At 34.1% G+C, this 72089-nt stretch overlaps 3 protein-coding genes and 1 non-coding gene across 9 annotated transcripts; 1 reads left to right on the top strand and 3 right to left on the bottom strand.

Annotated features, from left to right (window-relative positions):
* Nucleotides 1–499: 499 nt before the first annotated feature.
* On the bottom strand, nucleotides 500–2759 carry LOC108465225 (uncharacterized). 2 transcript variants are annotated; one of them, XM_017765546.2, is made up of 6 exons: nucleotides 2171–2722; nucleotides 2003–2097; nucleotides 1684–1781; nucleotides 1395–1597; nucleotides 894–985; nucleotides 500–726 (listed from the first exon to the last, which is right to left on the bottom strand). In XM_017765546.2, exons 1-6 carry the CDS (start codon nucleotides 2592–2594, stop codon nucleotides 682–684), a joined length of 957 nt encoding a protein of 318 aa, XP_017621035.1. In that variant the 5' UTR covers nucleotides 2595–2722; the 3' UTR covers nucleotides 500–681. The 2 variants fall into 2 exon arrangements, with proteins under 2 accessions (XP_017621035.1, XP_017621036.1); XM_017765547.2 differs by lacking the exon at nucleotides 894–985 and having other exon boundaries at nucleotides 2171–2759.
* A 29687-nt stretch (nucleotides 2760–32446) lies between these two features.
* Nucleotides 32447–32553, top strand: LOC128287518 (small nucleolar RNA R71). Its single transcript, XR_008278217.1, has one exon. It is a non-coding gene; the product is annotated as a small nucleolar RNA R71 (small nucleolar RNA).
* Nucleotides 32554–55401: 22848 nt separating this feature from the next.
* On the bottom strand, nucleotides 55402–56536 carry LOC108455400 (protein GOLVEN 6). The gene is made up of 4 exons (XM_017753959.2): nucleotides 56289–56536; nucleotides 56120–56190; nucleotides 55959–56019; nucleotides 55402–55835 (listed from the first exon to the last, which is right to left on the bottom strand). Exons 1-4 carry the CDS (start codon nucleotides 56389–56391, stop codon nucleotides 55672–55674), a joined length of 399 nt encoding a protein of 132 aa, XP_017609448.1. The 5' UTR covers nucleotides 56392–56536; the 3' UTR covers nucleotides 55402–55671.
* A 3068-nt stretch (nucleotides 56537–59604) lies between these two features.
* Nucleotides 59605–63749, bottom strand: LOC108454133 (uncharacterized). Of its 5 annotated transcripts, none has more exons than XM_017752467.2 (5): nucleotides 63342–63749; nucleotides 61796–61874; nucleotides 60699–61636; nucleotides 60149–60609; nucleotides 59605–60052 (listed from the first exon to the last, which is right to left on the bottom strand). In XM_017752467.2, the coding sequence occupies exons 2-5, from the start codon at nucleotides 61803–61805 to the stop codon at nucleotides 59944–59946; spliced, it is 1518 nt and encodes a 505-aa protein (XP_017607956.1). In that variant the 5' UTR covers nucleotides 61806–61874; nucleotides 63342–63749; the 3' UTR covers nucleotides 59605–59943. The 5 variants fall into 5 exon arrangements, with proteins under 5 accessions (XP_017607956.1, XP_017607955.1, XP_017607957.1 ...); XM_017752466.2 differs by lacking the exon at nucleotides 63342–63749 and adding an exon at nucleotides 62817–63335; XM_017752468.2 differs by lacking the exon at nucleotides 63342–63749 and adding an exon at nucleotides 62885–63335.
* Between the last annotated feature and the right edge of the window lie 8340 nt (nucleotides 63750–72089).

The following is a 72089-nucleotide window of genomic DNA, read 5'->3' as shown; positions in this document are numbered from 1 at the left end:
TTTAGTCCTAATATTTGTATTTGTCGTATTGCTTCAATAAAAATGTCCAACCTTTGTTTCAAAAACACTAATGAATATTTTAAAATATATTATACATTTTACTTATATCCTAATAATGGTTATTTATATTAATTATATAAAATTAAAATATTTTATTAAAAATAAAAATTATGTCTATATGATATGATATAAAAACTAATGAATATTTTAAAATATTTTATATATTTACATATCTACTAATAATGATTATTTATATTAATTATATAAAATTAAAATATTTTATTAAAAAGTCATGTCACATGATGATATGATATAAAATAGTAATGCATAGCTAAAATTTTCAACCTATCCCTAAGATATTTAAAGATCACACTTCCTCCAAAGGCTTCGCAAAATTACCAGTCACTGTTTCATATCCATGCATACTGTTCACAACAAGATGAGAGTGGAGAGTTTCTTAAGTTTACACATGTTATTAACTATGAACAAGAAATCAAGATTCAAAAGCATTAACATGAATATTTTGATTAATAGAATGAGATCCTTTTTACAAGGCAACAATGGTGATAGAACTAACAAATAGTAAATCATATATCTTGTATAAACCAGACATACACTCTGCAGTCTTTTTCTCCACGTAGCAGCCATGTTTCAATATTTGCTCCAATATTAACTGCAACTCTAAGCTTTAGTTCCTTCTCCTCGCTTCTTTTCATCTTCAACATCCTGCAAGTGGCCATATAAATGAAACCATATGTTACAATTGACTACCATTCAAAGAAGGAACAACCCTGGCATAAGCATCAATGAATTGAGGTAACACTTAACATGTTACCAATTGAAGATCAAAGGATGTAACAAAATGATAAGGCGTAAAAGTTGTTCGAGCTTACAGAATTTTCAATCTTGTCAAAATCATCACCAAAACTCCCATCACCATCACCATCACCATCACCATCACCATCACCATCACCATCACCATCAACTGAATAATTAACAAATTGAAAGGACAAATACTATTTAAAATAGAGAAAGAAATGTCTAGTTCAATCCATTTCTAAAGGGTTCTATATCAACAATGAATCTTGTCACATTATTGCAGTAATGGCCTCATTAACATCTCCAGTCTCAGGTACCTTATCAGGAAATAAACACCTCTTCCAAAATCATACACTGCTTTGAATTATGAATCAACCATAGTAAGTTAGGCTACAGAATGCATAATCAGGCTTTAATATGACTCGAGAGAAAAACATCCTTTCGGAAATATAATTTGAATAAGAAGTCATCAACATATAATTTAAAACTGCTAAGTAACTTCAAGAGCAAGCAATTCAAACTATCAAAACTCCAGGAAACAAAAGGAAACCTGTGTCAATATTTTATATCCGTACCTCCACCACCAGCATCGCTATCATCAAAATCTCCCAACAAAAATGTATCCAAATCTTGCTCGGCAGATGCATTCGAAGTTTTACTTTTCAGACTAGTTTCTGATTGCTCTGTCGTAAGTACAGGTGTTTGCTTTAGTTCATCCACCTTTGCCTCCTCCTGCTTTGCTCTCTGTTTAACTTCCTCCACGCACTGCTGCTCATAGCTGAAAATACAAATATCTCACATCAAATAATAATATAATCCCTTATCCTAAAGTATCGTTTATACATATTCTAATTAAATACTTACGAGCCAACATGAGTGCTAACTAGAGTGAAATATATCCTCCAAAATTTTCTTTCTTTCATCACACGCGGACACAGTTCGTATCTTAATTTCTTGATTTCCTGCATAAATTATAAATTACTACCATAGTATAAAAAATGAAACGATGTTTGCATATTCCAATTGCAACTGAAATTTACAATAATAAAATTTAGACGAAAAAATTATTCAAAAATTTTTTTAACTACAATGTTATCAGCGATCACGATGAAAACAACTCAAATCAAAATGCAAACGTAGCCTTCAAATTAAAAAATCCAGAATGATACGTAATTTTTTTTACCTTAACAGTAGTAAGAACAAGATTGGCATGCCTCTCTTGCCATTCATTCAGATCCTTCCGTACATTGGTCCCCGTAGTAGTCGCGTCCGGTTCATCTACTCAACAATCTAAACTTTTAGATTTAATTTTCTTTTTTTTTAATGAAAAAAATAAATGTAAAAAATTTACCTAGTACAGGGAAAGGGAAGCTCTGGAAAGTACTAGAAGTAAGATTTCCAACAAAGTCTCTCAAATCATCAGTGAGACCGAACTTCCGAAGCTCCGAATCGGAGATGGGTGGAGGATCCGAGGAGGCAATGGAGAGGGAGGAGAGTTGAGGAGGGATAATGTCGGAAATGGACTTGGAGAGACTTTGGCTTTGGAGTTGGATTTGATCGGCTTGTTTGAGAGCGGCGACTCTGAGCTCATCGGCCTTTTTGGAAGCTTCAAGAGCCAGCTCATCGGCTTTCTTGGAGGCTTCAAAAGCAAGCTCCTTGGACTTCTTAGCGGTGTCGGCGACTAGATCCGCGATTTTGTTTGGCATTGTTAGGGTCTGAGATTTCTTAGCCGTTTCTTCCGCGAAGGACTTGGCGCGCTGCCAAAAATCTTCCATTTTTGGGATTTGAATCGGATGGATTTGATTCTTTTGATCTTCTCTGCTGTTGATGTACCTTAGTTTTTCTTCCTAAAATGGCGTCGTTTTGATATGGATCTGTACCTTAAATTTTTAATAATTGTTCCGGTATTATAATTGTTTTCGTTCTTCCTTGGCAAATGATTTGTGTTTTTTGAGTTATGTTTTCTCAACTTATTATCTTCTTTATTGTACGGGTGTTTTGCGGGAATATTATAAAAAAAATAAAATACAAAAATGAGTTGTTATTAAGATTAAATATCAAAATGATACATTTAGATGAGTGGAGGATAGTGTCTCAATTTGTTAATAGTATATAATAGAAAAATATTATTTTAGTAGGACCTAAAAACAGAGGAGCTAGCTCAGGCGGCACAAGTGGAGGGGCTGGCAAAGGCGGCACCACTTTGGAGGGAATGGGATGGCTGCATGTTAAGTTCATTTGTTTTTTTGTGTGTTTGAGAATTTTATAATGATCCCCAAGTTCCATTTTTGGCCATGAGTGAAGAAGAAGAAAATAAGAGAAGAAGAAGAAGGAGAAAGAGAGGGCAGGTAAGGAAGGGAAAAAGAAAGAAAAAAAGTGAAGGAGAACAGAGAGAAAGAGAAGGAGAAAGAGAAGAAAAAAATAGAAAAGAAAAGGTTAATTATTTTTGTTAAAAATTAATGGTTATTTTTGTTATAAATTAATGGATTAATGTTAATTTAATTTGTTTTTGTTGTTATTATTTTTATTTAATTTAAATTTAATTTTTAAATGTAATTTTGTAAGGTATTATTTGGTTAAAAGAGCTATTAAGGTATGTTTGTATTTATTTTATAATTTTATTCATTTATAATTTATTTTTAATGTTTATTAAAGTAAAAAGCCTATTTATGTTATATACAAAGAATGTTTTATTATTTTATGTAATTTATTTGTTAAGTGTGTTTTAGGTTGATTAGATATATTTGTTATGAAATTTATTTGGCATGTTATTTTAATATTTTTTTACTTTTTTATGTAGGTAAAAGATGAGACTATTGATATGGAATTTGGAATTTATGAGATAAATTAGGAATTAGTTTATATGTTTATATGTTTTAATTTTTAAGATTTTATGTTTTCTTAAATTTTATTTTATGTTTTTATAAATAATAAAAATGAAATTTATTTTGAACTTCTATGAAAAAATTATATTTTTAACAATAATTAATTTGGCGTGTTATTATATATATTATATTTTAAACCAAAAATGTTTACTTATTATCATTTTAAAGTAATAATAAAATATTCGTATTTATTATGTATCGTTTATGTTATGTTTTTGTTATTGGCATGTTATTTTTAGTATTTTAATATAAAATTTACTTATTATCATTTTAAAATAATAATAAGAATATTCAGTATTTATTATATATCGTTTATGTTATGTTTTTTATATTTTTAATGACATATTATTTTAGTATTTTAAAATAATTTTTTTGTTTTTATGTAGGTAAAAGATTAAACCATTAGGATGGAATTTACGAATGGGACCATTGAGTTAGAATTTATAAGATATATTTATTTTGTTAATGTAGTATAGCAAAAATATAATGTGGAAAAAACTATTTGGTATTTTTTGCAATTAAAAGCAAAATATAAAATTTAGGTATTTTGAAAATATTTAAAATTCATCAAACTTTAAAATTAATAATCGAAATTTGTTTTGAAATTGCAGAATCGCAATGGCTCCATTGATTAAAAACAATGGTCATATATCAAATACAGTTAATAATATGATAATATATTGTTATTTGTTAATCACGGGTTCTCTTAAAAAAAAGATCTACGTAATTTACGGAAATAAATTATGTTATTATAACTATTTTCTGTAATTTATCACTATCAAGGCCCGTACCGCGCATTAAGGGGTTGGGTGAATGGTTTAGGATATTCCCCGAATAAACGACTGATGTCATACTTGGAGTTAGCTAGATTCGGGTCAGTAGTATTGATCTAGACGTTTGATTTGCGATACGATTTAATATCCGTATTGGTCGAACGTTGGCACCCAGAGACCCACACTTTCCATTTGCCGTGTGGGGATTGCACTGTCACTCTAGAGGATGTTGCATTGCAACTTGGGCTCCCAATCGATGGGAGTGTCGTAATGAGCATAAGTGCGATAACTGAGCCAGTTGCCTTTTGTTATAGCCTACTAGGAGTCTCGCCCGCCGATGATGAGTCCAATTTTACAGGTTTGAAATTTTCATTGCTGAAAGCTAATTTTGAACATTTATCAGTTAATGCCACTGAGTATGAGGTGATGTGCGTAGCTTGAGCGTACATTATGCATATTATAAGAGGTGTACTGATGCCCGATGTGGACAACAACAGATGTAACACCCCACACCCGTGCCCTACACCAGGACGGAATACAAGGCATTACTAAACTTAAACACATGTATTTCCAACGTTTTCAAATCATCAAGACTTGATCAAATTTAAAACCTTTTCAAACCTCATCTAAACTCCTTAATATGGGCCTACGAGGCCTCAAACGTCCATTAAAATCCATTCGGAACCAACTCTGGCCCTTAACCAACTTTAAAAAAAAATGACCTTTAAAACAGGGCACACGTCCCTGAGGAAGGGCAGCACGCCTGTGTGACCATTAAAACATGGCCGTGTTGATGGCCCGTATAGTTCACACGGCCTAGGCACAGGGGCAACGCCTGTGCCCCATACCCTTGTGAATTAAATTCTAAATTCGAACCTACAAGGGTTTTCACACGGCCAGGCACATGCCCGTGTCTATGGCCCGTGTCTCCCATACGACCATGACACGCCCGTGTCTTAGCTCGTGTCTAAAAAAATTTGACATTCTGTTTCTAACATCAGTAACCCTTAAGGGTTACACGGCCAAGGCATACGCCCGTGTGCTAGGCCATACCCTTCACACGGTTGAGACACACGGTTGTGTCTCTGCCCGTGTGTTTACTAACATATTGACTTGTAAAATTTACGTGCAGGGGACACACGGCCATGTAACACGCCCATAGGGCTGACCGTGTGTCACACACGGCTTAGACACACGCCCCTGTGCCTACCCGTGTGGACAATATAAGGCTATTTATCAAGCCCTATGCCACCCTGAAACAAAATTTTATACCAACCAACATATCAAAGTCTAATTTAATATGATTTCTCAACCAACAACCATAGCTAAGGCCTATACACATTTCATATATTCAACCATGTTAACAATTTCACATTCATGAAAAACTATCTTACATTCATATAATGACTTTCAAAATTGGCCATTTTCATGACCTTATACAAAATGAGTCAAATACTAAAACAAACCAACACATTTGGCCCCAAAACAATATGACACAAAATAAAATCAAAAGTTCCTATACATGCCATAATAAAAATGATAAAACTAGCTATACCAAGTGCTTCAAGGATAGTGTGGCTGGCTTCCCCGACGTAGGCGATCTACAAGCTACTTTGACGGCACTATAAGAAAATGAAAAGGAAAGAGGGTAAGCATGGGAGCTTAGTAAGTACATATATGCAAATAAATGTAATAAAAAAAACACATTTATCCTGCAATGGCTTATCAACTTAAATGATATATCATTTTAAGCTCATTATCTTACTCTTCACTTCCTTTATGCATACCTACTACGTCTCATCACACACTAAGGTCTTGTTCATGGGTTTAGTATATATACTTGTAATCATCCGTAAAATATCTCAATTTCATTCTCTCCAATAATATACCTCATTGAAATTTTCCCAACTCGTTCTTCAAACTACCCGTTGAACACTCGAAATACTAATGGATACACAGAAAGTTTACACTTAAGTGCCATATAAGTAGTCAGAGCTACCTCGTACTCTGTAATACTCGCATTTTTAGTTACTCACGGGCCTTTTTGCCATGTCAGTACCTAGACCCCATAACTCGATCATGAATGCCCGCTCATTGAGCTACTCACGGGTCTATATTCAAGGTCAATACTCGGACCCACATTACATATAAGATTTATCTCATGAACTTAGACATAACTTATGAGTTCAGACTATATAGTTCCTCATGACATACCTTTTGTATCCTATACTATTTCTAAGGTTCAACGGGATTTCATATTTAACCTGATGTCGTTGTACTTATTCATCATGTAGATTACTCTTATATCATAATATTTATGCTTCTATGGTAACAAGTAAAATTATAATACATGATAATGGTAAAACGTTAAAAAATAAGCTACAATGGTACATTATTTACATATGTACTTACCTCGACACAAAATGATGAGAATGAACTTAATCCTCGTAAACTTTGTTCTTCCCTCGATCAAGACTTGAATCACGTTTCTCTTGATTTAAAACATCAGAATTTAGCTTATTTAATACACAAATCATGCAATTCAACTTGAGACTCATACTTTGGTAAAATGACCGTTTTGCCCTTAAACTTCGCAAAAATTATGATTTTACCCTTAGTCCCGAAAATCGATTTTTATCGAATTTCCTTATTATCCAAGCCTAACCGAATTCATTTTATAACTATAGCATCTCATAATTCTCATTATTTCACACATTTATCACCTATTTCATAGCTTATGCAAAATGGTCCTTAGTTAGGGTTTCCATGAAAACTACTTCACAAAAGTTGTTTATTTCACAGCCATGATTCATTTTCTTTCATAAAATTTTAGAAAAAAACATGAATACTCTCATGGAAAAACCCTATACTTTTAACCATCTTGCAATGTAGTCTCGTCATTAGCTAGCTTATGCTACAAGGGTCCTAAAAATGCAAAAATCATCAATAAAGACTATCTAAATCACTTGCTTGCAAGGATGAGAATTTTCTGAAATTTTGAGCTTTTAAAACCTCTAGAATGGCTGAAAATTTCGATGGAGAGGTGAGGAAGATGATAGCCCTTTTTCTTTTGTTTTATTTTAATCAATTAAGTCACCAAATGTCACCTAACTTTGACATTTTGACCAATCTTTTCCCCTATGGAAGACCACTTCTATTTAAAAGAATCTAATTTACCTTTAAAGGCCTTAAATTTTGGTTCTCTAGCTATTTAACACATTTTGGTAGTAAAATAAAACTTTTGCCCTTTATGCGATTTAGTCCCTTTTCGCAATTAAGCATGAAATCGCTAAATTTATCTCACCAAAATTTTCATGCACTTATATAATCATGCCATAGCACATAAAATAATAATAAAAATAATTTCTCCAGCTTTGAAATAGTGGTTTTCGAAACCACTGTTCCGACTAGCCCCAAAATCAGGGTGTTACGATTCCCCCTTAGGAATTTTTGTCTCCGAAAATCTTACCGGTGAATAAGTTCTGGTATTGATCTCTCATAGTCTCCTCAATTTCCCATGTGGCCTCTTCGACTCCATGTCTCTTCCATAACACTTTCACAAGGGAGATGCTCTTATTCTTTAATCGTTTAACTTCTCGAGCTAGAATCTTAACGGGTTCCTTACCATAAGACATGTTCGATCTAATCTCCACTTCAGTCGGAGAAATCACATGTAAAGGGTTAGAGCCTTATCGACGTAACATGGACACATAGAACATGTTATAGATCTTTTCCAATTCTAATGGTAAGGCTAACCGATAAGCTACCGGCCCTATTTTCTCTATCACCTCATAAGGTCCGATAAAACGCAGACTCAATTTACTCTTTTTATTGAATCTAAGAACCTTTTTTCAAAGAGACACTATAAAAAATACTATATCGCATACCTGAAATTTGATTTCCTTTTGTTTCAAATCCGCGTAGGGCTTTTGTCTATCCAAAGCGGCCTTTAAAAAATCATGAATCACCTTAACTTTTTCTTCAGTCTCCTTGATTAAGTTGACTCTGTTAACCTGAATCTCTCTAAGCTCGGTCCAATACAAGGGCGTTCGACACTTACGCCTATACAAAGCTTCATAAGGTGCCATTTTCAAACTCGACTGATAGCTATTGTTGTAGGTAAATTTGACCAACGGTAGATACTTTTCCCAACTGCCTTAGAATTCCAGAACACAACAACGCAACATATCCTCAAGGATCTGAATTACTCTCTCCGATTAACCGTCAATTTACGAGTGGAAATCTGTGTTAAAATTCTACTTTGTCTAGTTTAGACCATAGTCAGAATAGTGATTTCGGGACCACATATTCAAGTTATAAAAATATTTAAATATTATTTTTCATTTTTATGATGTATGAATGAGTATATGTGAAAGTCTCGTATGAAAATTTGAATGTTTGTGTGCTTAATTTTGAAAAATGACCTAATCGCGTAAAATGTAAAAGTTGTGTGCTAGATGTTAAAAGTGCCTTTTTGACTTGGCTTTATAATTGTGAGGTCCTTATAAGGTTATTTGACCAAATTTATGATTAAATGACATTACTGGACATTAGTTGATAGCATATTAATGTTTTAATGCAAGGGTAATATGGTAAAATAATTATTAAATGAATTATAACTAAAACAAAACATGAAAAATAGGCATTATATGTTGTTGGTGCCGAAAATTTAAGAACAAAAGAAAAGGAGAAGAGTTTTAGAGTTTCAGCTAGTTCAAAGCTTAATTGAGGTATGTTTTTGTTTCAGTTTTTGATAATTTCTACGTTTTTGTGATCGTTGTTAAGTGCTCTAGCTAGCCAATGCTTAAATCCATGAAATTGTTGATGATTTGATGAGACGCCATTGATGAATTCAAGAGTTTTATGATTTGATGAGATGCCATTGATGAATTCACGAGTTTTATGATGTTAAATGATGAATTATGAAAGCTTAGTGCTTAATATACATGTTTTGTAAAGTGATTTTGAGTAAAAATGCATATTAGTGATTAAATTGTGAAAATGAGAAGTTGAGGGACTAAAATGTAAAATAAATGAAGTGTATAGACTTGTATGAGAATTATGAAAATTCGGCTAAGCTTGTGTACAAGCAAATTTTGTGTATTTTGTGAGTTTTTGAATTAGGGACTAAAGTGTCGAAATGTGAAAATATGAGGGCTAGTTTGCAAAATATCCTAAATATGCGTCTATGGATTGTTTTGAATGATTTGGTGAATAAAAGGGTTAATTTTGAATACATATAGATCAAGAAAAGAGGAATTCAGATTTAGACCGAGTGAAGTCGAAGATTATAGAGTAGACAATCCGAGTCGACAAATTCTGAGTACGAGGTAAGTTCGTACGTAAAACATGATGTGTAAGTATATTTTGATGCTTTGATGATACATAGATTGTATATATATTTGGTTTGGATGAATACGATGATAAATCAGTTGTATTTGGCACTAAGTGTGCGGTTCAAACTAGCTTCGGCTACTTGAAGCACTAAGTATGCGATACCGATATAGCTTTGGTTAATTCAGATGGCACTAAGTGTATGGAATTATTATAGCTTTGGCTAACCTTTAAGGCATTAAGTGTGCGGATGGTTATAGCATGAATAATCTTCGGAAAATTTTAAAAGATCCTAAACGAAAGGTGAGAATGAAAATGAATGAATACGAGAAGGTTCAGGTACGTATAATACCTATGTGATAGATGGTACTATGTATATAAAGTTTATTGAAATGGTATAAACATATGGATGGAGTTGGTATAATTGGATAGATGTTTTGAGAATTTATAAATACTTATGTGTTGATGTTTTATATTTTATACTCTGTTGATGATTTTTTTTTAGTACGAGCTTACTAAGCTTTTGATAGCTTACTTTGTGTGTATTTGCATTGTTTTATAGATATCGAAGCTACTGCAAGCTTGGGGATCGTCAAGGATCGTCACCACACTATCGAACCTCATATTGGTATTTTGAAATTGTATATTTTGAAGTATGACATGTATAGGCTAGTTGTTGTGGGATTATGTTTTGTGATGTATATATTTAGCCATGTAATTTGGCTAGTTTATGTTTGACCTTATAGCTCATAATGTTATATAATATGTGATGCCAATGTTAAATTCTGGTATGTTATGGTTGGTTAAAAGAGATGGTAAGTTTGGTAAGTTCATGGCATGAGATTGAATGATGGTTTTGATATGATCTTAACTTAGGTTTTGGTATAAATTGGTAAGGTTGATTAGTATGTAAATGATTGATAATGTTATGGTATGAATGGCTTATATTTTGGTATTGTATTTGGCTGAATTGATTGAGCAAATATGCTTTTTCCTTTGCTTGTAGGTTGACCCAAATTGGGGTGACAAATTGGCTAATCAAATGGCCTATTTTTGTCCCCACAAACAGAGACACAGGAGTGTGTCTCAGCTGTGTGCGACACACGGCTATGTTTCAAGGCCGTGTGTCCCCTGGGGTACCCTACAATTATAAGTCAAGCTCGAGCACGGCCAAGGCACACAGGCATATGGCTAGCTGTGTGAACCAAGTCAGATTCGACCACGGCCAAGGCACACGGGCGTGTCTTGTGGCCGTGTGATCAAGTCAGTATGTATGCCTTGTTTTGACACGGCCTAGACTCATGGACTTGTCTAATGCTGTGCAAGGTACACGGCCTGTTCACAAGGGCATGTGACCTGTACTTGTTTGAAAAATGTTTAAGTTTCGAAAAAAATTCTGTATGTGTTCAGTTTAGTCCCGACCCCTCTTTAAAGCATGTTTAAGGTCTCGGTAACCTATATAAGGGACTCTATATTGATGTTGTTCTCTGATGCATTGATGAAAATGAAATGAAAGTTAAATGTTCTGATTCGTCTGGTAACGCCTTTAACCCTAGTTCGGTGACGGATACGAGTTAGGGGTGTTATGTTTTATTGGTATCAAAGCTATGTTTTAGTCAGTTCTCGGACTACTATAGCGTATGTCAGTCTAGCTATACATGCCATATTTATGAACTACGATAGTGTGATGAATCTTGACATTGAAATGTGTTTTTATATAGCAAATGGATATTGAAAGAACTATAACAGACGATGTCGAAAGCAATGTGCTTGCTCTCGCGCAAGGAACGGTGCCATTTGATTCTCGACCGACTACGAGTAGCTATGATGGTGAGGCTAGACAAGCCTTCTATCAGATGATGAATGATTGGTTCACCCAATATATTAGAACCAATCCAGCTATACAACAACCTCCACCCCCGGTTAATCCTCCTCAAGCTCCTGTTATGCCACCAGTGAATCAAGTTCAGTTAATTAGACCACTAGCCAATAAGATTAGAAAATATGGTGCTAAAGAGTTCCAAGCTACAACGAGCGATGATGCCGAAAAAACTGAGTTCTGGTTAGAGAATACAATAATAGTGTTTGATGAATTGTCTTTGAGTCTAGAAGAATGCATAAAATGTGTTATTTCCCTTCTGAGAGGTACGACATATCATTGGTGGAAAACTTTGACATCTGTGGTTCCAAATGAACGGGTTACTTGGGATTTCTTTCAAACTGAATTCCAGAAGAAATATATCAGTTAGAGATTCATTGATCAAAAACACAAAGAGTTTCTCAAGCTTAAACAAGGTCGTATGTCTGTCACAGAATACGAGCGGGAATTTGTGAGGTTGAGTTAGTATGCCCGAGAATGTGTATCTTCAGAAGTAATAATGTGCAAAAGATTTGAAGATGGTTTGAACGAGGATATCCGTTTGTTAGTTGGGATTCTAGAAATCAAAGAATTCATTGTACTAGTGGAATAAGCATGTAAAGCTGAAGATCTTAGGAAAGAGAAAAGAAAAGCTGATTTTGAAGCTAGAGAGGTACTAAAGAGATCATCGGGCAAATCATTTCAATCTGGATCAAAGAAGTTTAGAGATGATAGCAGTCGTTCAAAGGCTAGTGTGGGACATTTGAACAGAGATCGTTTAGATCGCAATCGAATTTCAAATCTTTAGCTACGTCTGTTGCCAGTGTTGATAATGCAAAGAATGAAAAGCCTGAGTGTGATCAATGTGGAAGACGACATTTCGGAGAATGTTGGGGAAAAAGTAATAATGAGCTTGTTATAGTTGTGGTTCAAGAAATCATTTTATAAAAGATTGCCCAGGTTTAGTTGAAAAAGATAATGTTCAGAATCTGAGGCAGAGTGGTATTACTTCCCGTAGTAGACCTCCTAGAAATTCAAGAAATATAAGCGGTAGTCAAAGAGGAACAAAGGACACAACTATTAGATCTGAGGCTCGTACATATGCCAGAGCCTATGCTATCCGAGCTCGTGAGGAAGCTTCATCGCCAAATATAATTATGGGTACATTTACTCTCTATGATACTTATGTGATTACTTTGATAGATCCTGGATCGACACATTCGTATATATGCATGAACTTAGTGAACAGTAAGACTTTTCCTGTAAAGTCTACTGAATTTGTAATTAGAGTTTCAAACCCCCTAAGCAGATGTGTTTTGGTTGATACAGTATGCAAGAATTGTCCGTTAATGTTTTGAGACATCTTTTTTTCAGTTAATATGATGTTGTTTCCTTTTGATGAATTTGATGTAATTCTGGGAATAGATTGGTTAACTTTGCATGATGTTGTACTGAACTGCAAATGGAAAACTATTGATTTGAGATGCAAGAATGATGAAATATTCAGAATTGAATCTAGTGATTTGAATGGATTGCTTGCTGTAATATCTTCGATGAAAGCTTTAAGTGTTGTGAGAAAGGGTTGTGAAGCTTATTTTGCATATGTGATTGATTCGTGAGTGTCAGAAAAGAAAGTTGAATCAGTGCCGGTTGTGTGTGAGTTCCCTGATGTATTTCCTAAAGAACTTCCGGGATTACCTCCGGTTAGAGAGGTAGAATTTGGTATTGAATTGGTATTTGGTACTACTTCAATTTCAATCGCTCCGTACAGAATGGCTCCCACCGAATTAAAAGAATTAAAGTCTCAGTTGCAAGAGTTGATCGATAGAGGATTTGCCAGACCGAGTTTCTCACCTTGGGGTGCTCCGGTTCTATTTGTGAGAAAGAAAGATGGTATGATGAGAATGTGTATCGATTATCATCAGTTGAATAAAGTGACTACCAAGAATAAATATCCTCTACCCCAAATTGATGATTTGTTTGATCAGTTGAAAGGAGCTGCTGTGTTTTCGAAAATAGATTTGAGATCAAGCTATTATCAGTTGCGAGTGAAAGACTCAGACATTTCAAAATTTACTTTCAGAACGAGGTACGATGCCTTTCGGATTGACTAACGCACCTGCTATCTTTATGGATTTGATGAATAGAATTTTTAGACCGTATTTAGATCAATTTTTTGTGGTATTTATTGATGACATATTGATTTATTCACGTAATGAATCTGAACATGCCGAGCATTTGAGATTAGTGCTACAAATTTTGCGAGATAAGCAGTTGTATGCGAAATTCAATGAATGTGAGTTCTGGTTACAAGAAGTTGGTTTCTTGGGTCATATTGTATCAGCATCTAGTATCCGAGTTGATCCGAGCAAAATTTCAGCTATTCTAGATTAGAAACCTCCGAGGAATGTCTCTGAAGTCTGTAGTTTTTTGGGACTAGCTGGTTATTATAGAGGTTCGTAAAAGGCTTTTTGATGATTGTGACTTCGTTGACAAAATTGCTACAGAAAGATGTCAAGTTTGAGTGGTCTGAAAAGTGACAAAATAGCTTTGATTAGTTGAAAACCTTGTTGACTGAAGCTCCAGTATTGGTACAACCTGAATCAGGTAAAGAATTTGTAATCTAAAGTAATGCTTCATTGATTGGTTCGGGATGTGTTTTGATTCAAGAAGGCAAAGTCATTGCTTATGCTTCGAGACAATTGAAGCCGCACAAAAAGAACTATCCGACGCACGATCTTGAATTAGCTGTGATTGTGTTTGCTCTAAAGATTTGGCGCAATTACTTGTTCGATGAGAAGTGTCATGTATACACTGATCATAAGAGTCTGAAGTATCTGATGACTCAAAAAGATCTGAATCTACGACCGAGAAGATGGTTAGAACTGCTAAAAGACTACGAACTTGTGATTGATTATCATCCGGGAAAAGCAAATGTTGTTGCCGATGCCTTGAGTCAAAAAGTGTTGTTTGCTTTGCGTGCAATGAATACTTGTTTGGTTTTATTAGATGATGATTCAGTTTTAGCTGAATTAAAAGCAAGACCTTTGTTCTTACAATAGATTATCGAAGCTCAGAAGATTGATAATGAGATTTTAGCTAAACAAGCTCAGTGCGATGTAGAGTCTGATTCAAAATTCAAAGTTGACAAAGATGATTGTTTGAGATTTTGAGATCGAATTTGTGTTCTGAGAAATCCAGAATTAATTCAAATGATTCTGAGAGAAATTCACAGTAGTCGTTTATCTGTGCATCCAGGTAGTACGAAAATGTATAATGATCTGAAACAGCATTATTGGTGGTCCACAATGAAAAGAGATATCTCTGAATTTGTTTCTAAATGTTTGTTCTGTCAGCAAGTTAAAGCGGAACATTAGGTGCCATCGGGATTGTTACAACCGATTATGGTTCCAGAGTGGAAATGGGATCGAGTGACCATAGACTTTGTTTCGGGGTTTGCCCCTATCTCTAAAAAAGAAAGATGCAATTTGGATTGTGGTTGATCGTTTGATGAAATCAGCTTATTTTATTCCAGTTCGATCCGATTACTCACTTGATAAATTAGCTAAGTTATATATTTCTGATATTGTGATATTGCATGGTGTGTCATTGTCTACAGTGTCGGACAGAGATCCGAGATTCACATCACGATTCTGGAAGAAGTTGCAAGATGCTCTGGGTATTAAATTGCATTTCAGTACTGCTTTTCATTCACAAACGGACGGTCAATCCTAACGAATTATTCAGATACTCAAGGATATGTTGAGATGTTGCATTCTTGAGTTTGAAGGTACGTGGGAACAATATCTGCCCTTGATTGAATTCGCTTATAATAACAGTTTTCAGTCGAGCATTAAAATGGCACTCTATGAAGCTTTATATGGTCGCAAATGTCGTACACCTTTGTATTGGATTGAACTCAGCGAAAATAAGATTCACGGGGTTGATTTGATAAAAGAAACTGAATAGAAAGTGAAAGTGATCCGGGATAGTTTGAAAGCAGCTTCTGATCGTCAGAAATCATATGCGGATTTGAAAAGAAAAGACATTGAGTTTGGGATAGGCGATAAAGTGTTTTTGAAAGTGTCTCCGTAGAAAAAAGTGATTCGGTTAGATAGAAAAGGCAAATTGAGTCCGAGGTTCATCGGGCCATATGAGATTATCGAACGTAAATTGTTATTGCCACCAGAGTTAGCAAAGATTCATAATGTGTTTCACGTGTCAATGCTTCGACGATACAGATCCGATCCTTTACATGTGATTCCTGTGTCTGAGATAGAGATTCAGTCTGATATGATTTACGAAGAAAAGCCAATCAGAACACCCTTACCCGCACTTCGAGGCCGGATAAGGTACGATGCTACTGCACAAACATACAAACATTAAACTAAAATACGGGCCATAAAATTTCATTCATATTTCAAAACGTTCATTCACTTACACATAGTCCCTTATTTGAGTCTCCGAAGCCCAAAACATACTTTAGAAAGTGTTCGGGACTAAACCGAGAACTTACGAAAATCTTGAAAATTTCATGTTTTAAGGCTCCACACGCCCGTGTCCCAAAGTCGTGTTCCATACACGGCTGAGACACATGGTCGTGTTTCTGCTTGTGTGGAATATACCTAGGCTATTTTCCAAGCTTTGGTCAACCTTAATCTCTTACACACTTATACAAAATCAAAAGCATATAACATGGTATTCATTTAATGATTAAATATTCTCAATTAAACCACAAACATAGCATTTGTATGTCATCATACATGTGTCTATCATACTCATTTTACCTTGTTTATTATAGTACCACTTATACATTTATACCAAGATTATCGTCTTACCAAATATCTTTAGCTTAATCATCAAGCATTCATATTTAAAACTAGATCATATCTTTATAAAATACCACAATTCAGATCATAAAATAACATGTTTTCTGAAACATTTCAATTCAACTCCATACCCAACAAGCATTACATTGAGACTAGTCATATATATATATATATACATGTCATGATACATATCATTCTCTTTCTGTTTTCTTATAAACACATATCATTTATTTTATTATATCAATATTTCATATACCATAGTTTCCATGTATTCCACATATATTTATTTTCCTCCTCCTCCTCTCCATTCCACATCCTTAATGTATATAGCATTCTTGTAAGTACGGTTCACAATTTACTAATAAATGCTCACATCAAACTGTCCACACAAGTCATAGTCACTTACTTATCTATAATTCGAGCTACAGAGCTCCAAATTAAGATCCGTAAATTTCTCCTGAAACTAGACTTACATATCTTTCCACCATAAAATTTTCATAAGTTTTGGTTTATCAAATTAGTACAGTTTATTCATTAAAATTTTCCCTGTTTCACTTTCTGACAATTCTAACCTCTCTTCACTAAAAATTAATTATCTCACAGTACAGAACTCAGATAATGTTCTTGTTGATTTATCTTGAAAATAGACTCATTAGGTATTTTTATCCTCTAATTATTTTTATCCAAATTTTTTTGATTTTCCAAAGTCAGAATAGGGGATTACGTAATCATTCTAAACCAGTCTCACAAAAACATAAATATCTCAAAATATAGAACTTCTTTTCTTGGTCTGTTTCTTTTATCTGAAAATAGACTCATTAAGCTTTAATTTGATATCGCATTAAGTATCTGATTCAATTTCTAATTTTTTTGGTGATTTTTCAAAATCACATCACTGCTACTGTCCAAAACAGTTTTATTGCTAATTCACTCTTTCACACTTTCTTTGTATTAACCTCATTTTAACATACATATCACAAATTATTTTCACCACATTTCATGCATCACAAGTATAGGCCCATGATCACACGGTCACCATAAAATCATCCTCATGTATAACTTGCTTGTTTATAACCTTACCACATCCTAATCACTTAATGAACACATCATTCACATAACCAAGTTCCTGCACTTATTCATCACAACACTCACAAAGCAATACATAGAGAGTCTCCCGTTGAACACTTCGGATCAATCCTCGATACTTGGTGGTTTCAGCACATAGCTCCACCCATCATATAGTTCGGCTCTCTTGTACACATGGTGAACACTCAGTACCACCCATGTGACCTAGCCAATTTATCTCGTAGCTCTCTTGTCTACATGGTGTCCTTCACCGAACCACGTGCGCTCTAGCTACATATATCCCGTAGCTCTCTTGTCTACATGGTGTACACATAGTATCACCCATGGGACCTAGCTACATCATAATGTCTTGTAGCTCTCTTGTACACATGATGTGCAAAGACCATACATGTGACCTAGCCACATACTATCTCAGATCATCCAATCTTTCCAAGGTTCAACCGGATTTCTCTCTTTTCCAACAATTTCACCAATTAAGTAATTATCCACAAACATATTTCCAATATTATTATAAAATATCATAATACAAGTAATATTGATGTATTACTTACATATAAACTTACATCTCCTTTAATATCAAGGCAAAAACATTAAATTACACATTGCCTTATTAAAATCATATGAACTTACAATTTCCCATAATATCCATAATCATAGAAATCACATTTATGTATGATAATTCAATGCACTTCATGTACCATAGACATATTTTTAAATCAATTCATAAACTTGGCACCATAATCATTTAATTTAACATAATTCAATTAATTTACTAAATTTAACTTTCAAATATAAATTACAAAGATTATTGTTGTATTATTATCATACCAACTTACATACTTTCAATACCTCGAAATTATAATAAATATATCAATTTTACATTGAAACATGCATAAATTAATACTTATTATACATATGAACTTACCTCAATACTAAAACGACCATTTTACCAACTTTCCCAATTTTCAAGTTTTCTCTCATTCTAGGTTCAAATCTCGTTTTTCGGGATCTAAAACATCATATTTTACTTATTTAATTAATTTATTATTCAAAACAGTCCTTAACTCAAACTTTTGCAAAATTACAATTTTGCCCCTAAACTTTTGCATATTTACACTTTTGCCCCTAGGCTCGGGAATTAAACTTCATCCCTTATTCTTATGTTTTATGACATGCTGATAACTTTTCCCTTCTATGGCAACATCAAATTCTCACTCTAACATATACTTATGACTATTAGGTATTTTTACCGATTAAGCCTTTTTACTCGTTTTTACTCAAAACCGAGTAGCACAAGTTGTCTAACATAATTTAAAACCTCATATTCTATCATAAAACAGAAAAATAAACACATTTCACCTATGGGTATTTTTCCAAATATGAACCCTAGCTTAAATTATTGCTAGAATAAGCTTAATCAAATTATCGGGATTTCAAAAACATAAAGAACTTGAAAAACGGGGTTAGAATGGACTTACTATTGAGCTTGGAAAGCTTGAAAACCCTATCCATGGCTTCCCCCATGCTAATTTCGGCATCCATGAAAAAGATGAGTCAATTTTGGCTTTATTTTCCCTTTTTATTTCTTTTAATTACCAAAAGACCAAAATGCCCTTCCTTACTAAACTTTCAAAAATTCCATCCATGTCCAATTTTTGTCCATCACTTAGAAATTGGTCAAATTGATATTTAAGACCTCCTAATTAATGTTTCAAAGCAATTTCATACTAGAAACTTCTAGAATTCAAGTTTTGCAACTTATTCAATTTAGTCCCTAACTTCAAATAGAGCACTTTATGCATAGAATTTCTTCACGAAATTTTCACACAATCATGAAATAATATCATAGATCTAAAATAATCATAAAATAATTATTTCTATCTCAGATTTTGCAGTCCCGAAACCTCTGTTCCAACTAGACCCAATTTTGGGCTATTACACAATCTGTATTTTAGCTCGCGAGGTTAAAGAGCTATGAAATAAGAAAATTCCGTTAGTTAAAGTGATGTGGCATCAACATGGTATTGAAGAGGCCACGTGGGAGCCTGAAGATTCTATAAAACAACAATATCTGAATCTGTTCAATGGTAAGATTTTTGGGACGAAAATCCCTAAGAGGGGAGAATTGTAACAGTACGATTTAGATCCTAGTAGAAATAGTGGTTTCGGGACCACATATTTGAGTTAAAAAAATATTTAAATATTATTTTTCGAGTTTATGATGTATGAATGAGTATATGTGAAAGTCTCGTATGAAAATTTGAATGTTTGTGTGCTTAATTTTGAAAAATGACCTAATCGCGTAAAATGTAAAAGCTGTGTGCTAGATTTTAAAAGTGCCTATTTGAATTGCCTTAATAATTATGAGGTCCTTATGAGGTTATTTGACCAAATTTATGATTAAATGACATTAGTGGACATTAGTTGATAGCATATTAATGTTTTAATGCAAGCGTAATATGGTAAAACAATTATTAAATGAATTATAACTAAAATGAAACATGAAAAATAGGCATTATATGTTGTTGGTGCCGAAAATTTAAGAAGAAATGAAAAGAAAAAGAGTTTTAGATTTTCGGGTAGTTCAAAGCTTAATTGAGGTATGTTTTTGTTTCAATTTTTAATAATTTCTATGTTTTTGTGATCGTTGTTAAGTGCTCTAGCTAGCCAATGAGTGAATCCATGAAATTGTTGATGATTTGATGAGATGCCATTGATGAATTCATGAGTTTTGTGATGTTAAATGATGAATTATGAAAGCTTCTTGATATACATGTTTTGTAAAGTGATTTTGAGTAAATATGCATATTAGGGATTAAATTGTGAAAATGAGAAGTTAAGGGAATAAAATGTGAAATAAATTAAGTGTATGGACTTGTATGAGAATTATGAAAATTTGTCTAAGCTTGTGTACAAGCAAATTTTGTGTATTTTGTGATTTTGTGAATTAGAGACTAAAGTGTCGAAATGTGAAAATGTGAGGGCTAGTTTGCAAAATACCCTAAATATGTGTCTATGGATTGTTTTGAATGATTTGGTGAATAAAAGGGTTAATTTTGAATACATATAGATCAAGAAAAGAGGAATTCAGATTTAGACTGAGGGAAGTTGAAGATTATAGAGTAGACGATCCGAGTCGACAAATTCTGATGTGTAAGTATATTTTGATGCTTTGATGATACATAGATTGTATATATATTTGGTTTGGATGAATACGATGATAAATTAGTTGTATTTGGCACTAAGTGTGCGGTTCAAACTAGCTTCGGCTACTTGAGGCACTAAGTGTGCATACCGATATAGTCCGATACCGATATAGCTTCAGTTAATTTAGATGGCACTAAGTGTGTGGAATTATTATAGCTTCGGCTAACCCTTAAGGCACTAAGTGTGCGAATGGTTATAGCATGAATAATCTTCAGAAAGTTTTAAAATATCCTAAACGAGAGGTGAGAATGAAAATGAATGAATATAGGAAGGTTCCGGTACGTATAATACCTATGTGGTAGATGGTACTATGTATATAAAGTTTATTGAAATGGTATAAACATGTGGATGGAGTTGGTATAATTAGATAGATGTTTTGAGAATTCATAAATACTTATATGTTGATGTTTTATATTTTATACTCTACTGATGAATTTTTTTTTAGTACGTCCTTACTAAGCTTTTGAAAGCTTACATTATGTGTATTTGTATTGTTTTATAGATATCGAAGCTACTGCAAGCTCGGGGATCATCAAGGATCGTCACCACACTATCGAATATCATATTAGTATTTTGAAATTGTATATTTTGAAGTATGGCATGTATAGCCATGTGATTTGGCTAGTTTTTGTTTGAACTTATAGTTGATAATGGTATATAATATGTGATGCCAATATTAAATTCTGGTATGTTTTGGTTGGTTAAAAGAGATGGTAAGTTTGGTAAGTTCATGGCATGAGATTGAATGATGGTTTTGATATGATCTTAACTTATGTTTTAGTATAAATTGGTAAGGTTGATGAGTATGTAAATGATTGATAATGTTATGGTATGAATGGCTTATATTTTTGTATTGTATTTGGCTGAATTGGTTGAGCAAATATGCTTGTTCCTTTGCTTGTAGGTTGACCCAAATTGGGGTGGCAAATTGGCTAATCAAATGGTCTATTTTTGTCCATACGGGCAGAGACACGAGCGTGTGTCTCAGCCGTGTGTCCCCTAGGGTACCCTACAATTATAAGTCAAGCTCAAGCACGGCCAAGGCACACGGGCGTGTGGCTAGCCGTGTGAAGTAAGTCAGATTCGACCACGACCAAGGCATACGGGTGTGTCTTGTGGCCATGTGATCAAGTCAATATGTATGCCCTATTTTGACACGGGCTAGACACATGGACGTGTCTAATGCCGTGTGAGGAACACGGCCTGTTCACACGGGCATGTGACCTGTACTTGTTTGAAAAATTTTTAAGTTTTGGAAAAAAATTCTGTATGTGTTCGGTTTAGTCCTGATCCTTTTCTAAAGCATGTTTAAGGTCTCGGTGACCTATATAAGGAACTCTATATTGATGTTGTTCTCTGATGCTTTGATGAATATGAAATGAAAGTTAAATGTTCCGATTCATCTGGTAATGCCTTTAACCCTAGTTCGGTGAAGGATACGGGTTAGGGATGTTACAGAAACAATCGACAAGGGTACTCTATGAAGCCTTACAATCTTAGAAATGTTTAAGTTAGCTAATTTATCAAGTGAAAAGTCCGTTCACACCAGGATAAAGTGAGCCAGTTTGTCAGTCGATCAACCATAACCCATACGGCATCTTTCTTCCTCGGAGTTACTGGCAAACCCGTCACAAATTCTATAGTAATCTGATCCCACTTCCACTCGGGGACCATGATAGGCTGAGGTAAACTCGAAGATACTTGGAGTTCGGCTTTAACTTGTTGGCATACTAAGCATTTTGACACAAACTCTGAAATGTCCCTTTTCATCCCCAGCCACTATTATATTTTCTTCATATCATTTTATATTTTCGTACTTTCGGGGTGTACTGACAAACAACTACTATGTGCCTCAAGTAAAATATTCCGAATCAACCTAGTGTCCTTAGGAACACAAATCCTACCTCGAAACCTCAAGCAACCATCGGAATCAATCTGAAAATTCAACTCAACACCCGATTCACACTGTTTTCTCTTGGCTAGCAATTCACTATCACTTATATGAACTTCAAAAATTTCTTGGAGAAACGTCGGTCTAACTTTTAACTCAGCTAGAATCGAACCATCCTGTGACAAGGCCAATTGGGCGTTCATTGCTCTCAGTGCAAATAATGATTTTCTACTCAATGCATCTGCGACCATATTCGCCTTACCCAGATGGTAGTCGATAATCAACTCATAATCTTTTAATAGTTCCAACCACCTCTGTTGTCTCAGATTTAAATCCTTCTGAGTTATCAAATACTGAAGATTTTTATGATCGGTGTATACGTGGCATATCTCTCCGAACAAATAATGCCGCCAGATCTTTAAGGCAAATAATATGGCGGCCAACTCTAGGTCATGTGTTGGATAATTCTTCTCGTGAAGCTACAACCTTGCCTTCCTGCATAAGCACGCATCCCAAGCCATTTAGAGAAGCACTGCTATAAATTACGAACTCCTTTCCTGATTCCGGTTGTACTAATACTGGAGCCTCAGTCAACAACTTCTTCAACTTCTCGAAACTTTGCTGACACTTATCCGACCATTCAAACTTAACTTCTTTTTGCAGTAACCTCGTCATGGAAGTAGAAATCATAGAGAAGTCTTTTACAAATCGCCTGTAATAACTAGCCAAACCCAAAAGGCTTCTAACCTCGGTCACATTCTTTGGTGGTTTCCTTTCAACAATAGCAAAAACCTTGCTGGGATCAACCCTAATGCCATCACTCGAGACAATGTGACCCAAAAATCTGGCTTCTCGAAGCCAAAACACACTCTTACTAAACTTGGCATACAACTGATTGTCTCTCAGAGTCTGCAGAATGGTTCTCAAGTGTTCAACATGTTCTACCTTATCTCTAGAATATATTAGAATATCATCGATAAATACATCGACAAACTTATCTAAATATGGCCCAATATTCTATTCATGAAATCCATAAACACGGTGGGTGCATTTGTTCAGCCAAAAGGTATGACGAGGAACTCGTAGTGACCATACCTCATCCTAAAAGCAGTCTTAGGCATATCTGACTCTTTACTCTCAGTTGATAGTAGCCGGATCTCAAGTTCACCTTAGAAAACCATACTGCTCCTTTCAATTGATCAAACAAGTCGTCAATCCGCGGTAACGGATATTTATTCTTGATTGTCATCTTATTTAACTGCCGGTAATCTATGCACAACTTCATGGATCCATCTTTCTTTTTCACAAATAACACCGGAGTACCCCACGATGAAAAGCTTGGTCTCACAAAACATTTGTTGGTCAACTCCTGCAATTGTGACTTTAATTCTTTCAACTCAGTCAGAGCCATTCGATACAGAGCAATCGAAATAGACATTTTCCCTTGCATTAGCTCTATACCAAATTCAACTTCTCTATTAGGGGGTAAACTGGGAAATTCTTTCGGAAATACACCCACATATTCACCTACAACTGGCATTGACTCAACCCTCAACTCAGACTCCTTAGTATTCATTACAAAATCCAAATAAGCCTCACAACCTTTTCTCAAACATTTCTGGGCAAACGTTGAGGATATCACAATAGGCAAGTTCTTCGGTTTATCTGATTTAACTAGAAGAGTTTCACCATTTTCACATTTCAATTTAATAACCTTTTGCCTACAATTTACTACAGCATCAAAGAGTGTCAACTAGTCCATACTCAAAATGACATCAAACTCATTGAATGGTAATAACATCAAATCTACCGGAAAACAGTGACCTTTAACTATCAAAGGACATCTCTTGCATACCTTATTGACTATCACATGCTTGCTTAGAGGGTTTGACACTTTAATCATAAACTCCGTAGACTCAACAGGTATGTTCATGCTAGACACCAATTTCATACACACATACAAATGAGTAGATCCATGGTCAATCAAAGCAATAACAGTATTATCATAGAGAGAAAATGTACCGGTGATCACATCGGGAGAAGATTGATCGCGTGATTCATAACAAGTAATAAATATTTATAATGAAGATCAAACCTAGACTAACCATTATCACGATGAAAAGGCAAGCGCACCTATCGAACAATAGTATAGTGATGGCAAGACTGGGATATCGTACCCAAGGGAACTAAAAGTACTAGTAATAACTATCTTTTTATTATTTAACCTAGAAATAAAGAGGGGTTGTTTATTAAACTAATTAACTAAACTAATTAACTAGTTAAACTAAAGTGAAGAGAAAATTTGGAAAAAGACTTGTAGAAAAGTAATTGATAAAGACGACACCCAAGGAGGAATCCACCTAGATTTCACTTGTTATCTGACTCTGAACCAGACGATTTATTCACTTGACTTGATCCGTGAGACTCTCTAACCTATATTATTATCTCTTTCGAGACTAATACTGTCTAACCCTCAGTTGAATTAATCAAAATCTCTTTCTTAATTAAAACCCCTAGGGAAGCAGTAAATCGATCTATGGACTCCCATATTAGGTTTCACCCTAATCCGGTAAAATCTCGTAACTCTATTTCTAGGCGTTCGATCAACTCTGCTTAATTATGCCAAATCTACTCTTAGATAGGGACTTTTGCTCCTCTACATAAGCACATCAAATCATGAATCAATACCTGGAATATTAACTCAAGCATTAAGAACACATAATTAAGAACAAATCAAGTATTTATAATACAATTCAGATAATAATAACAAGATCCATCATAGGTTTCAACCCCCTTAGGTATCTAAGGGGTTTAGTTCATAATAAAATAAGAGTACATCTCAAAAGTATGAAAATAACAAAACATAAAGAAAACTCTAAAACCCCTGAAGGAATTCTGAGAGAGATCTTCAGTATTAGAGTAGCTCCGACTTTTGGGATGGATCATTTGGCTTCCTTCAAGTAATTCTCGGCGTGTGGTACTGTACTCCAAAAAAGTTCTGGAGGAGGGGGCCCCTCTCTAAGTCATACGTAGGGTGTTTATATAGGCATTGGATTGGCTTTCTTCCTCCCTAAGTATCCTTTTCCGTGTAAAATACAACTAATTGAGAAAGGGACATGCCCGTGTGCCATGGCCGTGTGACGTGATTGCCAGTCCGTGTTTGATCTGTTAAATTGCACACGGCCGTATGGGTTAATGGCCAGGCCATGTGAATCGTGAAAGCCTTGGTTGACACCCTCAAAAGACACGGGCGTGTGAGCTGCCCGTGTGGCAAGGCTTAGGCCATGTCATCTTCTCCATTTGGTCCGTTTTGTCACTTTTTTACTCGTTTTTGGCTCCTTTTGACTCTTGGTGCTCTCCTGAGTACAAAACATGAAATAACCAGATTAAGAGCACCAAAATCCACAAATCTAGTAATAAACATCCATAAATATGCTAAGTATTTGGGGTAAAAATATGTATAATTTGGCGTTTATCAAATACCCCCACACTTAAGCATTTACTTGTCCTCAAGCAAAACTCTCATTTATTGCTAGAATTCCTTCCTTTCAATCACATAATCATTTCTGATAATGTTACAAACTATTCCACGAAAAATCATACAGTGAGAATTCAACTATAGGGGCATTAAAAGCCTCAAACAATCTAAATCAAATATTTTGATAATAAAATTATAGGTAATCTCCTTCCTCCAACTAATTAACTTTAGTCCTAAATATACAAGAGATGACATCCTCACTAAAGATTCACTCAAATCACTCAAAGTGTTTAAGGTTCAAGATTAAGCACTCGGTTATCTAACATGAGAAGTTATTACCATAGGCTTGCATGAAAATCAAATCTCCACTACTTGTAAATGATATGATACACAAATCAAAAGGTCTTTGCATGGTTGTAACGAGGTTTAGGTAAAAGGTATGGATACAAGCTGAAAAGAAAAAGGTTAGAATCGAGATAATTTCAATATATTACCCCACTATCAAAAACTTAATTACTGAATCACAAACAAATATCTAGAACTATATTACACGAGCTCTCTTTATTTTTTTAGAACAAATCAAGTCAGTACAATATAGAAATCATACTTCATGATTCAGTAACAAAAAATGGTGAACATAGTGAGGTAACAATATTAAATTTAATCTCGATAAAAAAGGGTAATTTAAGTAAGAGGATTTCAACAATAATGGGTTAATGGGTTAATGATGAGGGTTAATCAATAAAAAAGGTTAGTAGGCTCAAAGGGGGTTCACTAAGGGTTTAATTATGTGGGAAGGCTTTTTATGGAGTAAGTGGGTTAAATCCTAAGTGCCTTTATCATCTCAGTATATCAAATCATATGTATGATCTCGACATGTATAATCGAAGCAAGTTCTAGAATGACAGGTCAATGTTGACGTACTCAAACCACAAAAGAAGTGAGCAAGAAAGAAAGCTATATGCTTAAAAGGCTCAAAAATCTCACCAAAAATTTGGGTTTGTGATGTCATTCCTGTATACTTAAGATTTCAAGTAATACCTCAATTTAGGAAAATAGTCTAAATATTTTAGTTCTCAAAATATCAACTTATCATGCTCGATTCTCTAATGCCCTATAATCAAATAATCATGCATAATTCCCATGGTCTAATTCATGACATATCAACAATAATTATAGATTACTCATAATTCATTCGATCAATATTACGAGAAAATCACTTAAGCACAAGACCAAATTCAGGGATTTGAGATAATGCAAAAAGTTAGGCATCATGTTCATGTTCACCCCCCCGGCACTTAAGATGTACATTGCCCTCAATGTACAAAGATAGAATATTCAGAATAAAGAAAATCATAAGAGGGAAAGAGGTGAAACTCCCTGTTATATAGATGCGGAGCTTGATTCTGAGGCTGAAGTGTTTAGGGAAAGTGGTAGCTGCCACTGTTCTTGGCTAGATGAAGAAATTGGGTCGTTGAACATGGCACTTGTTCGGTATTGTTCCCTATTTGTTTCCTCATTCCGTAACATATTCCTAGCAGCTTTGCTTGGAAGTCTGTAGAATCATGAAGAACTTATTAAGAGTTGGTGTGGAAGAGAGCGTAGTGGGATTACTTGTTAGAAATACCAGAAAAATGAAGAAAGTAAAATTTACTAATATAGATATGTCTTGCAAAAGAAAATAATAAAATTGAAATGAAAATAAAATAAAAATAAAAATAAAAAGATAAGAGGATTCAATAATCCTCGTCAGTAGGGCCCTCAGGTGGTGGCGTTGGAGTGGCAATGTGAAAGCGCTGGCACAGCTACTGCATCATGGCCTGCATGTCGTCCATCTGCCTATCACGTCGCCGATCTCGCTCGTGAATCATCTCGAACTGTGTAGTGCAATACTGCTCGAAGTGAGCGAGTCGGTTGGAAAGGTGTGCCAATGAAGCAGCTGCATAAACTGGTTGTTCCCTAGGTGGCGTAGTAGAAGGCTCCTCGTACTGTGGGGGGACATAATCAGGAATGTCCTCAAGATCCTCTTCGTCAATGGCATGAGTGAGACGGTACTGAGGAGGATCGGTCCCACATCGGTGCTCGATCATCCTTATGTGTAACATAGTCGTGATGCCTTGTGGGGACATCTGACCTATCAGTGTAAGCGCTTATGACTAGGCCACGGTGTTGAGGAGGCTGAAGTGTCTAGCAAGGCATGTCACGTAGGGTCCGATAGAGATTACTCCCTTCCGATGCCGCTCGGTCTAATGGCGAATGGAGAAAGCAATGAAATATGCCAAGTCAGTCACGTGTGCATTCGCCTTGAATTATAAATAGTAGGCGTCGTAGGTGTTGACGACGTCGGTGCTCTCTCTCCTTCCGGTCAAGGTGTATTCTAACATGGCATGGAGATATCATAGAGAAGGGGCGAGAGCTGAGGCCTTCGAGCAGCTGGGGTCGTAGGTGGAAGAGAGTGGTGCCAAAGCCTTCCAGCACAAGGAGGGAGAAATGTGGATATTGCGTGGTAGTGTATTCATGTCCTCCTCCTCCATAAACTCATTGGTGTAAAGTTCCAGAGCGACACCAAACTCTGGGACACTCATCGTGTGAACTAGACCACCTAATCAGAAGTGAATGGTACCGGGGTCGTCATTGTTCGTCATCACCACCTGTAAATGAAAAGTAGAGCATAATTCTAAAGCTAGCTCTAAATAAGTGGGTTCGGTAATAGCGAAGAACCGTTCCCATGGGTCTGTGGACAAGAGGGCGCGGAGGGCATCAGCTAGCTGGACTTGCTCTACGGCAGCCCAGTCGATGCAGCAACCTATAGTGAGGGGTCGCGCGCGTAGTATCTGAAATAGCTCCTCCTGCGAAGCTTGCGAAAACTCAAGGAATGAGTGCCAACTTTGACTGTAGCATGTACCAAGGAAGAACCTGGTCCCCGACGTCTCTTTGAGGATGGGACCGCGGCCTTCTTGCCTCTCGATGATGACATAATGTACCTGAAAATGTATGAGCATTGATATAGCACGTCCAATATGTGTTAACATTTAACAATATCAAGCGAGAAGTGAAAATTTTATATGATTATTCAGAAACATTTACTGGAATCAAAGATGCATCATCAGTTAAGCAAGAGTCCTAAAACTAGCATATGCTATTTAGTAGCTTTAACAGTTCAAATGTAGAAAATACTAAAGCAAATTACTAAATTATTCAGAACAATTTGGTAACAGTAACAATATCTGTGTAAGGCATATAGAATACCAATGCAGTAATGCAAATTGGAAAAACAAGGTTTAGAAAGTGAACCAAAAGCTGTTGTAGGGTGGCGCACGGGCGTGTTGGAGGCGAGCACGGGTGTGTGGCGTGGGGATACAGCTGTGTGGAGGAAAAATGGAAGGAAAAGAGAGGAGAAAGTGAGGATTAATGCAGGGGGAGTGGAGTTTAGGGTGGTTTGGGGGTTGAGAAAGTGAGAATCTAGGGAATGGTAGCCGGAATAGGGATTAGGGAGTGGAGAAAGGGAGATTTTTTCTAGGGTTTTGAAATGAAGAAGAAAATGAACAGTAATTTGCTTATATAGTGGAGGTGCACACGGCCTAGGCCCACGCCCGTGTACTCTAAAGGTGAGCCCGCGTATTTCAAATTTTGCAATTTAGGTCATGCCCAGCTATTATCCCACGCCCGTGTGTCTTGAGCGTGTGTGGCACACTGCCATGTCGCACAGTCGTGCCTAGCTTTGTTCGCTTCTCCCACGCCCGTGTGTTAGGGTACCACGCCCGTGTATTGTTGTCCACGGCTTAACAGCACAGGCGTGCCTCACGCCCATGTCGAAGAAACAGAATCGAGTCTTATCCTTGGCACACCCGTGTTTTTCCATTCCCATGCCTGTGTTCACCTATTAAGTTCACCCACGGCCATGTCGCACGGCTATGGGGATTTATCGCATCCCGTGTTTTGAGGAAATCATGTCCTGCTTCCATACGGCCATATCGTACGGTCGTGTCTCTTCCCCTGTTTTGCCACAGCTTTAGGCACGCCCGTGTGGCTGGCCGTGTGTGCTGAAAAACTTTGCAATTCAAAGATAAAGTTAATGATTCAAAGTGTTAGAAATTAAAAATAAAGAAATCAAAATATGTTAGTGTTCGGGTTGCCTCCCAAGAAGCACTTATTTATAGTCTAAGCTCGACTTACCTCTCTAGTGAATGGTCAGGGTGGTTCGAGGAGTTTATACTCCTCATTCCTGCTATCAATCTCATCAAAATAGGGTTTTAATCAGGTGTTGTTTACCTTAAAAGTGCCGAACTTGGGGTGACTCACCTCTATCGTACCGAATGGAAAAATACTGAGTACCGTAAGAGGGATTTCCTCATTCCTGCTATCAATCTCATCAAAATAGGGTTTTAATCAGGTGTTGTTTACCTTAAAAGTGCCGAACTTGGGGTGACTCACCTCTATCGTTCCGAATGGAAAAATACTGAGTACCGTAAGAGGGATTTCCTCATTCGGTGTGGTAGTGACAATGTGGGGATCTGTGACATCTAGTAAGACTTTATTGCCAACCTTAAGTTGATGAGGAGAGGTATCGGACTTATTTTGGCGTAGTTTCAGTTTATCATGTGTTCTCGGTTTGTGTGCTCGCCATTCGTCTAGCTCCTCTATCCGTAGCCTTCGTTCTTCATGAATGTGTCCTCTGTCATTTCTGGAACATGGTTCGTGAACTTCTTTGAAGCTTAATTTCTACAAAGTCATATTGTTAGTTTTAGTAGATTGGCGTGGACTATTACCTTCAATGTTCAATGTGATGCCAGAATTACGAGCTTGAAGGGTGATCGTTTCGTCTCCCACACGAAGTGTAAGCTCACCTGTGTCAACATTAATAATTATTTTAACAGTTGCTAAAAAGGGCCTTCCTAAAATTAAAGGGGTGTTATTATCCTCCTCTACGTCTAGAACAACGAAATCAACGGGGAATATGAACTTATCTACTTTCACGAGTACATCTTCAATAATACCCCTAGAGAATCCTATAGTTTTACCTGCTAATTGAATGCTCATCCTAATTTATTTAGGTTTCCCAAGACCTAGTTGCTTAAACATTTTGTAACGCATAACGTTAATATTAGCCCCTAAATCAGCTAATGCATGACTTATATCTAAACTACCAATTAAATAAGGAATTGTAAAACTCCCTGGACCTTTCAATTTGTAGGGTAGCTTATTCTGTAGAATAGCTGAGCAGACTACATTTATCTCCACATGCGATGCTTCATCCAACTTCCGCTTATTTACTAAAATCTCTTTTAAAAATTTCATTGCATTTGGCATTTGCGACAAAGCTTCAATAAACGGTAAGTTAATATGTAATTTTTTCAAAAGTTTGAGGAATTTACCGAATAGTTCGTCTGAGCGGTTTTTCCTTGTTGCATTAGGGTATGGGACACGAGGTCTATATTCTTCATTCACTGTTTTTTTATGACTTACCTCACTTTTACCTTTGCTCACCACAGTTCCTTGCATCAATTCTGGCTCAGGTGCAATGAATCCTTCCTTATCTTGAGTACTAATTGCGTTGAGGTGTTCCCTTGGGTTAGGTTCAGTATTACTTGGTAAGCTACCTTGTGGTCGTTCGGAGATTAGTTTGGATAGCTAGCCTATCTGAGTTTCGAGTCCTTGGATTAATGCTTGTTGATTTTTAAGTGTTGTCTCAGTATTTTGGAAACGGGTTTCTGACATTGATATGAATTTTGAGAGCATCTCTTCAAGGTTCGGTTTCTTCTCTTGTTGATAAGGTGGCTGTTGAAAACCCTGAGGATTTTGTGGCTTTTGATTTCCTTGACCACCCTAGGAGAAATTTGGGTGGTTCCTCCGACCTGCATTATAAGTATTACTGTATGGGTTATTTTGAGATCTAAAGCTATTGTTACCCATATAGTTGACTTGTTCCTCTCCGGTTGTGGGATTGAAGGATTGATATTATGTATGCACACCTCCTCCGCTTGAGTCACACCTCATTACTGGATGTATCTACGTAGAACCAAGTAAACCATCAATCTTTTTATTGAGAAGTTCTACCTGATTTGACAGCATAGTAACTGAGTCAACGTTATAAACGCCAGCTATTTTTGTTGGCTTAATCCTCATGACTTGCCACTGATAGTTATTCAGTGACATTTCTTCAATGAATTCATAAGCCTCTTCAGGTGTTTTGTTGTTGATTGTTCCGCCAGCAACTGTGTCAACCATTTGCCGAGTCGAGGGATTCAGACCATTGTGGAATGTTTGTACTTGCAGCCAAAGCGGTAACCCATGGTGAGGGCACCTTCTCAATAAATCCTTGTATCTCTCCCATGTATCATAAAGTGTTTCTAAATCCATCTACACAAAAGAAGAGATATCATTACGTAATTTAGCCGTTTTAGCCGGCAAAAAATATTTTAGTAAAAATTTCTCGGTCATTTGTTCCCAAGTAGTAATTGACCCTCGTGGTAACGAGTTCAACCACTGTTTAGCTTTGTTCCTCAATGAAAAAGAAAATAATCGAAGACGAATGGCATCATCAGAAACGCCATTGATTTTAAATGTATCGCAAAATTCCAGAAAGTTTGCTAAGTGAGCGTTGGGATATTCATCCTGCAAACCATCAAACTGAACAAACTGCTGTATCATCTGAATAGTGTTAGGTTTTAATTCAAAAGTATTTGCAGCTACAGCAGGTCTAACTATGCTAGATTCAGTTCCTGTTAAAGAAGGTTTAGCATAATCATACATAGTGCGTGGAGCAGATTTGATGAGCCGCAATTGCAGGAGGTAACTAATTACCTTGGTTTTTAGCCATCTTGTCGGTTGGAGGTTGAGTATCGTTTTCTTGCTCGTTCTCTATGTATCTTAAGCTAAGCCTTATTTCTCTTTGGTTTCTATGAACTGTGCAATCGATTTCTTCATCAAAAAGTAATGGTCTTGACGGGTTTCTTCTAGTCATAAACTATAAAAACCTGCCAAGAGAAAGAAAGAGTAAATAAATAATAATAATAAAATAAATTAAATTGCAAGAAAAATAAATGGCTAAAGTAATAAAAATTGAGCGTTCCTAATATCTTAGTTCCCCTGCAACGGCGCCAAAAAATTGATCGCGTGATTCGTAACAAGTAATAAATATTTATAATGAAGATCAAACCTATATTAACTATTATCAGGACAAAAAGGCAAGCGCACCTATCAAACAATAGTATAGTAATGGCAAGACCAGGATATCGTACCCAAGGGAACCAAAAGTACTAGTAATAACTATCTTTTTTATTATTTAACCTAGAAATAAAGAGGGGTTGTTAATTAAACTAATTAACTAATTAAACTAAAGTGAACAGAAAATTTGGAAAAAGACTTGCAGAAAAGTAATTGATAAAGACGACACCCAATAAGGAATGCACCTAGATTTCACTTTTATCTGACTCTGAACCAGACGATTTATTCACTTGACTTGATCCGTGAGACTCCCTAACCTATATTATTATCTCTTTCGAGACTAATAACATCTAACCCTCGATTCAATTAATCGAAATCTCTTTCTCAATTAAAACCCTTAGGGAAGTAGTAAATCGATCTATGGACTCCCATATTAAGTTTCACCCTAATCTGGCAAAATCTCGTAACCTTATTTATAGCCGTTCGATCAACTCCGCTTAATTATGCCAAATCTACTCTTAGACAATGACTTTTGCTCCTCTACATAAGCACATCAAATCATGAATCAATACCCGGAATATTAACTCAAGCATTAAGAACACATAATTAAGAACAAATCATTTATCATACAGTTCAGATAATAATAACAAGATCCATCATAGGTTTCAACCCCCTTAAGTATCTAAGGGGTTTAGTTCATAATAAAATAACAGTACATCTCAAAAGTATGAAAATAACAAAATATAAAGAAAACTCGAAAACCCCTGAAGGAATTCTGAGAGAGATCTTCAGTCTTGGAGTAGCTCCAGCTTTTGGGATGGATCGTCTGGCTTCCTTCAAGTAATTCCCGGCGTGTGGTTCTGTACTCCAGAAAAGTTCTAGAGGAGGGGGCCCCTCTCTAAGTCATATGTAGGGTGTTTATATAGGCTTTGGATTGGCTTTCTTCCTCCTTAAGTATCCTTTTTCCGTGTAAAATACAACTCATTGAAAAAGGGACACGCCTGTGTGCCACGACCGTGTGACGTAATTGCCAGTCCGTGTTCGATCCGTTAAATTGCACACGGCCGTGTGGGTCAATGGTCAGGCCATGTGAATCGTGAAAGCCTTGGTCGACAGCTTCAAAAGACACGAGCGTGTGAGCTACCCGTGTGGCAAGGCTTAGGCCATGTCATCTTTTCCATTTGGTCCGTTTTGTCACTTTTTTGCTTGTTTTTGGCTCCTTTTGACTCTTTTTGCTCTCCTGAGTACAAAACCTGAAATAACTGGATTAAGAGCACCAAAATCCACAAATCTAGTAATAAACATCCATAAATATGCAAAGTATTTGGGGTAAAAATATGTATAATTTGGCATTTATCAAATATGCATCTTCACACCTACGTATGGCGTAGGTTCTAGCCGAAGTTCTAGCTTTTGATCTTACTATGGTATCTCTCGTCACATTCTTGCTGCTAGCCCCAATTTTGACATTCTTCTGAGGTCTTCCTTTAGAATTTGTGCCACTTGGCCTTGCACTTTGAAATTTTTCTTTCTCATTCATCTCGGGGTAATCCTTGATAAAATGGTCTTGAGAACCACATTGGAAACAGGATCCATCATTCATTCTACACTTGCCGAAATGACTTCTATCACAATACTGGCACTCTGGTCCAGAAACCTGACATTACTCACACTAGCCACTAATGTAACTTGAGATTGCAAACCTGAATCTTGCTTCTTATGATCTCTGTACGAGTGTCCGACTGAAACATGCAAATGAGGGTAAATGTCTCTAGGTTTTTTAGACTGAGACAGAAATGACTTGCTTGCATGCCTCTTACTTGCATCTCTAGTCTCAGCCTCAGCTTTCTTCTTTTCCTTGATCAACTCCTCGACTTTACATGCCCGATTATCAAGCACTACAAACTCCTTCAATTCAAGGACAGCTACTGACAACCTAATTTCCTCATTAAGTTCGTCCTCAAACCTTCGAAAAATCTTAGCTTTGGAGGACACACACTCCTGAGCATACTTACTAAGTCAGATAAACTCCCTTTCATATTCAGTAACCGTCATGCGGCCCTGCTTCAAGTCAAGAAACTCTTTACACTTTTGATCCATAAATCTCTCACTAATATATTTCTTCCGGAATTCTTCTTGGAAGAATTCCCATGTGACTCTCTCGTGAGGTACCACTGAAAATAACGTTTTCCACCAGTGGTATGTCGAGTCCCTCAACAAGGATATGGCACACTTCAAGCATTCTTCGGAAGTACAAGATAATTCATCGAATACCCTGATGGTATCCTCAAGCCAGAACTCTGCCCTTTCGGGATCATTATCTTTATTAGCACGAAACTCCTCGGCTCCAAGCTTTTGAATTTTGTCCACTGGCTGTCTATTCAATCTCACAAAATCCATTCCCTAGAGTGCTATAGGGACAGGTTGAGGAATAGGGAGAGGTAGAGGGGGTCGAGCATTCGGGCTCGCTTGGACGAACTCCGTGTAACATTCATTCATCATGTGGAGAAAGGCTTCTCGGGCCCCTTCTCCCCCTCCCTGACTAACCGTGGGGGGTCGATTATCGGATGGCCCTGCCCCTTTAGCAGGAGCCGGTGCTTACTTTCTACATCGTCTGCCATAGTTCAATCGGGATCCATTACTATAAGAAAACATAATAACAAAATTAGAAGCCATCACACTATGACAATTTATCTATGGCATGTATAGCTAGACTCGTACACATGCCAGGTTAGTCCGAGAACTGACTAAACCATAGCTCTAATACCACTAAATGCAACACCCCACACCAGTGCCCTACGCTGAGACGGAATACGAGATATTACTAAACTTAAACACATGCATTTCCAACATTTTCAAATCATCAAGGCTTGATCAAATTTAAAACCTTTTCAAACTTTATCTAAACTCCTTAATATAGGCCTATAAAGCCTCAAACGTCCATTGGAATCCATTCGGAACCAACTCGGGTCCTTAACCAACTTTAAAAAAATGACCTTTGAAACAGGGCACATGCCCATGAGGATGGACAATACGCCCGTGTGACCATTAAAACATGACCATGTTGATGGCCCGTGTAGTTCACACAGCCTAGGTACAGGGGAACATGCCCGTGCTCCATACCCATGTGAATTAAATTCTAAATTCGAATCTACAGGGATTTTCACACGGCCAGGCACACGCCCGTGTCTATGGCCCGTGTCTCTCACACGGCCATGACATACCCATGTCTTAGCCCGTGTCTAAAAAAACTTGATATTTTGTTTCTGACGTCAGCAACCGTTAAGGTTTACACGGCCAAAGCACACGCCTGTGTGCTAAATCGTACCCTTCACACGGCTGAGACACACGGCCATGTCTCTGCCCGTGTGTTTACTATCATGCATATTGACTTGTAAAATTTACGTGCAGGGGACACACGACCATGTAACACGCCCATAGGGCTGACCGTGTGTCACACATGTCCTAGACACATGCCCGTGTGTCTACCCATGTAGACAATATAAGGATATTTATCAAGCCTTATGCCATCCTGAAACAAATTTTATACCAACCAACATATCAAAGTCTTAACTTAATATGATTTCTCAACCACAACCATAGCTAAGGCCTATATACATTTCAAAATTAGCCATTTTCATGGCCTTAAACAAAATGAGTCAAATACTAAAACAAGCCAACACATTTGGCCCCAAAACAATGTGACACCAAAATAAAATCAAAAGTTATTATACATGCCATAATCAAAATGATAAAAACTAGCTATACTAAGTGCTTTAAGGATAGTGTGGCTGGCTTCCCCGACGTAGGCAATGATCTACAAGCTACTTTGGCAGCTTTATAAGAAAATGGAAAGGAAAGAGGGTAAGCATGGGAGCTTAGTAAGTACATATATGCAAATAAGTGTAATAAAAAAAAAACACATTCATCCTACAATGGCTTATCATACTTAAATGATATATCATTTTAAGCTCACTATCTTACTCTTCACTTCCTTTATGCATACTTACTACGTCTCATCACACACTAAGGTCTTGTTCATGGGTTTAGTATACATACCTATAATCATCCGTAAAATATCTCAATTTCATTCTCTCTAATAACATACCTCATTGAAATTTTCCTCAACTCGTTCTTCAAACTACCCGTTGAACACTCAAAATACTAATGGATACATGAAAAGTTTACACTTAAGTGCCATATAAGTAGTCAGAGCTACCTCGTACTTTGTAATGCTCGCATTTTGAGTTACTCATGAGCCTTTTTGCCATGTCAGTTCCCGAACCCCATAACTCTATCATGGCTCATTGAGCTACTCACGGGTCTGCACTCAAGCTCAATACCCGGACCCACATTACATATAACATTTATCTCATGAACTCAGACATAACTCATGATTTCAGACCATATAGTTCCTCATGACATACCTTTTGTATCCTATACTATTTCTGAGGTTCAACGGGATTTCATATTTAACCTGATGTCGTCGTACTTATTCATCATGTAGATTACTCTTATATCACAATATTTATGCTGCAATGGTAACAAGTAAAATTATAATACATGATAATGATAAAACATTTAAAAATAAGCTACAACGACATATTATTTCATATGCACTTACCTCGACACAAAATGATGGGAACGAGCCTAATCCTCGTAAACTTTGTTCTTCCCTCGATCAAGACCCGAATCACGTTTCTTTTGATCTAAAATGTTAGAATTTAGCTTATTTAATACAAAAATCATTCAATTCAACTTGAGACTCATACTTTGGTAAAATGACCGTTTTGCCCTTAAACATCGCAAAAATTTTGATTTTACCCTTAGGCTCGAAAATTATTTTTTATCAAATTTCCCTATTAGCCAAGCCTAACTGAATTCATTTTATAATTATAGCATCTCATAATTCTCATTATTTCACACATTTATCACCTATTTCATAACTTATGCAAAATTGTCCTTAGTTAGGGTTTCAATGAAAACTACTTCACAAAAGTTGTTTATTTCACAACCATGATTCATTTTATTCCATAAAATTTCAAAAAACAACAGGAATACTCTCATGGCATGTAACATCCCGAATTAGGGCCTAGTCAGAACAGTGGTTTTGAGACCACAAATCTGAATGAAAAATAATTATTTTATGATTATTATAAGGCTTATGACATGTTTCTATGCTTCTGTAACAAATTCATGAAGAAATTTTATTTATAAGGTGCTCGATTGGACTTTAAGGACTAAATTGAATAAATTGTAAAACTTGAGTTCTAGAAGCTTTAAGCATGAAATTAAATTGAATTATAAATTAGAGGTCCTTAAAGAGTAATTTGACCAATTTCTAAAAATTTGGACAAAAATGGACATGGTTAGGTAAAATTTCAAAGAAAGTCAGTAAAGGCATTTTAGTCATTTTGTAAATAAATGAATTAAAAAGGGAAATTAAGCCAAAATTGCTCATCTTCTTCCCCATCCAGCCGAATCTTAGAGGAAGCCACAGGTAGGGTTTATGTTAGAGGAAGCCATGGGTAGGGTTTATGTTCAAGCTTCCAAGCTCATTTGTAAGTGATCCCGAGCCCCATTTTTAATGTTATTTACATTTTTGAAGTCCAGTAACTCGATTTAGCTATTTCCACCATTATTTTGAGCTAGGGTTTGTGTTTAAAAATTTACCCATGGATGTCATGAATGTTTTTTGATGTCTAATGGTAGAAAATGAATGTTAGATGTTAAATAAATGACTTTTACTAAGCGATTTTCGACGAAAACATCCAAAAGGACCGTTTTGTAAAAGTTGTAAAAATTGTATAAAAGGGTGTTATGATGAGAATTGTAGTTTGATATAGTTATGAAAATGATTTGGATAGACTTAAAATGCAAGGAAATTGAATAAAAAATCATTTTACGAGCCTTAGGGCAAAAGTACAAATATGTGAAAGTTTAGGGGTCAAAATAAAAATTTATAAAAATATGATTTTTGGACCCATATGAATAATGTGACTAATTATTAAGCTAAATGTGATATTATATATCAAGGGAAATGAGATTCATGCATAGATTGGGAATGAATGAGATTATGGACAAAATCAGAATAAATAGTCGTGCTCGCATTCGAGGTAGGTTCGTATGTTAATAATAATGCAATAATATCATTGTTTATGCTTGAACTTAAATTGATGTGTTAACATTGTGTGATGAATGTTTATATAGTTGATATGATGATTGTATTATGTGACAAATGCCTTAATGTAATTATGAGCAATGCCATGTTTATTACATGAATATCAGAATGGTGAATTTGTAAGCATGAATGTTATTATGGCCGTTACATACGATGTCCCGAGCAAGTGCAATAAAGATATTATATGCAAGTGAGGAAAATCCCATTTGAACCTTAAGAATAGTTTAGGATACAAGTGACATGTCACTAGGAATTTAGAAATTCGAACTCGTTGAGTTGGTCCGAGTTCGTGATATATGTGAGAAATCCAAACTTGTTGAGGTGGTCCAAGTTCGTGATATATGTGAAGCATCCGAGCTCATTGAGTTGGTCCGAGTTAATTATGGATGCAAGCATCTAAGCTCGTTGAGTTGGTCCGAGTTTCCGAGTTCATTATGGATGCGATGCATGTGACATCCGAGCTCGTTGAGTTGGTCCGAGTTCATTATGGATGTATACATGTTATAAGGTAGCTTTGGCTACGTATGTATATGTGGCACTTAGGTTCAAGTTTCCACGTATCCAATAGTATTTCGAGTGTTCAATGGGTAATGAAATGAATGTGATGAAAGTCCAGAAGAGGACATATGAAAGAGGTATGGTTATCGATACTTTACAACGAGTACAGGTATGTATGCTAAACCTATGAGTAATGCCTTGATAAAGATCGGTTTACAATGAGCAAGTATATATGTGTATATGATAAGTAAGACAAAAGGGTTTGAATGATGAATAATCTTTATGATTATGTTATTATGTCTTTGTGAAATTGAACATGAAATCCATGAAATGGTAAGTTCATGATTAGTTGAAAATGAACTTATGATAGTTACCATTATATTGCACTAAGATAGCGTTGGACATTAGCAGTTGTGTGACTTTTAAAATCCACCAAAAATTGAGAAAATTGAATTAGAGATTGAATAAGATATGAGATTAAATCTTGTTGAATCTAGTTTCACATAGAAGAAACGTTGTAAGAAAAAGAGTTTCATATTATGAGATATTTTAACTTTTGTGAGACAGAGTCAGAGTGATTTCGAGCTCCCTGTCTCAAATTTGGAAAATCACTAAAAATTTTAAAAAAATGATTATGGGCTAGGATTTATATTACCAAATATTTAATGAGTTCATTTTCAAGATAAATAGACGAGAACATTAATCAAAACATGTAATATGAGATAATCAATTTTTAGTAAATAAAGGTCGAAGTTGTCAAGCAGCAGAACAGGGGTAAATTTAAATAATAAACTATACTTATTGGCTAGACCAAAAATTATGGAAATTTTATGGTAAAAATATATATGAGTATAGTTTTAGGGAAAATTTATGGATCTTGATTTGGAGTTTTGTAGCTCCAGATATAAATAATTTAGTGACTATGACTCGAGAAAACAACGTGACCAAAATATGAGAAAAAGTATAATTATGGTTATATTACCATGGAATCATGTTGATAATTTGCTTATTATTTTCATATAGACTTATTAAGCTTTAAGCTTACTTCCCCCTCTCTATTTCTTTAGTGTTGTTATGTCGGGTCAGGGTTAGAGACCGTCGGAGGCAGCACCACACTATCAAGCCATCCCCTTTGGATTGTTAACATATATAAGTTAAGCGTACACAAGCGAGTGGCATGTATAGAGACTTATTCTTTCGATATATGTGTTTCATGATTTGGAAAAATGTATTAGCTTATAATGATTCAATTGTATATAGCCATGAGATGTGGCTTATATTGATTAATGGGTTGTAACCCTATTATATGTGCATGCACAAGCTTAAAAATTTCATGTGATGTGAGTATGTGACTTGCTATGGTGTGTAATGTCTTAGACAAGCATGTTATTCTTCATATGTGAAATATGTTGGTATTTTATAAAGCTATGAGTTAGCCTTGATTATTAATGTTTGATGATTAAGTTGAAATCTTTTGGTATGATGGAAACCATGGTATAAAAGTAAGTGATATTATAATAGACAAGGCCAAATGAGTGTGAAATGGGTGTGTTTAACTTAGTATAAAATGAGTATGTAAAACACATGTATCATGACATGCAAATGCTATGCTTGAGGCTTAATTGAAGATGTTTAATCATTAAATGGATGTCATGTTATATGTTATGGATGTTGTATAAATGTGTAAGGGTTTATGGTTGACTGAGGCTTGGAAAATAGCCTAAGTGTTGGCCACATGGGCAGAGACACGGTTGTGTGTCTCAGCCGTGTGGGGGACACGGCCTTAGAATATGGGCGTGTGACTTGGCCGTGTGACCCTATTTCGTTGCTGACATCATCAACAGAGAGTTACATGGGCTGAGGACATGGGCGTGTGTGACTACACGGCCTAACCCACACGGGCGTGTGACTCTCTAAACATAGAGAATTTCCTAAGCGTTGTAAAATTTCCAGAAGTTCTCAGTTTAGTCCCGAACCACCCTCGATATATGTTTTGGGCCTCGTAGGCCCGTATAAGGGACAATATGCATGTGTTTAAAAAATTTTAATTTTGGACGAAATTTTGTGGCCTAGTTTTGCATGTTTGTGAATGTTTAAGTCCGGTAATGCCTCGAACCCTATTCTGGAATCGGATATGGGTAAGGGGCATTACATGGAAAAACTTTAGACTTTTAACCATCTTGCAATATAGTTCCCTCATTAGCCAGCTCATGCTACAAGGGTCCTAAAAATGAAAAAATCATCAATAAAAACTATCTAAGCCACTTACTTGCAAGGATGAGAAGTTGCTGAAATTTTGAGCTTCTAAAACCTCTAGAATGGCTGAAAATTTCGGTGGAGAGGTGAGGAAGATGATAGCCTTTTGTTTTATTTTAACCAATTCAGTCACCAAATGTCACCTAACTTTGACATTTTAACCAATCTTGTCCCTATGGCCGGCCACTTCTATTTAAAAGGGTCTAATTGCCCTTTAAAAGCCTTAAATTTTGGTTCTCTAGTTATTTAACACGTTTGGGTAGTAAAACAAAACTTTTGCCTTTTATGCGATTTAGTCCTTTTTTGCAATTAAGCATGAAATCAATAAAATTATCTCACTAAAATTTTCATACATTCATGTAATCATGTCATAACACATAAAATAATAATAAAAATAATTTCTCCAGCTTTAAAATAATGGTTTCTGAAACCACTGTTCTAACTAGCCCCAAAATCGGGCTGTTACAACAGGGTTCATTTGATGTATTTACCCTTATTAGCTGATTTGCAAAATGTTTGCTCGTATAGTTGGGTTCCTCAATTTTGGCTATGTTGTATCGTGAGCTTTTTTGGATGACAAAGCTTGATGTCATAGACATAGGCGGATGTCTTGTATTATGGGCTATTTATCGGATGTCATTCTTGGCATCGGTTAGGCACCAACCATACGTATTTCCACTAGTGAACAGGTGATAAAATTTAACTTGTTATTAATTGAAAATTTTTTTATAATGATACTATTCTAACGATACTATATTTACTTGAAATTTTTTTTCGTAGATGGAGTTTTTATCCCGGTATCGGGATGTCGTACATTGTCCCGATATATCATCTGATGATTGAACAACATGCCGGGGAAGGGGTAAGCTATTCCAATATTCGTGACATGTAATTAATTTGTATATCTTACTCGAACCGTGTTAAATTTTAACCATATTATTAATCGTGCAGTTTATTTGGATGTCGTATCGGAGACCATAAATTATGGTTGTTATACCCTTGGCTGCCCACATTCATCCTCACCTGTGGTGCATTAATGCACCAATTATTAATTTCCAGATAGTCGAGTGGTATAATAGGGATCGAGTACTCCGGCAGTTTGGTTGCATCATGTATATCCCAGATCCGCCAATGCAGGTGAAGAAGATTCACTTGATCAACAGGAGAGGAAAACATGGAAATAATTGGGGGGTTGTGCATTGGAAATATATTGCAGTGTGGGATAATCGAATGGCACGGTGACCTTAGACAGATATTTCTTTCGATTTGCAACCATTGTTAAAGTACATACAATGGTACTCTAGTACGTGAAAGCCATATTTACTTGGTGGGCAGTCGACTATAGTCCCCTCGCACATGCATCGACCTAGGGCATACGAGCTAATGACTGATATAGAGGCTGAGCCATAGCCAGAACTAGATCTCGAGCCCGAGCCTGAGCCACAGTCGGAGGCTGAGTCTGAACGATCGCATACACATTTGGCTAATAGTTCTTATCATCTGGATTTGCCGGTCAATGACTATTTCCCGGGCTCATTAGGACACAGATACTATTCTAGGTTTGATATCTTTGGGTCGTATCCACCGCAATACAGCACTCTCCCCAGCCTGTATCCACCACAATACTCCACTCCTTTTGGGTCGAATCCATCACAGTATGGCACTCCTCCCAGCTCAAGTTCATCGATGACGTTCGAGGCATATGATTTTTCTTCCATATTTTGCACACCCCACCTGCGACTGAAGAGTATGTTGATCGCCGCAATCATACACAACATGAACATTGACCCCCGCAGAAATATACCCCTAGGACCACACCATCAAACCATCAATTTTAGGGGTTTCTTGCAGTTTTGATATTACAAAGTTTGTACTTTTTTACTCTAAAAAATATATAAATCAAGAAAAAGACAATCTTTGTATATATTTAATTAGATTAATTGGAACTTTAAAAATTGGAACAAAATTTGTGGTCATAAATTAGATTATTTGCAACATTACAACATTAAAACACTAAAAGTTGTAACAAACTTAATTTTGTAATATAAATATCGTTATATAAATTAAATACATTACAAAATTAATCTAATTGGAACAAATTTTGTAATTTAAATTAAATACATTACAAAATTAAAAATTGGAATAAACTTTTTAATATAAATTTTTATATAAAGTAAATACATTACAACATTAAAAATTGGAACAAACTTTTAATATAAATTTTTATATAAATTAAATACATTACAACATTAAAAATTGGAACAAACTTTGTAATATAAATTTTTTTATATAAATTACATAAGTTTAATTCCTACCCGATCGTGACGATTGTCCAACATAATAGTTTCGCTGTGGGCATTTACTCCGATTATGACTAGCTAATTTGCATAATCCACAACACTTACCATCAGATTTCTCCCTATTATCCATTTCATTACGAATTCTAGTTGATTGCGGACAACTTTTCGGATTCCTACGCAACTTTTTGTCTGGGACAAGTTCGAAAGTCGTCAGAGGCACCTCCCCACATAAATAGGTTAGGTAGGACAGGGAACTCATTCTCCCAGACACGCAACGTGCGCTCTAGTGTGTACACATCATGACAAATAGTTCAACATTGAAGGAGACTATAACACATGTTGCCACAACATGCGCACATGGATAATGAAGTGTTTGGAACCTCCTACAATCACGCCGTCTATTCCAAAGATCAACTTCATAGGACCTAGGTGCTATACTGAGTTGATGACCAATGGTCTCTATAACTCGAAACGTTTCAAGATGTCGTGAATATACTTTTACACTCATCGACCTCGCCATCCGAAGGTTTGCAACCATTGCATCCCTGACATCTTCGACAAACACGTGTCTCGCCTCTATCTGGTTGACTTGTTGCTGACCCATTCTTGGCATCAAGGTAGCCAACTTGTAGAATGTAGCCGAGAAGACAGATGAAATATGAAGATGTCGTGTTTTCAATAACACAGTGATCCCCTCCACCAAGTTTGTGGTCATTTAACCATAACGAAAGCCCTCGTCAAAACTTTAAGCCCATTGCCACGGCTCCATGGTACCCAACCACCGTAAAAAAGATGTATTTGTTTGACCCTTCATGTCACTCTTAAGTCGAGTCATTATTTGGCAGAAAATATGTGGCTCTAGCTCGTGCACTGTATATGTATTAAGAAAAGATAAGTTACAGTATTGCAGTAAAACATTAAAACTTATATTGAAAAGAAAAGGTTATCCTTTATCAATTCTCACAACTTGTCTCCACCAGTCTACATTCTTATAATCTTGATGGAAGTTATCTGATATGTACCGAATGTAGTAAACGGATCTCCATGACACACTGGAACGCCTAATGGCGGCAATTAATCCTTTCTCTCTATTAGAGATGTTGTAAATATTATCGTTGTTAATAACATACCTCCGCAGGTTGGTAAGGAAGGATTCCCACAATTCCATGTTCTCTTTATATACGATGGAAAATGCTATCGGGAGCACGTTCTTGTTTCCGTCTTGAGCAATTGCAAGTGTAACAACTCGCTTTTGGGCTTAGTCGGAACAGTGGTTTCAGGACCACAAATCTAACGTAGAAAAACTTGTTTTTATTACATTTTCATGGTCTACAATTTTACAAAATGATTTCGTGAAAAATTTGTTTGAAAATTTTGATGCTTGAGCACTCAACTTAGCAACAAGGACTAAATTGTAAAAAGTGAAAAAGTTGAGTTCTACATGCTAGAGGTGTCTAATTGTTATGAAATTTTAAATTGAAGTTCCTTAGATGGTAATTAGACTATTTTACTTTAAGTTGGACAAAAATAGATATGAGATAAGAGAATTTTATTGTTTTGAGTAAAGGGCATTTTGGTCATTTAGTAATTAAAAGAATTAAAAGCAAAAATCAAGCCAAAATTTAGTCCATCTTCTTCATGCTTGTGCTGAACATTAGAAGAGAAGCCATAGCTAGGGTTTGGCCACTTTCAAGCTCGATTGTAAGTCCGTTCTTGCCCCGTTTTTAATGTTCTTTACATTTTTGAAGTCGTTATCACTCGATCTATCTATTTCTACCATTAATTTGAGAAATGATTAAGGTCTAGGGTTTGACCCATATTAGATATGTGCGTATCTTGATGTCTAATGGTATAGAATGTGTGTTTGGTGTATGATAAACAACTTTTGCTAGGTGATTTTTGATGAAAATGTCAAAAAGGACCAATTTGTAAAAAGGTTATAAAATATGTGTAAAAGTGTGATTAAATGAAAATTTTGGGCTATTATAAGTACAAACGGGTTCTGCTAGGCTTGGGAATCAAATAAATTGAATTTATTTCAATTTACGAGCCTAGAGACCAAAGTGTAAAAATGTCAAAGTTTAGGGGCAAAAACATAATTTTTCCATAATGTAATTTTTGGGCTGAATTGAATAATTTGAATAATAAATGAGTGAAATTTACTATTATAATCAAGAGAAACGAGGTTTGGACCTCGATCGGGGGAAAAATAAAGTGTTTGACGAGTAGGTCCTATTTCTACTATTTTGTATTGAGGTAAGTTCTTATATAAATTATGCATTGTTTTAATTGTGTTTTAAATGCTTTACTATTTTATGAACTATGATTGACCATTAAGTGTGTTCGACAAAGTTACAACAAGCCTGGAATCTCAGTTAAACCTTAGGAATAGATAGGATACAAATGTTATGACATTAGGGTTACAAGATTATGTGTAAGACCATATCTGGGATATAGCATCGTATGAGATTTTGTGTAAGACCTTATTTGGGATATGGCGTCGATATGAGATTTCGTGTAAGACCATAGCTGGGCTATTGACATCGATATGAGATTACATGTAAGACCATATCTGGGATATGGCATTGGTATGGTACCGTGTGTACGGGACTCCCGAGTATTCTTTAGTATTCCAAGTGGTTCAATAAGTAATTTAACGAGTATGTCAAAGATGAATTGTATGTAAATCCAATTCGAGATGACTCATGCATGTATGTAAAACTCAAACGAAATGAGCTCGTTATGTGATGAACCCTCGGTAAGGTTATGATTGAGTAAGTTATAATTATAAGATCTTAATCACATTTATGACAATTATCATTATGTTAATTGTATGTTAAATGTGTGCTTATGATGCCTATTATTTGCGTGGGAACTTACTAAGCTTTAAAGCTTACTCCTCTTTCTTTTCCCTTGTCTTATAGTGTCACCAAGCTAGCTTGGATTCGGGGATCGTCGGAGACTCCATCACACTATCAACTGATTATTTTGGGTACCAATGAATTTGACATTTTGAGTTATGGCATTGTATAGGGACTGGGTTATTTTGTTATGTGTTATAATTAAATTAGCCTAATGTGTTGGCCTATATTGGTTGATAATTCATTTTGTAAATGACCATACGGTATTGGCTAATATTGGTTTAAGTATATATGCATATGATGATGTTTTCATAGATGTGGAAATTTGCATGGTTTAAGTTGATTAGTATGTGATGTTTGTATGTGATAAATGGTAGCAAGTGAATGATGTGTGGATGTCTTGTTTTTGGCTGAATTGGTTGAATATAATTGCTTGGATTGTTGTTATGTTTTGTTGTGCATGTAAAGGTGACAAAATGACTTGGTAAATAACCTTGTTTTTGTCTACACAGGGAGACACACGGGCGTGTGTCTAAGCCGTGTGTGACACACGACTTGCCCTATGGGCATGTGTTTCGGTCGCACCTTAATTGTTGCAAAACGAAATGCTCAGAATTAAGCACACGGGCAAAGATATGGACATGTGTCTCAGCCGTGTGGATGACATGGCCTCAGGCACGGGAGTGTGCCCTTAGCGTGTGAAGTCTACACCTATTTTATGAAAAATTATGAAAATTAAATTGACCACATGGCTTAGCACACGGACGTGTGACTTGGCCATGTAACTTCAATTTGTTCTTGGGTGACAAACAGAGAGTTACACGGGTTAGGGACACGGGCGTGTGTGACCACATGGCCTGCCCACACGGGCATGTCCCAAGCCACATGGGCGCGTGGCTCTTAAAACATGAAAAATTTTCTAAGTGTTGTGAAATTTTCTAAAGTTCTCGATTTAGTCCCGAACAGCTTCCAATGTATGTTTTAGGCCTCGTAGTCCCGTGTTAAGGACTTTATGCTCGATTTCAAAAAGTTTTAATTTGGACGAAAATTTATGACTTGGAAATATATGTATGCTTATGTTTAAGTCCGGTAATGCCTTGTACCCTGTTCCGGCGTTGAACATGGGTAAGGGGTATTACAACAAGAAGTAGGATTTATGTATATTTTCCATATAGCCAGGTCTCATCTACTTGCACAAACAGCGTGCAATGGGAAAATGTGCGCACACATGGATTAAATGTCTAGAACATCCGATAGAAAATTCTTTTTCCCGGTTGTAGTTGATCATTCGGGCCATAATAAGGTCGTCTCTGTAACTCAATGACAGTCCCCGGTATATACTCCCGCATAGCGGCTATCCATCTCTGTAGCTCATTATACGACGCATCGAAATCCCTATACAATTGCTCTATTGCCATCTATTTAGCTATCCATGCCTTTCGGTATGATACTCAATACTGGAATTGTGTCTCCATTTCGGCAATTAGTACCAAAACTTTAATAGTCGGTATGTCATTCACCATTAGCATGATACACGTATAGATAGTTTTGGAATCAAGTTTTCGATGATCTTATGTCATACGTGTTGATGTGCATATGTAAGGCCCAATAAATTTCCGTATCTCCCACATTGCAAATTTTGAATAAGTACAGCTTGTACCCGCCAATTGTAGCCTTACGCCGACTTCCAACACTCCTCAATATATAATTTCGGTTTAAACACTGCGACTTTGTAGTCCACTGATATATCCATGCTATATAGCTTAACAGCAAATACGCACTCTTCCTTACTTTCGAATCTCTAGCCAACAAACAACTCTTTAGAATCAGAATTTACGACCAGCCGATAAGCATGAAGTATTTTAGGGTACTTCAAAAACTCAGCTACGTACGCGGCGTCGGGGTCTATGAGTGACTTGTGTGGCTAGGATTATTGTGTATCACAATACGTCGAATTTGGTTCCTGACTGAAGACGTGTTAATATTTCCATTGTCATTCACATCTTCGTCATCAATATCATCGGGGACCTCATCCACATCAGGATCACTATCACTATCGACCTCTTGATCACAAAGATCACTACTATCGTATCCATCATCACCAACCACATCAATATCGAATGTAACATTAAGAACGATATAGATCTCATGTATAGTCGATTCACTATCAACTCACGATATTGGAGCCACCATGCATAGTTCTTGAGCTCCGTGTTCTTCACCATATGCAATGGGATCTTCATTTTGCTCCATACTGGCTAACTCAGCAAATAAGTGAATCGGTGCATTTTTATCATTCCGATTCCCACAGTAAAGAGGGATTATTGTCTACACATCTTCGTCAACTACAAGTTCCATTTAATGGGATCTGTCGAAATTGGAAACTTGTAGAAAAGTTTTGAGATCCTTCTCCCACAACGTCTAACAATTTTTGCATTAATCCTTCTCTTCATACCATCCAACGAGACATTTCTATTAAATCTCATTGTTATTTGTTGCCGACATTCAAGTATACATCCAACGGTTGTTTTCAAGACGATTCCATCGAAATAAATGCATATGAAAAACTAATTTTCCATCTTCAATACTCAATCTGTTAAAAAATTAACAAGAAAAATCTCAAAACAATTTCGAACAGCATAAAAATACTTACTTAAAAAATTTAATGAATGATTATAGTTAATTTCTAACAATATCTATGCCAAAAATATTTTCAAGATTTATCTATTTTTCCTGTTTTTATCAAGAACTAACAATTACTTTATAATAATTACTAACATAAAAACTATCAAATATATTAAAAATTTTACAAGATAACATTCTCAATAATCTAAACACAACTTACTAACAAATCACAATAAACAAAATAACTTTAAAATAAAACATAAAAATAACACTAAACAAACTATATAATACTAACAAAATATTTTTTCATATCATAATCTATTATATTTGAAAATAACAATAAAAAAAAATACATTTTCTTTCTTCTCTTCTCCCTCTCTTGTTCTGCTAATTTTTTTTCCAAACTGATACGAGTTAGATGGGGGAGTGGGGAAGCGGGGGAATATACTGGGTGTGCCGCCTATCAGATAAGCACAATCAGTGCTGCCTATCAAATAGGGGTCACTGGTCCCGCTTATCAGATAGGCACCACCCCCTTTTCATATTTTTGTATCCGAATATACCAAAAAAGAAAAAGTGGTGCCGCCTATCTCGCACCCTCCACTACTAAAATAATAAAAAAAATTTACTGTATAGTGTTAGAAAATGAGGGTGGCGCCACCTATACACCACCATCCACCCATCAAAATATACCATTTTAATACTTAATCTTTGCAACAACCCATTTTCGTATTTTATTTTATTTTTTATAATATTCCGGTAAAAAACCCCGATATGTTGTACGTTTTTCTTAATTAGTATCAATATGTTTTTAGTTAATTTTTTTACCTATAAAAATTAAATAACAGAATGTTCATAATTAGATAACTCATCAAATGGTTATAATTTTGTTACTATATTGACTGCTCAATTAATTTCAATCCATTCTAGAAATAAAATAATAATAACTTGATTTTGAATGTTTACTATATTAATAAAATATTACACTAATAATTGAAAAATAATGTAGAATTAAAATTGACTATTCAAGTTAAAATTTTATGTATACCCACGCATATGACAGGATCTGAATTCATCAAATGATTTTAAATTTTTTTATCAAATATAATATTAAATAACAAAGTTTGAACTCATATTAAGGGTACAACCTCAATATAACGGTAAAATACTAAAAAGAAAATGTTTTAACTCATATAAGGTTTAATGAATATTTTAATTATTACTTGTCTCGCAATTAGTTGAAGATTTAGTTGAAATTATAGATAAGGGTAATTTGAGTCATTCAGTTTCTAGGATTAATACACTTTCATTTTAGTCATTTAATTATTAAATCTCAAGTAACGGTTAATTATATACGTCATAACATGTTTACACTTTCATTTTGGTCACCAAACTTCTAGTTTGCTTTCATTTTAGTCGATCAAAAAATTTCATTTTTAAGTATTGATCGGGGTAAGAGCACATTAAGAATTAAGTAAAAAGCGATAAAAACTAAAATAATACATTAAAATTTTCAAATTGTATTTGTTTACCCTTTGCCAAATTTTCAAAAAGAAAATCAATATTAAAATTTAAATTTTCAAAACATCAAAATAAATTATTGAAATTTTTTATCTCTTAATAATGTCAGCCAATTTGTTACTATAATATTAGAATTAATTAATTTAATCTCTTTCTAAATTTAATTTTTTTATTTTATGTTTTCAAATTAAAATAAACTCAAATAACTCATATTTAATAATTGTCTATATTTTCTAATATTTGGATGAATCTATGTAAAATGATTTATATTGTTTGGTAAATTTTTAAAACTATTTATAAAAATTATTTTTAATAAAACAAACCTACATTTTAAATTTTATTTATGTAAAGTATTTTTATTGCTTGACAACATTTTCAACTAAAAATATGATGCTCCACCTTCAAAACACTTAAAAGAAATTTTCTTTATAGCATAATTTTATTTTCTATTTGAATTAAATTACATAAATTAATATGTGCACATACATGCTTCAATTACAATAACCCTCTACTAAAAGAAAACTTCATTGTAGGTAATCCATCGAAACACACCATCCATGGATATCAACATATTATTCCAATAAAGTGGGAGACAATTTTCTCTAAAAAAGGAGCCAGTGGGATCATTTCCTTCAGAACCTTGAACTTCGATGAAGAACTCAGCCTTCACACATTCCATGTGAACAGGAATTATAATAATCTCCACCAAACTCAAAACCTCAAAAACTAATGTAATCAATGGAATTAATATCAATATTAACAAGTATCAGGGTTAGATTTATTGAGAAAACTAAGAAACAGAATGTCACAAGGAATTAAAAAAAGACACATTATTATCATTCAGAAACATTAACCAGACCCACATCAATGGGTAAAACTATTAGATGAACTCTACATGTGGCACAACTCCCAACAAGTTCCTAGAACTCAAATCAAGCCAACACAGATGCAGTCCAATTTACATACCTGTGCAGCAAAACAAAAATGAATCACCAATGTAAAAGTGATGTTGAAGACAAAGTCAACTAAACATTTAAATAAGCAATAGAAGAATCAAAATTTGTCTTTGATAAATCTAATCTAAGATGTATCCATCTTATATAATAAGGAAATACATCAATCTACAAGATTAGTTAAGCTTAAAAAATCACAAGACTAGTAAAACTTAGGAAAGCACAAATGAATCATTAATGTCTCTTTTAATGACCTTATTATATTAATATATAATTCTAGGACACCTAAGCTTCTTTCATTTTTTTTTTTTGAAGGTAGAAGAGATTTTTTTTTTTTTTTTATCAAAATAGAGGTTCATATACTACACAAGTTGCAACAAGAACCATAATACCACTACCAATGAACTCAATAATGGCACTACTCATAATAGCCATATAGCTAACAAGAAAGAACCAACTCAACAAATCACCAATGCAAACACACAGGAAGAAGCACGAAAGCCACAACACCTAAAAAACATTAATTCCTTTTTCAAAATTAAAACAATAACAATGACTAAGCAATGTTCATGTCCAAACTACCTTAAGGGAATACAAACTACAGAGTTGCTTCCGCCCTTTCAATAGAGTAATCCTTACCATTTCATTACCTAATTATCACAAGCAGAACTAGAAACAACTAAAATAAAAAAATAAATTAGAAGCAAGCAAACAAATCATATAATTTCAAAATGGTTCTCAATTTCTTATTACTTCCCATAGTGAATCGTCTCACCGTCCATTTTGACAATTGAGTTTCGAACTTGAATCGACTGATTTCACTTGAAGTGAAAAATCGTTGAAGGGAAATGCACAAAGAAATTGAATAGGAAAATCACCCAATTGTTGAGAGTTCCATTTCTGAAAAGACTAGAAATGGCTAGGGCTTTTTTTTTTTTTTTTGTCAACAAAACTACTGCTTTTCTAGCACAGAGATGGAATCGAAGAAGAAGAAAACAAGAAAGTGAGAAACTTAATGGGACTAAATAGAAAAACAAGATAAAATTGTGTAAAATATATTACAAATATTTCATTTTTTCATTCTTACCTTCGAAAGAGGAAGATGAATGTCGTTAAAATGTCTTACCGAATAGAAAATGGTAAGACATTTGCCCAAAAAAAACCTCTCCTTTTCTTGTGTTTTGGATAACAACTTACGGTGGGAATTCATTTTCCACCAAAGAAACATGGGAAAGCAATGAAAATGTTTTTCATAAAACCTTTTACAGGCAAACAAACCGACCTTAATTTAATTAATTAAATTTTCTTACATGCCAAACAAAACTTAGAATTTTTTCATCGCTTTTTTACCCAAATGAAGAACAAGTGATTCATTTAATTAATTGTTGCAAGGAACTTTTCAAAAGAAATTAAAGTTTTGTAGACAATTTATCAAATACTACTTATTTGAGTTGATTTCATTAAGGATAATCTAGAAACATAAAATACAATTTTAAGATTTAGAAGGAGATTAAATTAATTAAACTAATTAATTTCAATATTATAGTAACAAACTAGTTATATTATTAATGAGTAAAAAAATTCAATAATTTATTTAATTGATTTTTATGTTTTGATATTTAAAATTAAATATTGAATTTTCAATAATTTATTTAATTAATTTTAATATTATAGTGGCAAACTAATTAACATTAGCCAAGCCTAGGCATAATCTTAACACACTTTGTGCTTACTCAAACCTGGCCAGACTTGAAACATGAGCTTAAAATCTTGTCTAAACCTGTCCATATTTATAAATAGTTAACCTAATCTCATTTTAGGCTACTATATTATTTCTTAAAATTTTTAAAATATATTTATATTATTTCTAGTTTAATATTTTTTATTTATTAAAATTTTATATATACTCACCTTAACATTTCTTAATGTTTACATTATAATTGTATTATATACTACTAATTACTATAAGTTTAATTTTTATGTGGCATAAATTAAATAATATATAAAAATAGCATAATATAAAACATTACAAACTTACAAAAATGAGTGGGGTTGAGTTAGGCTCAAGCCTTCGATGTTCAACTCTCGTGCCTGACTATATTTTAAATGAGCCTAATTTTTTTTGTACAAGCCCATTATTTGGCCCTAATTTTTTTGCTCAAACCCTCCCAAATTCTGGATTAATCTTCGAGTTTGGGTGAGTAGCACGACTAGAGGTGCTCATGGCTCGGGTCGGGCCTAAGCATGATATTAACATGATTTATGCTTGCCCAAGCCCAACTCGACCCAAGCCAAAATATGGGTCTAAAATTTTGTCCAAACCTACCTATATTTGCAAAAGATTAACTCAATGTCATTTTAGACCATACCATATTATTTTTAACTTTTTAAAAATATATTTATATTATATTATTTTAATATTTAATAAATTTATATATTCTTTTATATATTGAAAATTTTTATATAATCATCTTAATACTATTTTAATATTTACATTAGAGTAGTATTATATATTTAGTATAGGTTTATGTTTTGAATGTTTTCTAAATTATATAATATATAAATACTTAAAATGAGTCGGGCTAGGCTCCGCCTTGAAAACGAGCTTAATTTTTTTATCCAAGTTCTTTTTGGGTCTAATATTTGACCTAAAACCTCACAAATTTCGTATGAGTTATGAACAGGTCCAACCCCAACCCATGAGCAAGTCTACTTGCACATTCAGATTTTCTATTTTTTAATATATATATATATATTAAAATTTTAATTATTGCTGCAATGATTTTGTAATAATATTTACCAAACATTGTTTAATGAAAAAAGAGCAGGTATGTTGGGGTTTGTAGCCACCATTTTCACTATCAAGAAAAAGTCGATAATTACCAAACAACTCCCTATCTTAGTTTTATTTAAACGAGATCAGATTTCAAAGTTTTCCATTTCTCAAAAAAAAGTGTCGGCCACAAACAGAAACAAAAAGAAGACAGGTTCCTCATTTCCCTAATTATATTACAAAAGCAGTAATTGGTGTTACATATATTTTTGTTAACAAAATTGTGATCCTAAAAAAGGATTGTTATCTGTACTGTTGTTGTTGATGGGGACTTATCAAAAGCACCAATCAAAGAAGGATGGGATCCCCCCAGGTTTCAAGGACCAACCGGCAATGACTTGTTATGTATGGGGCGTCGTCTTCTTACGTGCGAATAATCCATAGTAAAATATTGCGAAATGTCAGTCCCAGACTCCATCCATTCTTGCCTTGTGCCTCGACTTGCATGCACTGTACTTCTCTCTTTCTGGTATGCCTTGCCTGTCCAATAAGGTTGCTTATATTATTTTAAGACAGAGTTTGAACGGGGACTAAGCTTCATGTTATAGTTTTAGTAGAAAATGCAACTGAACAGATGGATGCTTGTTACTTTAGATATGTTACCTGAAGCATTTTCCTTCTGCTTGGTGTTTCTAATTGAATGATGAGCTTCATTTCCCTTAAACTGTAGTTTCAAAAATAAAAAGGCAAATGAGTCTTTACGGAGATTGTCATTTTGGTACTACTACTTAAAGATCGTATATGTTTTGTGGATAGATTCTTACTGCTACAGCTTCCTCAGTGAATCTGAGCTTCCTTGGCAATGTTGGGTACTGAGAAAGATGAACTCCTTTTGCTGCTCATGATATAAAGCATTTAAACTCAATAAATAATGAAAAAAATAAGCCTAGAAAATAAAAAGATAAGAGGGACCCTTTTTTTATACAGTTTTACCTTGTTCATCTGATGATTGTAGTTTGATTTGCAGGGAAGTACAAGGTGTTTGCAGTGCTAAGAAGGTAAAGCACAGCACAGTAATGGACACTATCAACTCCATATCACTGCAATTCTCTGAAGATTTTCTGTTCTTTTCTTGTATGGCTACAACTTTCTAATTTTCTCAAAGTGGGTTGCTTTTATATCAAGCAAAGCCCCCATCAAACAAAGAGGAAAGGGAACAGACACAAAGCACAAAGATGCAGTGTCCCAGAACACTTCCATTGAAAAACTTAAATTTTTATTTACTTTTTTTAGAAAGGCTTCAAACCATTTGAGTTTGTTATTTTTTTTTTTTTCATGTCAGGAATAATATGGTATGAGTAGGACCCTAGGTTCTGTTTTATTATAACAAAGTCTAAGACATATCTGCATCAAAAGCACCCATTATGTTGGTAATGTTAGTGAATTTATGAGCTTTTGATTGCATAAATATAGATTTCATGTTGTCTTAATAGAGAAACGAAGTAAGCATTTGATCTTTGATTATGATTTAATCCATTCCTTAGTTAAAGAAAAGGGTTGCAGGCCAGCTCATATGTTTATTCATAATTCAGATTCTAAAATAACAACTTTCCTGGGGTTTTGGTGGTTGACAGCAAAGAAGATTGGAAGTGGGAATTTTCTTGTTTCTGTTTGTCTTCTGAGAAAAAAGCAAAATTGAAAGAAAAAAAAGGTGAAGATTGAAGATTTTTTCCGTACAAACTTTATCGAAGGGCACATTGGAAGAACAAACATACCCAACCCAAAGCAGTCAAATGCATTTAATTCCACCATTTCGTTTTTCAAAGACGACACGTGCATGTGTAGTAAATCCATGAGAGAGTCCATTGAAGAGATGGACGTAAAGGACCAAAAAGGGTGTGTTTGACCAACATTGGCAACTACTTAAACAGACTTTTTCACCCATGGTTTTTCCTTTAATTAATATATATATTTCATTTCTTTTGAAGATTTAAGAAAATTTACATGAAACTTTTACCTAAATTTGGATTTGGATTTAGTTTTTAAATTTTTATTTGAGAATTAAAATATTTAAATTTTAAATTAATTTAAATTTAGATTTGAATTTCAACTAATTCTAAATTTTAAAAATATTCTTTTAATTTAGTTATTTAGAAGGATTTTGAATATTGTTGTTTGAATCTGCAATTGAGGTAATGGTTTGAAGAAAGACATTAAAACGGTTGACTCGATAACTAGTATTGGACCTACTAAATCTGAAAAAAATCGGTGAATTGAGTGGTTTTTCCAATTAAACTAGAATTTTTTTATGAATTTTTCATATTTATTTAATAGAACGGAATAAACTAGTCGAATTGATCATATCGACAGATCAATAACTTAACTGGTTGAACCACCAGATTAGTTCTAAAACTTTGATTTTGAATGAAAAAATACTATTTTTCATTTTGTTATAAACAGTTTAGGATAAAAATTGTTTTGCTTCAGATATTCTTTCAAAGAGGTTTTTAATTTTAATTATACTTTCATTATTAGGATGTAACTTTCCATTTTTATATTTTTATAATTTTGAAGGTTAAAATATTAAAAATAACTCTCAACATTATCATATTATCTATATAAGTCATTTATATTTTGTTTATGCATGAATAAAACATATGATTTGATTTGTACTTAACTAAGTGGATTTACTTAGGTATAAATTAAAAGCCGGGGTTTATAAATTAAAATTATGAAAATTTTGAATATTTTATGTTGTATTAAATTAAATGCATAAATATTCATCATTGTTTTCAAAATCGGGTTGGGAATTGATTGGATACCAATGGAATAAAGGGAAAGATTGGTTGGCTTATGGTTGAATAGATTGGACCAGTCAAACCGGTTGAATCGGGAATAAGTAGTCTAACTAGTTCGTCCAATGATCCGGTTTTGAAAATATTGAACTTAGTTGATGATATATTATAAGTAAAATTAATTATTTATTATTTGGATTTTGAAGGTATTATAAAAGAAGAGAGAACAAAAAGTTGTTATTTTTTAATCAATATTGGATTTAAAAATTTTAAGTTTTAAAATAAATTTTAAAATCTGAAATTTAAGTATTATAAAATTGGACTTGGATTTACCTGTATTAAAGTCCAATTTTTTTATTTGTTATTCAAAGAATTTGAATTTTTAAATCTAAATTCAAATATTTTACACTAAATCATAATTTTCAAATTGAGATTTTAATAACTAGGTTGTGGGAGGATATAGAGCTTTAAGCTTTGATTGAGGCTCTTACCATCTCGCAAAAAAGAAAATTAGCTATGGAGTATCGAGTTAGCAATCTAATTGCTTTCAAATACTTGTACCATTAATGGAAATCTTCAAAAAAAAAAAAAAAGCTGAAGGAAGGAGAAAGGAGAGTAAATGTAAAGATGATGAAGGATGAAGTAAGAAAATCTAAAATAATACTTCACTCGGAAAGTTTGATTTGAGGTGGAGAATATACGGGATTCACTCATTCTCGTTCACAATGAGTAATGACAATCACAAGGTGCAAACTTTACAAGACTGCTACAATCTTTGCTTGTTGCTTATAGCTGTTGTAAATAAAGAGAGCCATTACACATTATTTGAATAAATGTATAACCTTTTGTTTATGCATAAAGGTTACAAGAGTCGAAGCCTATGAATTTGCTAATGCACTAACTCTTTGGGTAACATTTCAGTCTTGCTGAAATTGTTGAGTCAAACTTTAAAATCTAATAAATTAACTCCGATAAGGAATTTACACTATTGGAACAAAAAAAAAAAAAAAACTTACTTGGTTAAAGTTACTTAAAAGGGAGCTCACTTAACCGGCCTCCACAGATAGACAGATCGAATCAAGACCTCGATGGATTAAGCGTGATTCTTGGAATGCAAATTCTGCAATTGCTAGTTGGGTGGAAAAGTAGAAAAATGAAGGAATGAGTGGAAAAATGGAAAGAAAATATATTTTTAAGTAAACTTAGTTGAAAGAAAAAATGGAAGGGATGATCTTTTTCCATCTTAATCAATACTTCCAAGAAGAAATAAAATGAAAGAACTCTTCATTTTTCAACTCTTATCAAACAAAATAGAATAATAGATAGAAAGAAAAAAGTAATTTCCTTTTCCTTTTCCCAAGTACACCTAGGAAAGAAATTTTATATTTTTTTACCCTTCCTGTTTTCCTACTTTTCAATTTTCTTCTACTCTAAACTCATATTTTGGACAAGGATGCAGTTGTTTGCTAAGTTATTAAAGGAGATTTTTCATGTAAAAAAATGTACTAAAGAAATGAACTGAAATTTATCCTTAATTCAATTGATCGGAAAACAAAAATCGTAACAACAGTAGAAAAACGACAAAGAAGAATGATCTCTCTTTATCTGGTATAAGTTGATATTATGAGCAAGAACGTGAAAACGAAAAAGAAAATACTACAATGATACATGAAAATTACAGCATATTGCTTTGCTTACAGCTCAATTTGCATGATAAAAACTCTTAAGCACCAAGAAGACACTCTAAACCTACTGCACATTATTACACGCCAAGCGAGGGAAGAAGGGGATGTTGTATTTGATATGCAAAAAAAATAAATTTGTATAACCTATGCATAATATAGAACTTTTTTTCAGAATCTACAGCAAAGAAAGCCCTGCCTCCATCCCCGATGCCTCCGATACTGTCTCTGGTCAGCTTTTGCCATTCTTACCGGACTACTATTCCATTCGGACTGCAATCTGTATATGGAGGAAAACAGAGAATAAACAGCTAATGGTTGGTTATGAATACGATAGAACAAGTGCAAGTAACAAAATGGTTTGGCAGTAAATTACATCGGAAAGGCAAAGGAACGAGTGCTTGTCGTGCTGCTATCTGATCTAAGAGAGAGATTGCCTGAATATGTTATCGGTCCAGAGTAGCTTATTAGACCTGTTAAGGGCCCTGCAGCAGAGAAACTAGACTCCCCGTTTCCGCTTTGAAGATTGCTTGAAAAAGGTTGATCAGCTGTCTCTTCAAGTTTGGATGTTCTTCCAGTCTCGAGAGGCTCGCTAGAACCTTTGCCGCTTGTTGGTGCAGAAGATCTGGAGTCAAATGTGATGCTTCCAGTTTCATTGACAAGGCCACTGCTAGTTGCTTCCAAAGAAGCAGAGGCCGGAGCAGGACTGATTGGGGTAGCTTCCCCTTTCCCACTGTCCGATCCTTCGGCTGTGGAGGCCAAAGCAGGAGCAGAAAGAATTAGGTTGTTTGAATCTTCAACCTCAGAAGCCACTATCACTTCCTTTTTACTTGAGTTCTGCGTATACAGTGAATCCATAATGTTATTACAAGGAGTTTCGATATGGTAAATTGATATTTTATTAACTTTGAACTAGATCTTTTTACCTCAAAGGACTGTTGTTCATTTCTGTCACTTTTGAAATCAGGAGACATGGCTTCAGATTTCAGTGTGGTCAATTCAGGAAATGAAAGTATGTCTCCTAGGATAAACAACTCTTTGGAGCCCTCATTTGACATCATTTCCATTGCATCATCCTTCATGTCCCTTGTCACCAGCAAATCCCTAGGATCCCATTCATTCGGAATTCCCTTGTTAGACTTGTTTTCTTCTAGAGATAAGGCAATATCTTGCATATATGTATCAGCGTTGAGTTTTTTGTTAGAGCCACAGTCGTTGTCAATATCCTTCCCAGATTGATTTTCTTCCGGAGAAAAGGAAATGTTTTGCATGGGTATATCAGTCTCCGACATTTCTTTCATCAGTTCATTATCTTGATCCTTTTTGGGATACGAAAAGTTGCACTCGCTCTTCTCGTCCACACTGCTTTCAAACAAGAACATGTCTTGTGTCGGAACTCCCTCATCAATACAAATGTCCTTGACAACATGATATGTACTCTCTTTATAACAAACTACCAATTCAGGCAATTCACAATCCATTACACTTTTGTCCAAATAAAAAACCGAGTCCTGAAATGAATCCATATTCTTTGAAGAATGAGAGTTAAATGTCACAATATCTCGGACCTCCTTTTCATTACCATTAGAAAAGTCGTGTACACTGTTGGAACAATCAAGTTCAGAAGCTGTCCATTCATCTCGTGTATTCTCCGAATATATTGAGAAATCTGAATCCAGTTCATCGCTCTTTATATCATGCATGACCCCATTCTGATTTTCCTTCACAGTATCATCTGTGCTCAGTTCAGTAGCATCTGAAGACTTTTCTTTGTTCTCAAAAGGCTTAGTGTCAACTAAGAAGGAATAAGGCTTCGAATCATTCTTGTAGCCTATAGTTGAATGGCAAATCACTTGTTCATTATCTGCAAGATCATAAAAACATCCTATAAACACCGAATTCTTCGTATATAAATGACTAAATATAGTTGGCAGAATAACATCTGAAAGATGAAAATATGTACGGGAGAGACAGACAGAGAGGCAGAGATGAAAGAGAACGAAAATAGAGATGGGGTTATTACCAAGTTTCATGTTTCAAATAGTTTTTGGCCTCGGATCACAATGTCTTCAGCCATACACCAAAGGCGTTGGAGAGCTACTCTGCACATGAAATGCAGGACAAGTTAGGTCAGTAACGAACTTGAAGTTTCCTACAAAGAGAAAACAGAAACAGCTACCAGCAGACATTAAAAATAAAATTGTTCGATGAAAAACTCGCTAAGACGAAGCAGCTGATAGGATCAATTGAAACCACCATGTCATAAATATTCTCCAGCTAAATTACTGACAAAGAAAACCATCCTTTATTTTTTCATGAATGCTTTCAAACACTGAAATACATGAAAATCGAAAAAGAAATACATCTGTAAGAACCAAGCAGTCTTAACCCTAAAACTAACTGATATTCAAAGATTAAAACAGAAATCCATTAAAAAGAAACAAAGGCAATATGATAACAGAGATTGAAGTAATCTAAACCAGATTAGTAGAACCTAAGTCCAAGCTCATTTATTAGCTTGAAGAAACCAACAATTATCCAATTATAGGCACCAAAAACAGAGCCCTAAATATCCAAACCACAGTAATTTTCCTAAACCAAAAATCTAATTATCCAATTATATACAACAAAAATAGTTACCAAGAGATTGCTCCATGATAAAAAAAACCTTCCTTTTCACTATGGGGAATCTTCTGTTTTATGTACAAAAAGACGAGAGAAAAGTTTTTAACTTTTTTGAAAAGCTTACATGAAGTTTAAAATTGATTTTCAAACCCCAAAAGGAACCCTTTTCCCCTTTTTTTTTTCCAACAAAAGCTGCCATCTGTTGTGTTTATACCTTTAACTAGATCTAATCCACAGCAATTATTTATAGAGGAAAAAAAATCACAGATTGATTTAAATCAAATAGATGAAAAAGATGCAGTAAAAAACAAAAGGAGAGAATATCAGAGATCTGAAACAGATCCCAACAAATACAAAAACCCAAAAGAGAGAAACAATCATTCAAGAAAATATATTAAAATAAATGATAGTAGCTGTACCTTTATGATTCAGAACATAAAAATTTCATCAATATTTCACTGCATAAAGGTTAGAGAAAAGGGAGAACCTATGGAGTTTTGGGGTCTTCACTCTTCAAAGGAAGCAAAGCAAATAATAAAGAAACAATCTTTTCATTTAGAAGCTTTAAAAGCAAAGCTTAAAAAAACCCCAAGTTTGAAGAAGGTTTGGGGGGTTTTAAAACAGAGGAATATTGTAAATTAATGAAGAAATGAGTGAGTTGTAATTATCGAAAGATTAAAACTCCACAGCTACTATCTGTTATTAATGGCTGAGAGAACCAAACACTCTCAATATTTATTATTATTTTAATTGATTTGGGTTTTTGGCTGAGAGACTCCAACATCATTCCTTCACTTTCCCCATTCCCATTTGTAGAACTAAATTAACCAAACTGATAACACCACTTTACCTGTTCACTTTCTCAGGATTTAAAAAAAAAAAAAAACAAATTTTCTTTCCAACCAAACAGCAACAACTACAAATACAAGGAAAAAAACCATTACCTTTTTTTTTTCTCTCTCTTTTTCCCTTTTGACTTTGTTTTTTTGGAACCTGACAAGAATCTTAGCTCTGTTCCTAAAAGTCAAAATGGTTAAGTTGATATTGTTTTTCGCCGGAGAAGCTATTTAGTATCGAAAACAGCAGAGGGCTAACAAAAAAAAAAAGGGAAGGTTAAAGTGGAAGTGGGAATAGAGTGAAGATGATGATGATGACGGTGATATCGCGTGCACGTGTAGGTTTGTTAGGTACCCCACCATGGCTACTTTCATCCTCCCCACTTTTTGCGAGTCAGACCCTCTCTTCCTTTGACAACTGATCATCGACAACGGTTTTCACTTTTCATTTTACAACCTATGGATCAGACGTTGAATCGGGTTTACATCTACCCCTTAATTATATTTACGTTGACTTTTAATTTTAATTTTTAAAATATACACACCCAGGTTATCTAAGTTTACATTTTATTCCTATCTTCAAAAACTTTCAAAATATATATGATTAAATTTTAAATTATTAAATTATTTTAAATTTTTTATTTAAGTTACTAGATCAAATTTTTTAAGAAATTTCAGTTAACAAGTTCTAAGTAATGATTTGATGATTAGTACATTAGATCAATACTCATTAACAAGCAAAAGAACATACTTTATATCTAAATCTATTTCATGACCAATTTTAGATTTGACATTCAAAATTATTTCATTAAAATAAATTATAAAAGAGAAAAAATTCAATTAGTACAAACGATACGAACAAAAAAAATCATATAATAACATTATTTATAAACATAAAAGCCTAAGTTGTATCCCAATTAATCTCATTAACCTCCCTGATATAGAAAAAAATAGTAACAAGTGATAACGATAATAGTTATATATTTGAGGAGCAATTTTGTGATTTTAAATTAAACAAGATAATGAATATTTTACTAAAAAAAGCCTATAAACTTTATTTACCATAATGGGCTAAAAAAAATCAAAATATACCTACATGAAAGCATTTTAAGGAAGAATTTTAGAAAAATGCGCTGATGTGAGCGCACTTTTGTTTGTGCTCAAATTAAATTCTAAAAAAAATATCATTTTTTAAAAATATTATAAAAATAGATAATTTTTTTAAAAATTTACGAAAATAAGCCTTTACAAAGACCCAAAGTGGTAACACTATTTTATTTTTGCTGACAGATCTTTATATAGACCAAAGTCTTATTTCTTTTTTTTTTAAGCAATGTGGGATGTGAGATATATGTATATATAGACTCATTAATAGGTTTACAACTTGTTCCTAGATAATGTAGGATTCCTTTCCTTTTAACTAATAACATAAAATTAAAGGCTACACTATATTTTATATTTGTTTACTTATAGAGTTTAATTTTTTTTTACAAAAGTTAATATTTGTTACATTATAAATACAATTTTAAACTCTACAAGTAAAGAAATTATAAAATATAAAATAAGTATGGTAAAATATTTAAAAATTACTAAATGAGTGATCATTTTGTAAGTTTTCATAATTCAATAGCCAAAAATCGTAGTTAAGTGACTACTAATGTAGTTTAATTTAGATATAAAAATATGAAAAATAATTATTATATTTTATGTATATTATATATTTCTATAAAAGAAACTTATTTAACATAATTATATACTATTTTTAAATAGATTATCTATCTAGTTAAAATACATTTGAAATAAATTTATTAGCATTCATTAGGTGATGAAAATTAAATTAAAAGTAGGATTATAAAATTTATGAGTATAGTAAAATATTAAAAAATAAATATTTAAAAAAGAGATGTCAATAATATACTATTTAAGTACCAAATACTCACCAGTTATTTATTAATCAAACATTCATAACGTAACATAAAATAAACAATAAAAATTAAACGTATAACTTCTAAATTGAAATAATAGAAAATTATTTTAAAATTAGAAACTTCAAACATTTAAAATTGAATAGAAAATTACTGTATGTACAAATTTTATACGTGCAATTTGTTCTTTTTTTAATAGTCTTTTGTATATGCTAACAATTCTAAAATGCAACAAGATTAAAGATCTCGAAAGATAATTTTATAATATGAGAAAATGTTAACAAAATATAAAAAATAGAAACTGCTTTTGTAAAAAATTTAAAAATATAGTGTAGCCTTTAATATTATGTTATTAGTTAAAAGAGGAAGGAATCCCACATTGTATAGGAATAAATTGCAAATCTATTTATAGCTCTATATATACACATATCTCATATCCCATATTGTTTAATAAAATAAGTGAAATGAGACTTTGAATCTATATAAAGATTTGTTTTGTAAGTTTTATTTCCATATTAATTGCTTACATCTTAAAATTAAAAAAAATAGTGTTGCTACTTTAGGTCTTTATAATTTTTAAAAATTAGTTTATTTTTATAATATTTTAAAAATGATCTTTTTTTAAAAATTTAGTTTGAGCACGGGCAAAAGCATACCCATGTCAACGCGTTTTTGTTGACATGGGGTAAAACGTGTCCCCATCAGCGCGTTTTTCTGAAATTTTCCCTTAAAATGCTTCCACATAGGTGCGTTTTTTATTTTTTAGTCCATTCTGATAAATAAAGTTTTGAGTAACCCATTTTCATAAATAAAGTTAAAAATGAGCTTTTTTTTAGTAAAGTAGTCCGGATAACTTAAATTTATACTATCAAATTAAGAAATAAGTAAATAAAAGTAAATAAGGATATTAGAATGTCACATTGAACATTTATATTTCTAAAGAAAGATTTGGTGAAAAATAAATAAATATAGGTGTGAAAACATCAAGCCCATTCTTGGTTAAAATTTAAATTTTAAAAATAGAAAATTAAAAAATATATAAAATACTTTTAATAAATATAAAAATTAATAAAATTTTAAAATCATTTTAAGAACTTCTTTGAATTATTTCTAAATAATTTATTAATAAGATGGAATATTTTTGAAACAAATTTTCATAAGTTTTTTTTTGTTAAATATATACTATAAGGGTAGAATTATTTTAGTTCTCTCAAAATAAACAAAATAATTTAATTTTTATACTTTTAAAAATAAATAAATAAGACAATTAATGATGAGATTTACTATTTCTTTTAATAATTTATTAGGCTATAAACAATTTAGTCCATTTTAAATTAAATTATATGAGTTAGTCCTTCTACTATTGAAAAGCCTAAGGGCATGTTTGGTTGGATGTAATGGCTACGCCATTACATGCCTATTACCACCCTATTCTGCAGCCCCACATAAACCAACGTTTGGTTCAATGGAATACCCTATTACGGGGGTATTCCATTCCGGGCTTAAATAGAGATTTTTAGGGATTTCTATTCCCTTCCCCCATCACCGTTTAGCTAATCGTTGCTTAAGGAACCCTATTTTGCCTTACCAAAACTTCACCTCAAAAACACTCTCAATCGACAGCCATTTCACGTACCCTTCGACTCCGGCATTCCTCCCCCTCATCCAAGGCCAGGTAAACATTTTTCCTTCTGCTTCCTTCATATCATCTTCATTTTTGCCTTTTCATTTTTGTTTTATGATTAAACGAGTTTCTTCCTTACTGATTCATCGAAAGAAACAATGGTAGAACCTTGTAGAGTATCTCAACGATCTCACTCAAATCGGTAAAAAAATCAGCGTTTCGAAGCCCAGGCACGTCCCTTCATTCTTTTCCATTTCTGGATTATCTGTTATGTGAACATGATGATTCTCATCTGTTGGCTTCCTCTTTTTTTTCTGTATCATAATCTCTATATGGCTTGGCATACATAAATCGATTTTGATTCTGCCATGAGATTAAGTTATTTCAATTATAGATGCATATTTCTGCCGATTTTTGTGTCTTTTTTCCTCTCTTCTATACTGCATGTGAAGTCTACATTTTGATTCTGCCATAAGTCGATTACCCAGTTCTGATAAGAAAGCATATTATCTGTAGAAGATATGCAATTATGCATTACGATTAACCTGCTAAGAAGTTGAGAACCTAAAAAAAAAATATTTTTTTGTTAGTGTTTATAATAATTAATATTATTAGAAGATTCTTAAGCCTCCATAATCCATATAATCTTCTTGTACTGCATGAAACATTGATATAGCTTAGCGCTGCATAATCTTCTTTGTTTTCCAGCGATTACAACCCTCACGCGTTTCCAAGGACAGATTTGCATCTGATTGGAGATGCAAGTAGAGTGGTGTGGTCTTGTTATATTTAATGGTGATAGCTAAAGCCCTTCTAGCTTTGTTTTTTGTATGATTTAGTTAGTTGGGAACAAGGGAACTGAGAGCAGCTCTGGCATATGCCTAGGGATGGCTTAGCCCTCATGCCCTGTCTGTACCTTTTTATCCTTTATTTTATCTTTTCATCAGCTAGAAATTCAGTTGTAATTTCATCTAGTAGTGATGTAATTGTTGGTCTACTTTAATTAAATTTCCAAGTAACTATGATAAAATTCAAGAGTTAAGGTCATTTTAATGATGGTTCCTTTTCTTTTCGTTTAAGATATGTTCCATAACCAATCTCGTTAAAATATTTTAGTAAGTGTTGCTACAAAAACTTAAAATTTGAACTTATTATTTTATATTTGGAGTGGTAGAATGATCCATATTCAGTTATTATTAAAAAAAATTCTTGTCCATTTCTGGATTGCCTGATTGGTTCCTCTTTCTCTTAACTGGTTGATCACATTGGTTTTATGCTTACGGTATACACTCATCCTAATAACATTCACTCTTTGCATCACTTAATTGCTTCATCATAATAGAATATATTAACATTCTCTTTCCTTTTCTGTTAATTCATCATTTTCATAACGATATCAAAGTTAAAGGTTACTCCATCTCATACAAGTTTATTGCTTTTGATTTACTAGCTTTTAGTTACCGACATGTGATATATAGGATCTTATTATGGACTCGAAAAGTTGTCCATCGTTTGTTTTTTTTGAAGATGTTGTCTACACATTGTCCCCTTTAGACACAAATCGCTATTGTGGTAGGCTTGCATGTTAAACAAAATGCTTGACGTAGACAGCCTGCTCAAAATTCTAGTATTTGTGCTTTCGTATGTATCCCAACTCTTAGAAGAGGAGCGCAAGTCCGGATCATGCATTTCAAGCCTGTTCAGTTCACTTTTCTCTTTAGCAGCGTTAGTAACTGTGCAGTTCACAACATAGTAAGTTTACAGCTTGGTTGACAGAAGCATGATGTAGAAGTTAACCATTGGTATCTGCAATGCAGCCACATGGTTTCTTTAACTGCTCCCCGGCGGTCGATGCTCCTCCTAGCATGACTATTTATACTTATATGGTGTTAGCATGTTCTCTTTTTTGGGGGGATTGTCTTTAAGTTGATGGAATTGACTATTTTTGCCTTGAATTTTCGAGGGAAAATCATTAGGGGAAAGTTTGTTCTTTTTAGGGTACATCATTATACGAATTCATATTCATCTTATACGAATTTTCTAGGGAAAATCATTATACGAATTAATTTAACAGAACAACTTAACCTGTTATATTTTTAGGGTCATTAAAAGTGGAAGAAACAACCTTCAAACAAGTGGTGGGCTGAGAGTGAAGTCTGTACAAACTTTGACTGTCTTGATTCTTACACTTACAAAGTTACTTTGAGATTGGTCAATTGTTTTTATTCTTTTTAAAACAAGTAAAAATGAGAGGGAAATGAATGGTAAAAATATTATAAAAGATGTCATATTAATAATCGGATTTTATTTTATTTTTATTTAAAAAATAAATTAATTAATTTTACATGTTAGATTAAATTGTAAATTAATCATTTTATTAAAATTTTATTATTTTTACGGTTAAAACTGATACATGTATGTCAACATAAGTTTATTTTCTATTAAATCTCATTAAAAAATTAAACTATTATTTGTTATCATATTAAAAAATTAAATATAATATATTTATATAATTTCTATAATTAAACCTATGAGAAAGGGTAATATATTTGTATTATGGTATTTGAATGGTCCCATGGCTGAAATTATAAGTGAGGAGATAAAAGCTTTTTTTTTTAAAGAATAATAAATATTTACAATGCTTGTCAGCTCAATATGAACTGTGAAATAAAACACTTTATAGGAATTGAGGATCTTGAACTGTGAAATAAAACACTCTATATGATTGATGGTATGATGAGAATTTTGTATTCGAACTTTTACTAATATACTTTGTAAAAGCTTCATATTATACTTTCTTGTTGAGATAATCTTTGACTTTGACCTTTCTTACCAATATGTATGGACTATATTTACTTTTCTTACAATTGTACATTTTCAAGGATTACATCTTTTCATGTCTCAATTTTAGGTAAAGAAAATAAAGTTATATATTTTGGTATAATCTCAATTTTAGTCTTCAGCGGTTACATCTTATTAAAAATAAAAATAACCCTCGAAATTCTTATAGCAAATCAATTATCACAATGTTGAGACTAATACTACTTTGTTAAACCACATTAAATTAAATTGTACCGTTAAGTTGGAATCTAGTTTATGGATGAATACGAATTAATCAACCCTTCAAATAATAGTAATGATTTTAAAAATCAAAGTTTGAAATTATGTAATTTGGATGTGAATGTATTTCAAGATTAGATGTTCATTATTAATTTCTCTTTTAATGTTCAAGATATTATTATTTGCTAAACAAAGAGTTGATTTTGTTGAATGAAATTTGATAAATCTATATTGTTCATTTTTCTTTGACAGTGCGTTATTACTTTCTTTTCTTATTTGGCTTGCTTGATTGCTTCCTCCACTCACAGTTGAGCTTCTTGTACTCACTAAACTACTGTAAGTTCTTTAATCAATTAAATTCTTTGATTTTGTTTTACTTTTATTGAAATTAGTATTGAAGAAATGTGACATTTTTACTATGATTTGAAGATATGTAACACTTTAATATCTTGCAGTAATGGCTCGTCTGCCTTTAATAGTACAAAGTGTGAGGCGTAAAAGAATTGGTCTTGCATTGACAATATGGTTGCAACTGTGTACAGTTGTGAGTTGGTTCTTACTTACATTGGGTGCCATCCATAGCCTACATACTTATAGACCAAGGATTAGATCCTATATTTTAGATTTTTATGCAAAACGAGATTATGTGAAAGACTTGTATATGCTAGTGACGAGACCTGTATTGAACAAGTTAGGATGAATAGAACTACCTTTTTTAAACTATGTGAGATGTTACAAACTTTAGGGGGATTGAAGTCGTCAAGGAACATGCTTATTGATGAGCAAGTGGCAATGTTTTTACATATCATTTCTCATCATCTTAAAAATCGAGTTATCAAGCATCACTTTAATAGGTCTGGGGAAACTGTTAGCAGATCATTTCACAATGTTTTAAATGTCATCATACGCTTACAAGATGTGCTATTTAAAAGGCGGAGCCAATTACACTAATTCTCTGCACCCAAGGTGGAAATGGTTCAAGGTATTGGAGTGAGTTCTATATATAGCTCCTACATAATTTAGTTGAGTTTGATTTAAATATAGTATCCTAACTCGAGGTTTTATACATGTGATGTAGAATTGTTTAGGTGCTTTAGATGGAACCCACATCAAGATTAGGGTTCCAACAGTTGATAAACCTAGATATCAAACGCGAAAAGGTGACATAGCAACAAATATGTTAGGTGTTTGTACACCTGATATGCATTTTGTTTATGCTCTTCCTGGTGGGAAGGTTCTGTTGCTGATGGAAGGGTTCTTCGAGATGCCATTAGTAGGAGACATGGATTAGAAGTTCCTCATGGTAAAGTGCAAAATTAGAGGACTTTGAATAAATCTTTAAGATCATACTTTTTTGGGAAATTAATCATGACAAATAGTTTTCTTTATAGGTTGTTATTATCTAGTTGATGCTAGATACACAAATTGTGAGGGATTTCTTGCACCTTTTAGAGGACAAAGATATCATTTGAAAGAGTGGCGTCAGGGTTACCAGCCAAGTACTCCAGAAGAATTTTTCAATATGAAACATGCTTCAGCGCGTAATGTTATTGGAAGATGCTTTGGGTTATGAAAACTTAGATGGGGAATACTTAGGAGTCCATCGTTTTATCCTGTGAAGGTGCACAATAGAATTATTATTGCCTGTTGTTTGCTCTATAATTTTATTCGAACCTATATGAGTCTTGATCCTATTGAAGCAGAGTTGGGAGAAGGATTACCTAGTAATGTGATAGATGATGATCTGAATATCGTAAATATTCATCCATCAGATGCATGGGCTACTTGGAGGATGGAACTAGCCAACCAAATGTTCGATGAATGGCAAGCATCTAGAAATTAGTTAGGTTTAGGGTAAAAGTAGTAAACGTTAATTTGTTTATGTTATTTCATGAATCTAGTTTATGAAACTTTGGTGGTGTTTGAATTATTTTTTTGTATTGTACTAGACTTGTTGAATTATAAATTATTTTGTATTGATTCATCATGTGTTATAATTTTATAAAGTGTTCACTTTTTGATTCATAATATTGAACTTATGTTTAGTTTTTTTTCCTTAAGATAATTATGTCAGGTTTTTCACAAGCAAGTGTTTCTTTCCAAAATTCTCGAGGAACCAAAAGAAAATGGCTTCCAGAAGAAGATGCTGCGTTGGTTGCCTGTATGGTCGACTTGCACAATGTTGGAACCTTTAATGCTGATACAGGATTTAAAGCCAGTTATTTAAATAAGTTGGAAAAAATGTTA

Source organism: Gossypium arboreum, chromosome 13 (genome assembly GCF_025698485.1).
Source record: "Gossypium arboreum isolate Shixiya-1 chromosome 13, ASM2569848v2, whole genome shotgun sequence".
NCBI classification, from domain to species: domain Eukaryota; kingdom Viridiplantae; phylum Streptophyta; class Magnoliopsida; order Malvales; family Malvaceae; genus Gossypium; species Gossypium arboreum.
Note: the sequence above shows the minus strand (reverse complement) of the source record. Positions and strands in the feature narration are given on the sequence as shown.

What these genes read in the sequence shown, in the direction of transcription:
- LOC108465225 (XM_017765546.2), bottom strand. Translation starts at nt 2,594, where the DNA reads ATGGAAGATTTTTGGCAGCGCGCCAAGTCCTTCGCGGAAGAAACGGCT. An exon ending in GTTAGCACTCATGTTGGCTC is followed by an intron (nt 1,598 to 1,683) that starts GTAAGTATTTAA and finishes TTGTATTTTCAG; the next exon opens with CTATGAGCAGCAGTGCGTGG. An exon ending in TAGCGATGCTGGTGGTGGAG is followed by an intron (nt 986 to 1,394) that starts GTACGGATATAA and finishes TTAATTATTCAG; the next exon opens with TTGATGGTGATGGTGATGGT.
- LOC108455400 (XM_017753959.2), bottom strand. Translation starts at nt 56,391, where the DNA reads ATGGAGTTGATAGTGTCCATTACTGTGCTGTGCTTTACCTTCTTAGCA. An exon ending in ACAATCATCAGATGAACAAG is followed by an intron (nt 56,191 to 56,288) that starts GTAAAACTGTAT and finishes TATCATGAGCAG; the next exon opens with CAAAAGGAGTTCATCTTTCT. An exon ending in GCAGAAGGAAAATGCTTCAG is followed by an intron (nt 55,836 to 55,958) that starts GTAACATATCTA and finishes CTTATTGGACAG; the next exon opens with GCAAGGCATACCAGAAAGAG.
- LOC108454133 (XM_017752467.2), bottom strand. An exon ending in ATGAACAACAGTCCTTTGAG is followed by an intron (nt 60,610 to 60,698) that starts GTAAAAAGATCT and finishes CTGTATACGCAG; the next exon opens with AACTCAAGTAAAAAGGAAGT. An exon ending in CGTTCCTTTGCCTTTCCGAT is followed by an intron (nt 60,053 to 60,148) that starts GTAATTTACTGC and finishes CTCCATATACAG; the next exon opens with ATTGCAGTCCGAATGGAATA.